The following is a 72,089-nucleotide window of genomic DNA, read 5'->3' on the forward strand; positions in this document are numbered from 1 at the left end:
GCAATTTTTTATTTTCAAAGGGGTAGCAGGATATATTGGACCCCAAAAGTTGTTGTACAGTTTGTCCTGAGTACGCTGGTGCCCCATATATGGGGGGAACCATTGTTTGGGCACACATAAGGACTGGAAGTAGTGACATTTTGAAATGCAGACTTTGATGGAATGGTCTGCGGTCGTCGTTACGTTTGCAGAGCCCCTGATGTGCCTAAACAATAGAAACCCCCCCCAAGTGACCCCATTTTGGAAACTAGACCTCCCAAGGAACCTATCTAGATGTCTGGTGAGCAATTTGAACCCCCTAGTGCTTCACAGAAGTTTATAACGCAGAGATGTGAAAATAAAAAATAAAAAAAAATTTCCACAAAAATATTTTTTTAGCCCCCAATTTTTTATTTTCCCAAGGATACCAGGAGAAATTAGACCCCCAAAGATGTTGTGCAATTTTTCCTGAGTACACTGATACCCCATATGTTGGGGTAAACCACTGTTTGGGTACACGTCGGGGCTTGGAAGGGAGGGAGCACCGATTAACTTTTTGAACGCAAAATTGGCTGGAATCAATGGTTGCACCATGTCGCGTTTGGAGACCCCCTGATGTGCCTAAACAGTGGAAACCCCTCAATTCTAACTTCAACCCTAACACCAACACACCCCTAACCACAGCCCTAACCCCAACACATCTCTAACCCTAATCCCAACCCTAACCCCAACACACCCCTAACCCTAATCCCAACCCTAACCACAAGCCTAACCCTAATTCCAACCCTAACCCTCTTTCCAACCCTAACCCTCTTTCCAACCCTAACCCTCTTTCCAACCCTAACCCTCTTCCCAACCCTAACCCTCTTCCCAACCCTAACCCTCTTTCCAACCCTAACCCTTTCTCCAACCCTAAACCTCTTTCCAACGCTAACCCTCTTTCCAACCCTAACCCTCTTTTCAACCCTAACCCTCTTTCCAACCCTAACCCTAATGGAAAAATAAAAATAATTTCTTTATTTTATCAGTTGATCCTGCCTATGGGGGTGATAAACAGGGGGTTTATTTACATTTCATTCTATTTAGATCACTGTGAAAGTGATCAAAATGAATGAATGGAAATTGGAGCCGGCGGGCGCACTGCGCATGCGCCCGCCATTTTCCAATATGGCAGCGCCCATGGTCCGGGACCGCGGGACACCGGGAGCCATAACGGCACTCGGTGAGTACCGGGAGGTGGGAGGGGGGGAATCGGAAGCCGGGGGGAGCGGAGGGAAGGCGGTGGGGTAGATGATGACAGCGGCGGCACATCGCCGCTGTCATTCAGTGGCGGGGGGCAGATCGCCCCCGTTAATGGGTGGGGGGGTCGGATCGCTGTCACCAGCCATGTCCGATGCTACAGCAACGTCGGACATGGCTGGATTGTAATATTTCATCAATTTTCATTGATGAAATATTACTATCGCTCTGATTGGCTGTTAAAAGTGAAACAGCCAATCAGAGCGATCGTAGTCACGTGGGGGTGAAGCCACGCCCCCTATGCTGAAGAACAAAGCCCCCTGTATCTGCGGGTCGGGTGACCTTTCAGTGACCTAGGTCACCCGACCCGCAGGGGGGCTTTAAAGTCATGACGCCACATAGGCGTCACTGGTCAGATTTGTATCAGGTTTCATGACGCCTACGTGGCGTCATTGGTTGTGAAGGGGTTAATGCTATCTGCTCAGAGAAATTGAGACCATTATATTCATTATGTGCAGAAATATTCGTAACAATAAGATCCGGTTCTTGTGCAAAGACACAAGAGTAGTCAGTAAACGGGCCATGGTCACAGCAGGGAACAAATACACAAGCCGCAAGCTGAGCACAGAGGACAGAACCAGAGGAGAACAGCGCTGTATCTGGCAGATTCCGGCCATGTGCTTTGCGCTTTAGTAGGGTGTGGTGCTTTCCAATTGGCTGAAGTAGGGAGCAGATTACTCCAGCTGGACAGCAGGAACAGATCCCAGATGAGATTGGACACACCATATATGCAGAAGCCCTAACATAACTAAATGACAGAAAACCAGAATAGTCGAAATCCCCATAAAGTGATTCCATTTTACAAATTAATTCACTGAGGGTTATAATCCTTAGGAGGAGTGAATATTTTGACTCCACAGCCACTTCCAGAAATTAACACGCAGTGGATGTTAGAGTGAAAATTACACATTTGCCATTTTATTACCCAGCACATAGTGCCCAGATTGTGCTCCAGGAGACACCGCAAATTAAGGGGGTTCTTCTCACTATAATATTGTTAAATACAGGGATCCTAAATGTAGTTTGCGCACACTGCAAGACTCCGAAGTGAGAGCGGATTTTGCTGGATTGATTTATAGAAACTCTGTTACTTTTCAACAGCCTTTGAGCCACTAATAGTGTGGGAACCTCTGTTTTTCCATTGACAGATGATGGACCTGAGTGGGGACTTGTTTTTTGTGAGATGAGAATTGGTATTATTTTCGCCTACATAACATTGATTGGTTTCTTTTTATTTGATATTTGGGAGGCAGAATGAACAAACAGTTGAACACCACACACTACTGGTTCATCCAACAAGGTTTTCTATTAGACTGTGAACTGTCATTGTCTTGGGAAATAATTAAAGTTTTTTACATAGCTTGCCATTTTTATGGACAGTTTAAGTAGAAATGTTCAAAATTATAAAACTCAGGGATATTTTATTGATTTTTTTTATCTTAGCAGATAACTGTACCAGGAGATCAGAGGGACAGCTGACATCTTCAATTTTTAAATCTGATGATCTTGAGATCCTACAAGATACAACTGAAGTGATTGCTATTACTCCAGATATATCATCATCCATTCACAGCAAAGATCTGTCATCTGATCCTATGAAACAGGTCCCATCTTCTGATTCATTACCGACTACTAAGGAAAATCAAAGTCACAAAAGAGGCAATAAAAAACAAACTGCTCCTAAAGCAAAGAAGTCATTTTCATGTTCAGAATGTGGGAAATGTTTTAATCATAACTCAAAATTGGTTAGGCACCAGAGGACTCACACAGAGGAGAAGCCCTTTTCCTGTTCAGAGTGTGAGAAATATTTTACTCAGATATCGGACCTTGTTGCTCACCAGAGAATTCACACAGGAGAGAAGCCTTTTTCATGTTCAGAATGTGGGAAATGTTTTGCACATAAATCACTGCTTGTTATTCACCAGAGAATTCACACAGGGGAAAAGCCTTTTTCATGTTCAGAATGTGGGAAATGTTTTGCACATAAATCACTGCTTGTTATTCACCAGAGAACTCACACGGGGGAGAAGCCTTTTTCATGTTCAGAATGTGGGAAATATTTTAATTGTAACTCAAAATTGTTTAGGCACCAGAGGACTCACACAGGAGAGAAGCCTTTTTCCTGCTCAGAATGTGAGAAATGGTTTAAACAGAAATCAGACCTTGTTATTCACCAGAGAACTCACACAGGGGAGAAGCCTTTTTCATGTTCAGAATGTGAGAAATGGTTTAATCATAACTCAAACTTGGTTAGGCACCAGAGGACTCACACAGGGGAGAAGCCTTTTTCCTGTTCAGAATGTGGGAAATGTTTTAAACAGAAATCAGACCTTGTTATTCACCAGAGAATTCACACAGGGGAGCTTTTTTTATGTTCAGAATGTGGGAAATGTTTTAATCTTAACTCACATTTGATAGGGCACCAGAGAATTCACACAGGGGAGAAGCCTTTTTCATGTTCAGAATGTGGGAAATGTTTTAGGCATAACTCAAATTTGGTTAGGCACAAGAGAACCCACACAGAGGAGAGGCATTTTTCATGTTCAGAATGTGGGAAATGTTTTAACCAGAAAGAGAATCTTGTTAAACATCAGAGCAGTCACACAGAGGAGAAGCCTTTTTCATTTTCTTAATGTGGGAAATATTTTACTTGGAAATCAACTGTTAATAAACATCAGAGATGTCACATAGAGAAGAAGCCTTTTTTTGTTTAGATTGTTGGAATCGTTTTAACCAAAATTGGATCTTCTTAAAGGGGTTATCTCTTGTCATTCCTCTTTGCTGACAAAAGGATAAAACTAAACTTTATTACTTCCAAATGTAAATTGTTAAAAATGCATTTTCTTGTATATTATTCAGGACTTGTTACCAGATGTGACTCTATAAAATATGACAATATCTTATAAAAAAAAATGTAGTGGTTTATTTGGATTCTTCCATCAAAGAAAAGATTATTACAGAAAAACATAAAAATAGATGCATGATTATAAAGAGAGATTGTCCATTTGTTCATAGATCCTTCTTTCCTAGAACTCTGAAAAAAGGCATCTGTCTTGTAGTACGCAGCTTCTATGGATGGTGATTAGATTACATACCAGCTGTCCATTCAATGTCGTGTCCGAGCAGAGATGACTCCTCGAGTCTGTGTCTCATGGTGGGGAAGGAGAGAGAGCGAGCACCCTCTAGAGTAAACCCAACATATATATCCGTCTGTTAGAGCACGTGGTCTATATATATATATGGAGTTGACATTTACTATGAGCTAATCTTACATATGTAGTGGAGTTGACATTTCTTTTCACTAAAGAACAGGCTAAATTACAGCACTAAACCCAGGGACATGGTATACTTATTATTATAACAAGGTTCAGATTTCACATGCTGTGGTTTGTCATGTCAAGCCATGCAATAAAGGCACACACAGAACACATTTAAAATGCAGTTAGTTATTTTCTTTTAAGTGTTAAATATATGAAATCATGCAATTATTGCAACTTCCTGTGTAAATAAAGGCATAAATCCTTTTAAGAGAATTTTTCCCGATTAAGTCCTGCTTTGAAATGAAAATTCTAAGGAAAAATAAAAGAGAAGGTTAATATCATATTCATAATTCTAAATATTATTGCTGGAGTAAATTTTAATTTTCACTAAAAAAATACAGATCTACAATCTCTACTTCTACAAACACTCTATATATACTGTATGAATATGTATATCTACAAAGCTATAGAACTACAGAATTATACTCTATATAATAATTACATATAACTGACTAATACATTGTATAACACTTTTACACAACATATAATTACTTTTTTAGCCAATTCCTAAACCCAATCTTATTTCTCTGCAAAAAATATCCTGAAAAGTTCTTGCGATTTTGAAGCTGATGGATTGTCTGAGCAGAGTGTTCAGTTTACAGACCATGATGTCACTCACCACCTGCTTCTGTCTGTCAAATTCCGCCATCTTTTTTACAGAAAGAAGAAGATCAGAACTTTGAATTTTTCTTAACTCAAACTGTGAAGATTTTTCGGTGGTCTGCATCATTCCATAAGGCTTAAAGCAAACGTGATTTTCTTCGTTCTTCATAGATTTGATTACAGGGATAGTTTGATACAGGCTTCTGATAAGATTTTACTCTGCCTGTCTTTACAAAATTAGCATGATTTATTTCCCGTTCACGATTCTCGTGTTTTCTGGCAAAATCAAGGGATTGCGCACATTCAAATAAAGAATCTATTTGTGACGCAATAACACGAGATGCAGGATTTAGAAACCCAAATTTATTTACAAAACTCTTTATCATGGACTGTGTTTTGACATTTTCAATGAGCATTCTGTACAAGCGATCAAATATGGACATAAATGTATAAGTGCATTCCTTCCGACCAATCCTTAATTTTTGAAGAATATCAATATCTGGATAATTTTCATTTGATGCACAAAAGAATCAGAATTTTTAATCTGTCTTTATCATTTAAGTTCACATGTTTATCACCAGATATCTTTAAAGATAACCGCCTGGAAAAGGTTACAGGGATCCACATTTTAAACAACTGATTCTTTCCTCATTAGTCAAATCAAATTTGTCAACACAGCTTTCAAAAACCCCAGAGTTTCTACAAACATGGATTTTGTTTTCATATGCAGGAATGATTTTGCATAATTTTAACAAATTTTTCCTAACTTTATTTTGGAGTTGGGCCTGTGAGTCGTCTATTTTTAGTGGTCCATCTTTCCTTGTACGGCATCTATGTCAGTTCTGAAGTCTCCTCCTACTTCTCCATCTTATTCCACGTCTGCAAGGTCACCTTGAATGGCTGCTACCTCTTGTAACTGCTTCTCCACGTTACAGTGAATCTCGGAAACATCACTATTTTCCTTTACACAACAATAATTTTTGGATTTCTCTGATACAAGTTTGTGAAATACATCAATCATTTGTAAAATATTTTTCAATTTCTCTCTTTCTCTATTAAAGGACAACAGCTTAGAATCTAACTTTAGAGTTTCCATTTCACATTCTGCATATAAGCTGAGCCATAATACATCCAAATTAGACTCGTCTACAGACATAAATTTCAGTTTACTCTGCTTAGAAAACGAAGTAATGACATCCATATTTCTTACCTTGAAATATCTCAGCTTGTAGTTCCTTTGATGACAACGCTGGGCTCTTGTCTTCACACGTCTATCTTCAGCACGTCTGGCACTTGTAGTACTTCTCAATCCATCTGGCAATTCTTAGTCCTCACTTCTAGGTTCTGTCTGATTCTTGTGACTTGTACATAGTAGTGGAGTTCCTGATAACTTGCACATCTGACGTTAGCAAAGATCTTTAAAATTCCCCCTCGGGCAAGTTGAGGGAAATCCGCCAAAAAAAAAAGGACAAAAATTCAGATATGGCTGGCTCTCCAATGTTAAAAATACATATTCTTGTATATTATTCAGTACTTGTTACCAGATGTGATACTCTAAAATATGACAATGTTCTTATAAAAAATGTAGTGGTTTATTTGGATTCTTCCATCAAAAAAGATTATTACAGAAAAACATAAAATGAGGTGAAATGATTTTAAAGTGATTGTCCATTTGTTCATAGCTAAGCTTGTATCCTTCTTTCCCTGGAACTCTGAATGGTAAATGGCGTCTGTCTCTGTTAAGAGCTTCTCTCGATGTCACACATGGTGATTCAGTTACATACCAGCTGTTCATTCAATGTAGTGTCCAAACAGTGATGTCCCTTCAGATGGTAGTGAAGGAGAGCACCCCCCTAGAGTAAGTCCCAACATATATATCCGTCTGTTAGAGCACGTGGTCTATATATATATGGAGTTGACGTTTACCATGAGCTAAACTTACATATGTAGTGGAGTTGACATTTACCATGAGCTAAACTTACAGAAATAGCATATAGTGTCACCAAAAGCAATGCATTCAGTACAGAACTGAGTGTAATAAAAAATTAACAACCGATTAATATTTAACAGCAGGTCACAGGAAATGGGCCAACCAATATTCAGGAAGCTTAGACATGCTAATTAGCTCAAAAAGCGCTCCAGACATTCAGGAAGTATGCCTCCATGGAGCATCATGGCACCCTACTACCTCAATGTGGAGATGCTAATTGTGTTAATGCAGGAGTGGCCGGAAATCTGGGACCAACGTGATGCCCATTATGCCAACCAGGCAAGAAAGTAGGCGTCATGGAGGCGCATATGTCACCAGATGTTCCACGATTTTGGTGATCGGCCACGTGAGGAGCAGCAGCAAATGAGTAAGTACAACCAAAACAAGTGTTTCAAATTACCTCACATCAAAACAGCCATTTGGAATAAGGCCCCCCTCTTTCCTGTGCTTGGCCTTTTAGCCTCTTGAGGTGTGTAGATTTTTATTTGATCCATTGTTTTACCCTGACATAATTGGTCCCTGTCCACAAGCTCCTCATCCTCCTAGGCAAACAATTTATGAGTAGTTACTTGACCCCTGAGCTATTGTGACCTTGTGTATCTGGCCTGGATGCCCCAATTATATATGCCACCCTGGGTATAAAGCTTACCCTCAAAGGCCACATGACTATGCAACTTTTAGCAAATTTTATCTTGCAAATATGTGAAATTTAAATTATTTCCTGTCACATTGAAGTTGAAGATTTGATGAGACGCTGGCACAGCATCCGCGACCAGTACAGGCGGGAACGTCAGCAGCGGGCCAGGAGTGGTGATACGGGCCCCCCACAAAGCTCAAATATGTGTATTATGATCGCCTCTCCTTCCTCGCTCCAATTCTGGATCTGAGACCGTAAGTAGATACCTCACACCACATTACACAGATACTTTACAGGGCCAAAACTAATGTTTTGAATTTTGGCTATGTTATATTTCATAACAGAACTCAATCAAACCTTAAGGAAAAGGAAACTGGCTCAGATACAGAGCCCATCATCAATTCTGTGGCTGTAGGGGAAGATGTGGCTGACCCATCTTCTCCCCCTCCAAGAATCATGGGTCAAGTTTCTTCATCTGATAACCCAGCGCCTGCCCTTGCATGTGGACCTGCACCACAAACCCCACCACCAGGACCACATCCACAAGCAGGACCATCTGCTGCAGTACCATCTGCCATACAGGATGAGCAGGGCAACATCAGCAGCAGCCCAACTGCCCAGCTACAGGACCCCCCACAGCCTGCTGGACCATCCTGGCGAGGAAGAAGAAGGCGCCAGATCCCTGCCCAAGATACCTGTACCAATGTTGACACAGGGGTACTGAACTATCTTTCTCAAGTTAATAATGATTATGGGGAGTAGGCGTACTCACGCAGCCTGGCCCGGTATCTTAGGCCCCTTCCCCGTGAGGTGAGGCTACGTATTCGAGGATGTTTTCAGATCCTGCTTGACGCAAGCACACACCCAAATACCCCATATGAGTTATTTGAATATCTGGAGAGGTGGCAGCTTTCCTTAAGGAATCTGATGCGCCTTAGACCCCCCACACATGTTTGCTCAATCAGGCTCTGAGGATCCTCCAACATGTGGGCCAACACCTCAACCCCTTCCTCTCCCTACCCAACCTTGACCACAGCAGCCACATATGTCTGCCTCGAGCCAACCTCACCAATAGTTCCCACCCAGTGTTGGAGGCTGGTCCCAACCTGGTTGGGGACAACATGGCTATTTTGGTGGGTATGAGCCACGGGCCTATCATCCCCAACAAGAGGCCTCTCTCCAGTTTCAGTCAGCCCATTACCCACTACAATCACAGTAGGCAGTACACTACCCACATCATGGGCAACAGTATGCCCCCACACAAGGCGATGGGCAAGTTGGGCAAAATAGCCAGCAGCAAACACAGGCTGGTCTTCCACCTTCTCCCCCGACCTACCACCATTTGTAATGTTGGAATATTGTTTTTGCATAATGTTGTGTTTTTGTTTTATTGGGTTCAGCAAATGTCTTGGTTGTAACTTTGCAAATCAGCAAAAAGGCCACTTTGGGCCATTGCCACATTTACCATATGGCAATAATATGGGTTGAAAAAACCAAAAAGACAAAAGTAAAAATTTGTCTACACAATTTTATGTCTGTGTCTCAATTTTGAAAAAATTTCATAACATACGCTTAGGCTAGTTTCACACTTGCTTTTTTTTGCAGCTCGTTTTTCCCGCAAAAAAACGCATTAAAAAAACGCATACAAATGCATACAAACGCTGCGTTTTTTTCAAGCATTTTAATGCGCATGCAGGAAAAAAAAGCAGCGTTTTTGCGCGTTTGTATGCGTTTTTTGTGCGTTTGCGTTTTTTTACAGATTTTGGAAAAACCCCACAAAAAAGAAAAAACAACCATTCAACAACACACAAGACCAATGGGACTTCATTGTGGGTGTGGTATGTTAATATATATAGACCCTGTCTACAGTATTCTTCACATTTGCTTGATTCTTCTCGTGACCATGGATCTGCGCTGGAAGAGTTTTCACTTCAACTTGGATTTGGACATCGCGATGGCTCAGGCGTATGCAGTTGCTTGCCATGAACAAAGGAAGAGAGAGAGGCAGCGAAGACGGCGGCGTATGTGGATACATCCGATTGTTGAACTCCGGGAGAGCCGTGGGGCATACCACACCCTCTACAGCGAGCTACGTGCAAACCCGGAGAAATTTACTGATTATATCCGGATGTCCCACGAAAGTTTCATGGATTTGCTTGCTCGTGTCCAACAATCCATCCGGAGACAGGACACACAGCTCCGTCGTGCGATTCCTCCTGAGGAACGGCTACTGGTGACATTACGGTATGTTTTAAAAACAAAGGGGTGTGGTCTGATGTTTTTTTTTGTAAATTTAGTATTCAAAACCTTGGGTAATTAGTTTTCGTGAATGTACTAATATTTTTTTTTATAGTTTTTAAAAATAATATACATAAATATTAATTTTACTTCTTTGTCTGTTCACAGATTCCTGGCGACTGGAGAAACCCTATCCTCACTACACTTCCAGTACCGTATTGGAATCTCTACCTTGTCTGGAATTGTTGCTGACACCTGCCGGGCTCTCTGGAATGTTCTTTGCCCAGAATTTATGCCCCTGCCCACCGCTGAAAAGTGGATGGAAATTGCTGACAAATTCTGGACAGTATGCAATTTTCCCAACTGTTTGGGAGCTGTTGATGGGAAACACATACGGATCATCAAACCCCAAAGAACGGGATCTGAGTACTATAATTACAAAAAGTACTTTTCAATAGTACTCATTGCAATTGCGGATGCCGGATGTATGTTTGTAGCAGTGGACATTGGAGCATTTGGCCGTGGTAATGACTCGCAGGCTTTTAAAAACTCAGACATGGGCCGGAGGTTGTATGGCAACCAATTTAATTTCCCTATGCCACGGCCTCTTCCTCACACCGAAGCTCCGCCACTGCCCTTTGTAATGGTTGGCGATGAGGCTTTTCAAATGTGCGGAAACTTACTGAAACCCTACTCCAGCCGGGACTTGGACCACACCAAAAAAATTTTTAATTACAGGCTGACCAGGGCCAGAAGAACTGTCGAGTGTGCTTTTGGGATTCTTGTTTCCAGATGGCGAATTCTGGGCACGGCCATTAATCTTAAACTTGAAACAGTCGATGAGGTGGTGAAGGCCTGTGTGGTTCTACATAACTTTGTGATGGCTAAAGAGCACCCGACCTTTGAACTGGACGATGATGCTCCTAACCCATTGCCTGAATTCACTCAGCACACTCTCAGGTCATCCGTTGAAGTTGGCCAAATGAGGGACAAATTTGCGGCCTACTTTATTTCTGATGTAGGACGGGTGCACTGGCAAGATGAAATGGTGTAATGTTGTTGTTTATGGTAATAAAAATCCTTATTTGATACCATTACTGAGTGCACTATATTTTTTAAACTCCAATTAATTAAAAAACTTCCCATGTATAACTGAATTTTGTTATGTTCACACACCTGGGCAGGTAAATACACATACGAGTTAAAATGCAGCATTGCTAGTCTGCGTGAAATATATTGGAATGAGCAAAGCTGCAGGCCATGAATCAGGAAACCATTTTTTTTCAAGAGAAAATTGTGCAACTAGTTTAAAACAAAGTATGTGATTTTCTCAAAACACAACCCTCAAAACCCAACCCCAATGAAAGTCCATGGGGAATACAAGTCAGCATTGAGTGGATGAATGTAATCTGCTCATGTAATCTGCTCCATTACAAGTTATTACACTAGGCCTTGGAATGACTATACTAGGCCGTGGTATTTCAAATATGAGTATAGTAGGCCTTGGGGCTAGTAGTATAGTAATATGTGAAATACCACGGCCTAGTATAGTCATACCAAGGCCTACTGTAATAACTCGAATTTTACCAACTAGCATCTTGTTTCACAAAAAACAAACTGGTGAAACTAGAAAGAAACTTATTTTTTAGAAAAGTTTCAACAGTTTTTTTTTCATGAAACCAGATTCTATTTGGTAAAACTAGAGTTATTACACTAGGCCTTGGAATGACTATACTAGGCCGTGGTATTTCAAATATGAGTATAGTAGGCCTTGGGGCTAGTAGTATAGTAATATGTGAAATACCACGGCCTAGTATAGTCATACCAAGGCCTACTGTAATAACTCGATTTTTAACAACTAGCATCTTGTTTCACAAAAAACAAACTGGTGAAACTAGAAAGAAACTTATTTTTTAGAAAAGTTTCAACAGTTTGTTTTTCATGAAACCAGATTCTATTTGGTAAAACTAGAGTTATTACACTAGGCCTTGGAATGACTATACTAGGCCGTGGTATTTCACATATGACTATACTAGACCTTGGGTTGGTTTTTAACATGTATTTACCCATCAGTGTGTGTGAGCGGCGCAAACAACATTAATGAAACTTATTAATGGTGAACCACAAATGTAAATTTATTTTTTATCACAAAAAAAAAAATAAAAATTATTTTTTACGGCGTTTGGGGGCAGATGGTTTCAATTTGGGGGTGTGCAGGGAATATGTAACACTTGCAGTTGAAGACGGTGTTTGAGGGGAAGGGGCAACAAAACTTGTGGGGGAAGGTAGTCCAGTTAAGGGAATTAAACTTGGAACACTTGTAGGAGAGGAAATCTGTTCAGGTACATTAGTTGTAATGGCATGTCGCCGTAGGCTTGTGTGCCTTTGGCCCAATGCCCGCCTTGATTGATTTCGCCTTGAAGTAGGGGCAAATATGGAATGTAGGTCCCCCGTCTGCTGGTATGGCTGCTGCTGCTGAGGTCGCGGCTGCTGCTGCAGAGGTGGCGGCTGCTGCTGAGGTGGCGGCTGCTGCTGAGGTGGCGGCTGCTGCTGAGGTGGCTGCTGCTGCTGAGGTGGTTGCTGCTGCTGCTGAGGTGGCGGCTGCTGCTGAGGTGGCGGCTGCTGCTGAGGTGGCGGCTGCTGCTGAGGTGGCTGCTGCTGCTGAGGTGGCTGCTGCTGCTGAGGTGGCTGCTGCTGCTCTTCGTTGTCAGTGCTCGTCCTTGCAGGAGGACTGGTGGCGGCAGTGATGGCCCAGGTTTGCAGAGTGGTGGTGGCAGGGCTACTACATGTTGTTGTAGCGGCAGGGCTGTTCCATGTTTGCCTAGTGGTGGCTGAGCTCCACGCATGCATGGGATTGGCGGTGGTGCTCCAGACAGGAGCAGCGCTTGCCATGGTGGTGTCGGTGAAGTGACCAGCTGCACTCAGACTTGTGGTGGTGTAACGGTGGGTGTCCTGGCTTTGAATAGAGGTGTCCGTGCAGTGGTATGCAGCACAAGTCGGTAGTGATGTGAAGCGAGTCAATGGTGGCACAGGTGGAAAGGACACCACTGACTGCTGACCGTACCGATTATGCTGCATAGCCTGCAAGAAAGCATTGTTGCAGGCCTGCAGCACATTCAGCTGTTGATCAGGACTAAGGTGTTCCGCCATGCCCTTTTCAATCTTACTAAAAAAATGGTGTGCTGGTCTGTTGAGGTCGGCCTCCAGACGGTCAAGGCGCTGTTCTACAGAATTGAAGCGGTGTTCAAAGTGGTTAAAACCACGTTCCATGAGTGCAAAACCGCTTTCAACTCTGTCGGACAGTGACTTGAGGCTGGAATTAAATGTCTCGCTCAAATGCATAAACTCGGGCAAGACATTCCTGTCCAAGGCCCTCTGCCGCTGGCGGGTAGTGCCCGCATAACCAGTGGCAGAGACCTGGGACAGGGGAACACCTGATGGCCCAGCTTCCTGGTCACCAGCTGTGTGTGTGGTTGACCTGCAAGGTGCTTCCTGGCTGTCGGATGGCTGGGACGGGTCAGAGGACGTCCGAGGAAGGACCGCTCCAGGGCCAGGTTGCAGGGTGCTGCTCCAGGTGCTGTGGAAGAAAGGAAAATCATTACTACCATGCCTTTACAAGAAGCATCAGCTGTGGATTAGAAAAACACAGATTAATAAAAATAAAAACCCAAAATGTATAATACGATCTTGTGGCAAGGACCGGTCTTAGGAACTGCAATGCGTGATAGTGACGGTATCTAGTTCTGGTCCTTGACGCAGATCCACTGCGAACCTGGCCCTCAGCACGAACATCACTGTTGAAGCGGTCCTTGATCGAACGCCAACGTGTTCGGACTTTGTCCACTGTTGATAAAAAAAAAAACAGTGCCGTCAAGGACAACAGTCACTGCGGCACAATGTAGCAATACAATACTCAAAGCAGTCACTGTAGACCCCGATGACACTGTTGGGTTTCCTGCTAGAATACGCCTAGCACGAAACCCAACAGTGCCGTCAAGGACAACAGTCACTGCGGCACAATGTAGCAATACAATACTCAAAGCAGTCACTGTAGACCCCGATGACACTGTTGGGTTTCCTGCTAGAATACGCCTAGCACGAAACCCAACAGTGCCGTCAAGGACAACAGTCACTGCGGCACAATGTAGCAATACAATACTCAAAGCAGTCACTGTAGACCCCGATGACACTGTTGGGTTTCCTGCTAGAATACGCCTAGCACGAAACCTAACAGTGCCGTCAAGGACAACCGTCACTGCGGCACAATGTAGCAATACAATACTCAAAGCAGTCACTGTAGACCCCGATGACACTGTTGGGTTTCCTGCTAGAATACGCCTAGCACGAAACCCAACAGTGCCGTCAAGGACAACAGTCACTGCGGCACAATGTAGCAATACAATACTCAAAGCAGTCACTGTAGACCCCGATGACACTGTTGGGTTTCCTGCTAGAATACGCCTAGCACGAAACCCAACAGTGCCGTCAAGGACAACAGTCACTGCGGCACAATGTAGCAATACAATACTCAAAGCAGTCACTGTAGACCCCGATGACACTGTTGGGTTTCCTGCTAGAATACGCCTAGCACGAAACCCAACAGTGCCGTCAAGGACAACAGTCACTGCGGCACAATACAGAGCAGGGAAATACTCACTAAACGCCTTTTTGGAGGATGCTGTGGCGCTGTCCCAGCCATCCATCAACGCTGCGGCCACCTCATTCCATAGCCGCCGGGTCACCACATTGTCCTTGTACAGCCGGTCACGGCTGTCCCACAACGGCGAACGCTCCTGGACCAGGCTGATGAGCTGCTCATTATCCAGGTAGACGTCTTCATCCCGTTGTGGAACCTAGACAAAACACATTCATTAGAATAATCAAATTTAAATTGAATAAAAAGTTACAAAAAAAGAAACAAAAAAAAGAGTAAAAATAGAAGATAAAAAATAAAGAACATTACAAATCATTTGATACTTACATTCCGTATCACCACCGGGACTTGGCTTCGCTGCTCCTGCTCTTCGCCCTCACTAGTGCCGTCCGCAGATGATGATGACGATGTCTTAAGAAAGTTGAAAAAAACGTAAGAGATTTGGAGAAGCAGCAGATATACTTACCAGATGCACGAAAATAATCACCTCACGGTCTGCTTGCGCCAATTCCTGCCGCGATGGGGAATACTCCGATTCTGAAGACATACAACATGTAAAAATAATAAAAATCATTAGTACATACATAATTTAAAAGGACAGGCATATAATGTAATATACTCACATTCTTCGCTGATATAATGGGTTCTTGGTTGACTGTCTGCTCTTCAATCTGTCAGTGTAGTAGTGGCAGAGTTTTGGCAGGCACCTCCTTTATATAGACTTTTTTTTTTTGACTTTAGAAGATTCTAACTAGGATAAAAAGTGGACACCACCCAAAAAACGCAGCGCTAAAAAATCGCATACCTGCGCATGCCAGTGCGCACGTATGCGCATCCATAGGCTATAATGGCCATTTTTAGCGCAAAACGTGCGCATACGTGCGCATGCGCTTTTTTCCAGGGCCAAAAAATGCAACATGCAGCGTCTGGAAAATACCAACGCACACCCCAAAAAAACGCAGCGCATGAAAATCGCATACATGCGCTTACAAGCGCGCATGTATGCGCACCCATGTTAAATATAGGGGAAAAATCGCATGCGCATGTATGCGTTTTTTTCCAGCGCTAAAAAACGCAAATGTGAAACCAGCCTTACCAAGGCAATTACACAGTGAGCGAACCATAAGGGTTTGAAATATATATATTTACACAGACAAAAAGCACAAAATTATAACATAGACACAGCATGCTCTTGCCAAGAAGTTTCCCCCTCAGGTGACATAAAATAATTTGTGAAAATATCTCGCACTTTGAGAGCAGAGAGCGGTCTACGTTGAGGGTTGACATGTGGTCTTGCCCTACGCACAATGTCCGACCCACGCACAACACCAGCAGAGGAGGAACAATCATGTATCCTGGTGAAGTTATGAAGAACGACACAGGCTTTTATAGCTTCATTAACATTTTGTTCACTCAGCTGAATGGCAGACTGGAGGACCCACCCTTTGGCACAAAGAATGCCAAAGGACATAAGGGACTGATTCTTGAGTTGAGCCTGGTAGCTGGCGTGGTGGGGGTAGATCTAACTGGTTAGTGCGTAACCGCCGACCCATAATGGAAGTATTGAAGACTCTTGAGTCTCCCGTCCTTCCATAGGCCCCGTTGTCGACAATTATAAACTTGTATTGAGGGTCGGCCAGAGCCAACAATACAACAGAAAAGTATTGTTTATAATTGAAGAATTGGGAGCCAGAGTTCGGCTGCTTACACACCCGGATATGTTTCCCATCAAGGGCCCCAATACAATTAGGAAACTGGCATTCCTCCTCAAAGTCCCTTGAGATCCTCAACCAGTCTTCCATCCTGGGCTCGGGCATGACGACTTGATGTAGTCTTTACCAGATTTCACTACATGTTGGCCTGACTATGCCAGAAATGGTAGATCTTCCAATGAGAAACTCATGGTGGAGGGCGGCATAAGACAGGCCAGTGGACAGGAAGCTGAAGAACAGCAGAAATGTGACATTTAGAACCAAAAAATGAGAAAAACAGCAGCTACATACATAACCAAAATGTTGGGGTTTCATATCTACTAACACACATATTTTTTCAAGGATAATGACTACGTGATATTCAGTACATATTACACATAACATTCTGGTGTGTAAGTTTAAATATATCTGGACTAAGATGAGGCCAAAACAAACCAAACAAATCCGAAAAGACACATACTTTGGCCAACACCTCATGAACATAGAGAAGGTGGTTGTATAGTACATACCGTAATGTGAGTAGAAGTCGCTCCTCTGCAGTCTAGCTTTGCGCATCCTTGTGTTCTGAAAGGTTATCCCAGGGCGCACTGTCTCCAAGAGTAGATCAAATGTTGCAAGGCTCATGCGACAGTATTGGTAGAATTTAGCTGGATGCTCCCACAGAGAAGAATAGAGGCGGTGAAAATGACCTCTTGTGAGTCGTTGCCTCAAAAGTGGATGGACCCACATGCGTCTCCTCCTCCGCGGATCCACTATCACTGGGTATGGCTATCCAAAGCAGCGTGACAAAAGCCAGTTGAAGAGAACCTGCTCAGTTGTGTTGAAACTCAGACTGTCATGTTGGCCATACAACACCAACACACCTAGACAAGGCAAGGTCAAAAATGGACAGAATGGAGGCAGCCACCTGTTACAGAGGCAATAAATAGGGTGTAGGCTAATGATTTCAATAGTTTGCAGGCCTCAAAACCGTTACATGTCCATTTTGCAAGCCTGTGAGAAAATCTCCGCATACGGATGCCATACGGATTACATACGGATGCAGACATGCGCAAAATACGCGACCACACCTTGAGTACGGATGACATACGGAGCACTATTTAGGGGTCATTCATCCGTATTACGCATGTAAACTACGGACCGTATTTTGCGTCGGTTAGTGTGACCCCGGCCTATGGGTCAAAATAGTGTATAAGCCGACCTAACTCCTGTTCAGGGAGATCTCTTATATCTTGAGAATCTCCAGCACGGACCGCATCATGCCTCAAGACCACATGTAAGAACCAATGAATGCTTGTTTTCTCTTCTTTTAATCTATTACTTATTTCTGTGTGCTATGAACTTACTTTTCTTCATTTTTGTAATCACTTTTTGAATGAACATTAACAAGATTTGCTTTATCCACACAATTCAGTATTGTTTCCCTTTCTATCCTCACCGTGCTCTTACTTAAAAAGTAGGAAAGTGTTCTTTTTTCTACACATAGTTGTGTCAATATAACTGTAATGACCCGCAGAACACAGCGATCAGATTATTTACAGGAATCGGTAAATTACGGGAAAAACAAAATGGCGTAATTGATATTTTTCTCTATAAAACCCATAAAATAATGTGATAAAGCTGTGATGCGGACGGAGGACGTGTTCACACGTAGCGTAAATGCTGCGTTCTTTCTTCTGTAAATGTCTGACCCAGATGACGCATTGACAATCCTCCCTGATTATAGCGCGTTTGCTGCGTTTCTTCTTTTTTGCATTTTCCCCCATATTTGATGCTTTTTTGGCAGATATGAATCCGCGTTTAACACTTTTTTAATAGTACAGAAAAGCTTTGATTCTGCGCTTATAAATGTGACGGCGGTTTTCTCTTCATACATTTTTTTTCTTAATACGTTTTTTTCAGAAGAAGCCTATAAAGGGAAAACGCATCAAAACCCAGAGGTCCGCAGGGTCTTCAGACCACAGAGAGCGCAGATTTCATGAGAACTGCGGCGCTATCAGACTCCAACACTCAGTATCTTCCATGATGTAACAGTCAGGATTCCTCTAGATTCTCGTCTCTCCGCCTGGTTACAGCTGTTCTTCCTTTCTCCCCTTTTTCTTTCCTCGCCTTTCCCATTCCTTCTCTTCCCCTCCCGCCTCTTAAATGTTTTATATATAAGGTATTACATGTGTCCCGTAACCCCTTTCCCGGCCTATCCGGTGCAGACCAATCTTTTTCATTTCCTTTTGATCCCTTTCCCTTTTCCCCATGTTCCTTAACCCATTCATGACCATACTAGTACGGCGCAGGTAACTTCTCTCCCTTTGATGTCGGCTCCGGCGGTGAGCCTGCATCTTTCCCAGCACACGTCAGCTCAAGTGAGGTATTCTGCTACATACAGGTGATCTGATCATCGCAGAGCCGATCGAGTTATGGCAGCTTCTAGTCTCCCATGGAAACTAATGAAGCAGGCCAAAAGTAAAAAAAATGTTTTTAAAAATATAAAAAAATAAAAAATATAAAAGTTCAAATCACCCCCCTTTCACCCCATTCAAAATAAAATAGAAAAATCAAACATACACAAATTTGGTATCGCCGCGTTCAGAATCGCCCGATCTATCAATAAAACAAGGAACAACCCGATCACTACACGGTGTAGTGAGAAAAAGAGTCAAAATGCCAGAATTAAGGTGTTTTGATCGCCGCAACATTGAATTAAAATGCCATAACGGATGATCAAAAGATCGTATCTGCACCAATATGGGATCATTAAAAACATCAGCTCAGTGCGCAAACAATAAGCCCTCACCCAACCCAAGATCATGAAAAATGGAGACGCTACGGGTCTTGGAAAATGGCACACTTTTTTTTTCCAACAAATTATGTATTTTTTTGACCACTTAAATACAAAAGAACTGAGACCTGTTTGGTGTCTATGACCTTGTAATGACCTGGAGAATCATAATGGCAGGGCAGTCTTAGCATTTGGTGAATATGGTAGAAAGAAAATCCAAAAAAAGTTGTGGAGTTACACTTTTTTGCAATTTCACCGCACTTGGAAATTTTTTCCCATTTTTGAGTACACGATATGGTGAAACCAATGATGTCGTTCCAAAGCACAACTTGTCCCGCAACAAACAAGCCCTAAGGCTGGTTTCACATTTGCGTTTTTTAGCGCTGGAAAAAAACGCATACGTGCGCATGCGATTTTTCCCCTATATTTAACATGGGTGCGCATACCTGCGCGCTGGCATGCGCACGTATGCGATTTTCATGCGCTGCGTTTTTTTGGGGTGTGCGTTGGTATTTTCCAGACGCAGCATGTTGCATTTTTTGGCCCTGGAAAAAAGCGCATGCGCACGTATGCGCACGTTTTGCGCTAAAAATGGCCATTATAGCCTATGGATGCGCATACGTGCGCACTGGCATGCGCATGTATGCTTTTTTTTAGCGCTGCGTTTTTTTGGTGGTGTCCACTTGTTGTCCTAGTTATAATCTTCTAAAGTCAAAAAAAAAAGTCTATATAAAGGAGGTGCCTGCCAAAACTCTGCCACTACTACACTGACAGATTGAAGAGCAGACAGTCAACCAAGAACCCATTATATCAGCGAAGAATGTGAGTATATTACATTATATGCCTGTCCTTTTAAATTATGTATGTACTAATGATTTTTATTATTTTTACATGCAGTATGTGTTCAGAATCCGAGTATTCCCCATCGCGGCAGGAATTGGCGCAAGCAGACCGTGAGGTGATTATTTTCGTGCATCTGGTAAGTATATCTGCTGCTTCTCCAAATCTCTTACGTTTTTTTCAACTTTTTTAAGACATCGTCATCATCATCTGCGGACGGGACTAGTGAGGGCGAAGAGCAGGAGCAGCGAAGCCAAGTCCCGGTGGTGATACGGAATGTAAGTATCAAATGATTTGTAATGTTCTTTATTTTTTATCTTCTATTTTTACTCTTTTTTATGTTTCTTTTTTTGTAACTTTTTATTCAATTTAAATTTGATTATTCTAATGAATGTGTTTTGTCTAGGTTCCACAACGGGATGAAGACGTCTACCTGGATAATGAGCAGCTCATCAGCCTGGTCCAGGAGCGTTCGCCGTTGTGGGACAGCCGTGACCGGCTGCACAAGGACATTGTGGTGACCCGGCGGCTATGGAATGAGGTGGCCGCAGCGTTGATTGATGGCTGGGACAGCGCCACAGCATCCTCCAAAAAGGCGTTTAGTGAGTATTTCCCTGCTCTGTATTGTGCCGCAGTGACTGTTGTCCTTGACGGCACTGTTGGGTTTCGTGCTAGGCATATTCTAGCAGGAAACCCAACAGTGTCATCGGGGTCTACAGTGACTGCTTTGAGTATTGTATTGCTACATTGTGCCGCAGTGACTGTTGTCCTTGACGGCACTGTTGGGTTTCGTGCTAGGCGTATTCTAGCAGGAAACCCAACAGTGTCATCGGGGTCTACAGTGACTGCTTTGAGTATTGTATTGCTACATTGTGCCGCAGTGACTGTTGTCCTTGACGGCACTGTTGGGTTTCGTGCTAGGTGTATTCTAGCAGGAAACCCAACAGTGTCATCGGGGTCTACAGTGACTGCTTTGAGTATTGTATTGCTACATTGTGCCGCAGTGACTGTTGTCCTTTACGGCACTGTTGGGTTTCGTGCTAGGCATATTCTAGCAGGAAACCCAACAGTGTCATCGGGGTCTACAGTGACTGCTTTGAGTATTGTATTGCTACATTGTGCCGCAGTGACTGTTGTCCTTGACGGCACTGTTGGGTTTCGTGCTAGGCATATTCTAGCAGGAAACCCAACAGTGTCATCGGGGTCTACAGTGACTGCTTTGAGTATTGTATTGCTACATTGTGCCGCAGTGACTGTTGTCCTTGACGGCACTGTTTTTTTTTTATCAACAGTGGACAAAGTCCGAACACGTTGGCGTTCGATCAAGGACCGCTTCAACAGTGATGTTCGTGCTGAGGGCCAGGTTCGCAGTGGATCTGCGTCAAGGACCAGAACTAGATACCGTCACTATCACGCGTTGCAGTTCCTAAGACCGGTCCTTGCCACGAGATCGTAAGTATTATAAATTTTGGGTTTTTATTTTTATTAATCTGTGTTTTTCTAATCCACAGCTGATGCTTCTTGTACAGGCATGGTAGTAATGATTTTCCTTTCTTCCACAACACCTGGAGCAGCACCCTGCAACCTAGCCCTGGAGCGGTCCTTCCTCGGACGTCCTCTGACCCGTCCCAGCCATCCGACAGCCAGGAAGCACCTTGCAGGTCAACCACACACACAGCTGGTGACCAGGAAGCTGGGCCATCAGGTGTTCCCCTGTCCCAGGTCTCTGCCACTGGTTATGCGGGCACTACCCGCCAGCGGCAGAGGGCCTTGGACAGGAATGTCTTGCCCGAGTTTATGCATTTGAGCGAGACATTTAATTCCAGCCTCAAGTCACTGTCCGACAGAGTTGAAAGCGGTTTTGCACTCATGGAACGTGGTTTTAACCACTTTGAACACCGCTTCAATTCTGTAGAACAGCGCCTTGACCGTCTGGAGGCCGACCTCAACAGACCAGCACACCATTTTTTTAGTAAGATTGAAAAGGGCATGGCGGAACACCTTAGTCCTGATCAACAGCTGAATGTGCTGCAGGCCTGCAACAATGCTTTCTTGCAGGCTATGCAGCATAATCGGTACGGTCAGCAGTCAGTGGTGTCCTTTCCACCTGTGCCACCATTGACTCGCTTCACCTCACTACCGACTTGTGCTGCATACCACTGCACGGACACCTCTATTCAAAGCCAGGACACCCACCGTTACACCACCACAAGTCTGAGTGCAGCTGGTCACTTCACCGACACCACCATGGCAAGCGCTGCTCCTGTCTGGAGCACCACCGCCACTCCCATGCATGCGTGGAGCTCAGCCACCACTAGGCAAACATGGAACAGCCCTGCCGCTACAACAACATGTAGTAGCCCTGCCACCACCACTCTGCAAACCTGGACCATCACTGCCGCCACCAGTCCTCCTGCAAGGACGAGCACTGACAACGAAGAGCAGCAGCAGCAGCCACCTCAGCAGCAGCAGCCACCTCAGCAGCAGCCACCTCAGCAGCAGCAGCAGCCACCTCAGCAGCAGCAGCAGCCACCTCAGCAGCAGCAGCAACCACCTCAGCAGCAGCAACCACCTCAGCAGCAGCAGCCACCTCAGCAGCAGCCGCCACCTCAGCAGCAGCCGCCACCTCAGCAGCAGCAGCCGCCACCTCAGCAGCAGCAGCCATACCAGCAGACGGGGGACCTACATTCCATATTTGCCCCTAGTTCAAGGCGAAATCTATCAAGGCGGGCATTGGGCCAAAGTCGGTCCAGGCACACAAGCCTACGGCGACATGCCATTACAACTAATGTACCTGAACAGATTTCCTCTCCTCCAAGTGTTCCTAGTTTAATTCCCTTAGCTGGACTACCTTCCCCCACAAGTTTTGTTGCCCCTTCCCCTCAAACACCGTCTTCAACTGCAAGTGTTGCATATTCCCTGCACACCCCCAAATTGAAACCATCTGCCCCCAAACGCCGGAAAAAATAATTTTTTGGTTTATTTTTGTGATAAAAAATAAATTTACATTTGTGGTTCACCATTAATAAGTTTCATTAATGTTGTTTGCGCCGCTAACACACACTGATGGGTAAATACATGTTAAAAACCAACCCAAGGCCTAGTATAGTCATATGTGAAATAACACGGACTAGTATAGTCATACCAAGGCCTAGTGTAATAACTCGAGTTTTACCAACTTGGATCTGGTTTCATGAAAAACAAACTGTTGAAACTTGTCTTAAAAATAAGTTTCTTTCTAGTTTCACCAGTTTGTTTTTTGTGAAACAAGATGCTAGTTGTTAAAAATCGAGTTATTACAGTAGGCCTTGGTATGACTATACTAGGCCGTGGTATTTCACATATTACTATACTACTAGCCCCAAGGCCTACTATACTCATATTTGAAATACCACGGCCTAGTATAGTCATTCCAAGGCCTAGTGTAATAACTCTAGTTTTACCAACTAGAATCTGGTTTCATGAAAAACAAACTGTTGAAACTTGTCAAGTTTCACCCGTTTGTTTTTCGTGAAACAAGATCCTAGTTGGCAAAAATCGAGTAGGCCTTGTTATGACTATACTAGGCCGTGGTATTTCACATATGACTATACTAGTAGGCCCAAGGCCTACTATACTCATATTTGAAATACCACGGCCTAGTATAGTCATTCCAAGGCCTAGTGTAATAACTCTAGTTTTACCAACTAGAATCTGGTTTCATGAAAAACAAACTGTTGAAACTTGTCAAGTTTCACCCGTTTGTTTTTCGTGAAACAAGATCCTAGTTGGCAAAAATCGAGTAGGCCTTGTTATGACTATACTAGGCCGTGGTATTTCACATATGACTATACTAGTAGGCCCAAGGCCTACTATACTCATATTTGAAATACCACGGCCTAGTATAGTCATTCCAAGGCCTAGTGTAATAACTTGTAATGGAGCAGATTACATTCATCCACTCAATGCTGACTTGTATTCCCCATGGACTTTCATTGGGGTTGGGTTTTGAGGGTTGTGTTTTGAGAAAATCACATACTTTGTTTTAAACTAGTTGCACAATTTTCTCTTGAAAAAAAATGGTTTCCTGATTCATGGCCTGCAGCTTTGCTCGTTCCAATATATTTCACGCAGACTAGCAATGCTGCATTTTAACTCATATGTGTATTTACCTGCCCAGGTGTGTGAACATAAAAAAATTCAGTTATACATGGGAAGTTTTTTATTTAATTGGAGTTTAAAAAATATAGTGCACTCAGTAATGGTATCAAATAAGGATTTTTATTACCATAAACAAACAAAAACATTACACCATTTCATCTTGCCAGTGCACCCGTCCTACATCAGAAATAAAGTAGGCCGCAAATTGGTCCCTCATTTGGCCAACTTCAACGGATGACCTGAGAGTGTGCTGAGTGAATTCAGGCAATGGGTTAGGAGCATCATCGTCCAGTTCAAAGGTCGGGTGCTCTTTAGCCATCACAAAGTTATGTAGAACCACACAGGCCTTCACCACCTCATCGACTGTTTCAAGTTTAAGATTAATGGCCGTGCCCAGAATTCGCCATCTGGAAACAAGAATCCCAAAAGCACACTCGACAGTTCTTCTGGCCCTGGTCAGCCTGTAATTAAATATTTTTTTGGTGTGGTCCAAGTCCCGGCTGGAGTAGGGTTTCAGTAAGTTTCCGCACATTTGAAAAGCCTCATCGCCAACCATTACAAAGGGCAGTGGCGGAGCTTCGGTGTGAGGAAGAGGCCGTGGCATAGGGAAATTAAATTGGTTGCCATACAACCTCCGGCCCATGTCTGAGTTTTTAAAAGCCTGTGAGTCATTACCACGGCCAAATGCTCCAATGTCCACTGCTACAAACATACATCCGGCATCCGCAATCGCAATGAGTACTATTGAAAAGTACTTTTTGTAATTATAGTACTCAGATCCCGTTCTTTGGGGTTTGATGATCCGTATGTGTTTCCAATCAACAGCTCCCAAACAGTTGGGAAAATTGCATACTGTCCAGAATTTGTCAGCAATTTCCATCCACTTTTCAGCGGTGGGCAGGGGCATAAATTCTGGGCAAAGAACATTCCAGAGAGCCCGGCAGGTGTCAGCAACAATTCCAGACAAGGTAGAGATTCCAATACGGTACTGGAAGTGTAGTGAAGATAGGGTTTCTCCAGTCGCCAGGAATCTGTGAACAGACAAAGAAGTAAAATTAATATTTATGAATATTATTTTAAAAAACTATAAAATAAAATATTAGTACATTCACGAAAACTAATTACCCAAGGTTTTGAATACTAAATTTAAAAAAAAAACATCAGACCGCACCCCTTGGTTTTTAAAACATACCGTAATGTCACCAGTAGCCGTTCCTCAGGAGGAATCGCACGACGGAGCTGTGTGTCCTGTCTCCGGATGGATTGTTGGACACGAGCAAGCAAATCCATGAAACTTTCGTGGGACATCCTGATATAATCTGTAAATTTCTCCGGGTTTGCCTGTAGCTCGCTGTAGAGGGTGTGGTATGCCCCACGGCTCTCCCGGAGTTCAACAATCGGATGTATCCACATACGCCGCCGTCTTCGCTGCCTCTCTCTCTTCCTTTGTTCATGGCAAGCAACTGCATACGCCTGAGCCATCGCGATGTCCAAATCCAAGTTGAAGTGAAAACTCTTCCAGCGCAGATCCATGGTCACGAGAAGAATCAAGCAAATGTGAAGAATACTGTAGACAGGGTCTATATATTAACATACCACACCCACAATGAAGTCCCATTGGTCTTGTGTGTTGTTGAATGGTTGTTTTTTCATTTTTGTGGGGTTTTTCCAAAATCTGTAAAAAAACGCTAACGCACAAAAAACGCATACAAACGCGCAAAAACGCTGCGTTTTTTTCCTGCATGCGCATAAAAATGCTTGAAAAAAACGCAGCGTTTGTATGCATTTGTATGCGTTTTTTTAATGCGTTTTTTTGCGGGAAAAACGCGCTGCAAAAAAAAGCAAGTGTGAAACTAGCCTAACATGGCCATACTGACGGAAACATAAAAAAGTTATGGCTGTGGGAAGAAGGGGGGGCGAAAAACAGAAATGCAAAAATGAAAAAGGGTAAGGTCTCGAAGGGGTTAAAAATCCTATTTTTCCTTCCCCGTTCTCCTCCTTAACCCTTTCTCCCCTTTATTCTGCCTCTATCTTTCATGACTTTACATTTCTCTTTATTGCTGTTGTTTTGTTCTCGTCTGTATTACTGGGTATTTATAATCTGTCTCCCCTTTTTCTTTACCTCATTTATGTAAATAAATCCTTAATAAAAACTACTTTACCATAAAAGGCGCCCGCTGTGCGCCCGAGGACGCGGCTGATCTGTGCGGATTTGGGGCTTTTCTCTCTAATAAAATCGCGGGTAAAAAACTGCAGAAACTTTATTAAGTGCAGAATCAAAGCTTTTCTGTCCTCTAAAAAGCGCATTAAAACCGCGGCTTCACATCTGCACCAAGAACGCATCAAATAAGGGGGAGAAGATCGTTATTGTAGATGGTGCGGATCCTGCAGAAAACAAAAAACACCGTATTTCTGCAGTGTGTGAACACGGCCTTACAGGCACAAATAAGCTGGATGTCGTATAGTGACGCTACATAAAGAGGAGAACGTTCTGGAGGCTCCGACTGTGAATGACGGCACAAAAAATAATCCCCAGGTCCCACGCACGCTGGACCAGAGACCTATGAATCCATCTGCTCATCTCTAGTCCCAACTGTCCCGGATACAGCGGACAGTCCCGGATTTGGGTCTACACCCTGCAGTCTCAGGCGTCTGCTGAATTTCCCTCACTACCAGCGCCCCTCTGACAACCCCTCCTGCCGGGGGAGAAAGCAGTGCTAAATGGCCATGGATTAGGGTGAGGCCAAAGTTTGCTGCTATGCGCGTCGCATGCTCTGTGCCTCTTTCTGTGCTTCAAAAGTTGTGAGGTGTGCACAGTTACTTGGTGTAACACTGGTGGATGTGGACCCACTGCACCATCGGCCACGCTTACCTACACACACAGCTTCGCTCCGTACACCACGTACACACACGGCTCTGCTCTGTACACCTCGTACACACGGCTCCGGTCCGCACACCTCGTACACACAGTGCTCCGCTCCGTACACCTCGTACACACACAGCTCCGCTCCGTACACCTCGTACACACAGGGCTCCGTTCCGTACACCTCGTACATACAGGGCTCCGCTCCGTACAGCTCATACACACACGGCTCCGCTGCGTACACCCCGTACACACACGGCTCCTCTCCGTACACCTCGTACACACACGGCTCTGCTCCTTACACCTCGTACACACACGGCTCCGCTCCGTACACCTCGTACACACAGGGCTCCGCTCCGTACACCATGTATACACACGGCTCTGCTCCGTACACCTCGTACACACACGGCTCTGCTCCTTACACCTCGTACACACACGGCTCCGCTCCGTACACCTTGTACACACACGGCTCCGCTCCGTACACCTCGTACACACACGGCTCCGCTCCGTACACCTCGTACACACAGGGCTCCGCTCCGTACACCCTGTATACACACGGCTCTGCTCCGTACACCTCGTACACACACGGCTCTGCTCCTTACACCTCGTACACACGCGGCTCTGCTCCGTACACCTCGTACACACACGGCTCTGCTCCTTACACCTCGTACACACACGGCTCTGCTCCTTACACCTCGTACACACACGGCTCCGCTCCGTACACCTCGTACACACAGGGCTCCGCTCCGTACACCATGTATACACACGGCTCTGCTCCGTACACCTCGTACACACACGGCTCTGCTCCTTACACCTCGTACACACACGGCTCCGCTCCGTACACCTTGTACACACACGGCTCCGCTCCGTACACCTCGTACACACACGGCTCCGCTCCGTACACCTCGTACACACAGGGCTCCACTCCGTACACCCTGTATACACACGGCTCTGCTCCGTACACCTCGTACACACACGGCTCTGCTCCTTACACCTCGTACACACGCGGCTCCGCTCCGTACACCTCGTACACACACGGCTCCGCTCCGTACACCTCGTACACACAGGGCTCCGCTCCGTACACCCTGTATACACACGGCTCCGCTCCGAACACCTCGTACACACGGCTCCGCTCCGTACACATCGTACACTCGCGGCTCCGCTCCTTACACCTCGTACACACACGGCTCTGCTCCTTACACCTCGTACACACACGGCTCCGCTCCGTACACCTCGTACACTCGCGGCTCCGCTCCGAACACCTCGTACACACACGGCTCTGCTCCTTACACCTCGTACACTCGCGGCTCCGCTCCGAACACCTCGTACACACACGGCTCCGCTCCGTACACCTCGTACACTCGCGGCTCCGCTCCTTACACCTCGTACACACACGGCTCCGCTCCGAACACCTCGTACACACACGGCTCCGCTCCGTACACCTCGTACACTCGCGGCTCCGCTCCGAACACCTCGTACACACACGGCTCCGCTCCTTACACCTCGTACACACGCGGCTCCGCTCCTTACACCTCGTACACACACGGCTCCGCTCCTTACACCTCGTACACACGCGGCTCCGCTCCGTACACCTCGTACACTCGCGGCTCCGCTCCGTACACCCCGTACACACGCGGCTCCGCTCCGTACACCTCGTACACACGCGGCTCCGCTCCGTACACCTCGTACACACGCGGCTCCGCTCCGTACACCTCGTACACACGCGGCTCCGCTCCGTACACCTCGTACACACGCGGCTCCGCTCCGTACACCTCGTACACACGCGGCTCCGCTCCGTACACCTCGTACACACGCGGCTCCGCTCCGTACACCTCGTACACACGCGGCTCAGCTCCGTACACCCCGTACACACGCGGCTCAGCTCCGTACACCCCGTACACACGCGGCTCCGCTCCGTACACCTCGTACACACGCGGCTCCGCTCCGTACACCTCGTACACACGCGGCTCCGCTCCGTACACCTCGTACACACGCGGCTCAGCTCCGTACACCCCGTACACACGCGGCTCAGCTCCGTACACCCCGTACACACGCGGCTCAGCTCCGTACACCTCGTACACACGCGGCTCCGCTCCGTACACCTCGTACACACGCGGCTCCGCTCCGTACACCTCGTACACACGCGGCTCCGCTCCGTACACCTCGTACACACGCGGCTCCGCTCACCTCGTACACACGCGGCTCCGCTCCGTACACCTCGTACACACGCGGCTCCGCTCCGTACACCTCGTACACACGCGGCTCCGCTCCGTACACCTCGTACACACGCGGCTCCGCTCCGTACACCTCGTACACACGCGGCTCCGCTCACCTCGTACACACGCGGCTCCGCTCACCTCGTACACACGCGGCTCCGCTCACCTCGTACACACGCGGCTCCGCTCACCTCGTACACACGCGGCTCCGCTCACCTCGTACACACGCGGCTCCGCTCACCTCGTACACACGCGGCTCCGCTCCGTACACCTCGTACACACGCGGCTCCGCTCCGTACACCTCGTACACACGCGGCTCCGCTCCGTACACCTCGTACACACGCGGCTCCGCTCCGTACACCTCGTACACACGCGGCTCCGCTCCGTACACCTCGTACACACGCGGCTCCGCTCCGTACACCTCGTACACACGCGGCTCCGCTCCGTACACCTCGTACACACGCGGCTCCGCTCCGTACACCTCGTACACACGCGGCTCCGCTCCGTACACCTCGTACACACGCGGCTCCGCTCCGTACACCTCGTACACACGCGGCTCCGCTCCGTACACCTCGTACACACGCGGCTCCGCTCCGTACACCTCGTACACACGCGGCTCCGCTCCGTACACCTCGTACACACACGGCTCTGCTCCGTACACCTCGTACACACGCGGCTCCGCTCCGTACACCTCGTACACACGGCTCTGCTACATCCACCCTGTAAACCCCTCCTGACCCCACACAGAAACTTCCCCTCATCCAGAACCATGACAACCCGCACAGCAGAGTCCTGCACACACTGAGGCCCCTGATCATGTGACCCCTGACTCCTCCCCTCCTGTGACCTCGTCACAGGTCCTGTGTGCACAGAGCAGTCATATATGTGGCGGACGCTCCTGGACCTTCTGCTTTCTGGGCCGGTTCCTCCTGTGAGTCCTATTAACCCTTTCGCTCCCTGTCTTCTCCTTTCTGACAGGACAATCTCTGATTTCGGACAGTGTGACAGGAATTTCAGCAATGTGGAAGGAAGAAATGACAATTTTACTGTTTTCCTCACAGAAATGTGACTTTCCCCCCAATGTATCATTGTCCTAAAGGTGACAGGAGCGCTGAGGCCGCACAGTGCGCCGTGTCTCCTGAGGGCTGATACCCCACAGGCTCGGGAGGGAAGGGGCGCCATTGTGGCGGGGATAGACGGCGGACGCCGTGTGACGTGTGAAGAGCGCTGACAACAGAACAGCAGAGACCCCACAAGTGGCCCCATGTTACCCCCTCCACCTCTGGGGGGCTCATCTAGGGGGCAGGGAGGATTATTAACCCTCAGGGGGTCACAGAATTGTGTAACATTGAGCGGAGGAATGAAATGTTCCCACTAAAATGTCGCTCCGTCCCCAAGTCTGTAATTATCACACGGGAGAAGAGGAGAAAACAGAAACCACTTGTTCCACAATTTCCCCTGAGTGCCGATACCCCATAAGGGGCCGGACACAGGAGGGAAGGAGCGCCGTCTGACCGGGCAGAGTCTGCTCTTATGGTGTTAGGGGGTCACATTATCAGAGCCCCCAATAAGAGGCGCCATGTTACACCCCCCACCTCTCAATTACTCATCTTTCTCCCAGAATTTTATACCATTGGGCGATGAGGAAAAAATAATTACATTTTACCACAAAAAATAGTTTTATCTTCAGAGCAGCCATAGAAGCTGTCAGTGCTGAGAGAGACTGGATTGTTACAGGAGCCTGAAGAAGGAGCCGCTGTGCTCTGCAAGCTGCAAACATACTATTATCTGGTTATAAAGGCGTCACTCCGAGAATACTTATATCATCATTGGGCAGAAAAGTCTTCACATCCATCTTGTAATATGGGAAAGTCTAAGGCCAGAAATAAACCCCATAAATCACTGTACATGGAGACTTTGGGATCAGATCATTTCTGTCCGTTGTGTTTGTAGAAACAAAAAATCTTTTCTAAAAGCCTCAAACTTCTGTGTGTGACTCAGAGCTGAGATCTAACGTGAGAGAAGATTCCAGTGCGGGGAAGACGGGAAACCTTCATATAGACGGCCGGTGGGGATGGAGGCAGTGACCGACTCTGGCCAAATCTGTCTCTAGAGCCGCAGTAGAAGATGAAGATGTCGTCCTCATCATGAAGGAGTTATTTCTCATGTCGCGTGTAATGAATCTCTCCTGCAGTATTGCTAATGCCGATTCCAGTGTCGGTAATGAGACGAGAATTAGCGTTATGGAAGATGAGTCTATGAGGAACGTGTTCAGCTGCCGACTCCGAGGAGGAAACTGCTTGTTGTCTGTGGCCTAAATATATAGGTTTTATTAGTAGATGTCAGGGAAGAAAACTAAACCCTGTAAGATAATAAATCTCCTCCTATGTTTCCCTTATTATCTCCAGTAATTGTATTATTACACAGGATTCTTATGGTGTTACATCGGATCATCTTCCTCTCATTCAGGTCTCTACAATATCGGATCCTCTCAGTGAAGATCTTCTACAGAAGAGAATTTTCCTGATTTACCCATCAAGGATGGATATGGACAGAGACAAGATGGCGGAGAGGATGTTGCACCTCACCCTAGAGATCCTCTTCCGTCTCACTGGAGAGGTGAGAGATTCTGATGACGTCACATTACATCATTGTTATCTATGGGAATAACAGATGGACAGAACTGGAGAGGTGAGGACTCTGGAAATGTCTGTAGTGAGATTTATTAATGTGTCCCTCCCTTACCAGGATTACACAGTGGTGAAGAAGACCTCTAGTGATCGCTGTCAGGACCCTGTGTCTGAAGGATGTGGAAGACCCCTGAGCCCAATCACGGGGCCTCCACCTCACCCCCTGATCCCTGAGGACATCAATGACCAGAAGATCCTAGACCTCATCTACAAGATGATTGAGCTGCTGACTGGAGAGGTGACACTGCTGGGAATGCTGGGACATTATACAGTAACACTATGAAGGGATCGGGGGATGACGGTATCATTGTATGTGTCAGGTTCCTATAAGGTGTCAGGATGTCGCTGTCTATTTCTCCATGGAGGAGTGGGAGTATTTAGAAGGACACAGAGATCTGTACAAGAACGTCATAATGGAGGTTCCCCAGCCCCTCACATCACCAGGTAATAGACAGGACTAAATACACACGGCCTATAATTATCTGTATGTAGAGAATGAATTCAGTCCCTGTATGTGTTTCCTCCAGATCTATCCAGTAAGAGGACAACACCAGAGAGATGTCCCCGTCCTCTTCTTCCACAGGACTGTAAACAAGAAGATCCCAGAGCTCCTCAGGATCATCAGGTAGATGGAGAGAAGGTGTCAGGAGATCTCCCCTATTGTCATGTCGGACACTGTTCACACCAGGGTGTCCGGCAGACAGCGGTAATACCCTGTTGGGTATTCTGTTCCAGTCGGGATAGGGTTAATCAGGTTGTCATGCTGGCTGAGGGCTGGGCCACGCCCTTGGTCTTTAAATAGTTCGTCCTGACTATGGGCGTCGCCGACTATAGCTTTTGCCTAGTGCTAGCAATACCGGTCAGCAGTGGTGGTGTTGGAGCGTCTGATATCTGGTGCAGTATATCCCTCAGTGGTTCTTTCTCCAATCTGTTATATATATATTTGGTTGCCCTTGCACATTATTGTATTCCCTTGTGTATTAACTGTGTGGTGTTTCTTTTACCCCTGTCCATACGTATTTGTGGGGTCTGGTGTCTGGTCCCCTCACTGGGTGGAGGGAGGTGGGTTCAGCTTAGGGCTGGACAGGAGACAGGGACAGGGTGAAGGCTCAGGCAGGCACACCTTCAGTGTAAACCCTGGGTAGAGGGACAGACAGGGTTCCCCTAGTCTGAGGGACATCGCAGGGGTCCCGGGGTTTTTGCCTAAAGTAACCTAGGCATACCTTGACATTATAGTCGGCCCAAATAATAAAGTGAGAGAAAAAAAAAAAAAAAAAGGTATAGATAGGGAATATAGGGGTTACTTACTATGGATCCTATACTTTCCCTAACCAAGCAGCTGGAGGCTCTATCCATACAGGTCACTGAACTCAGGGGGGCGGTCCAGCAACAAGGCCTGTCAGCTCCTGCAGTACCTGCTGAGGCTGCAGCCAGGGCAGCTGAGCCCAAGTTTCCCCTTCCTGAACGATTTGCTGGTGATCGTGGTAAGTTCACGGTGTTTCGTGAATCATGCAAATTGTATTTCCGTATGCGTCCACATTCCTCAGGTAATGAGGCTCAACGCGTGGGCTTGGTGATTTCTTTGCTGAGTGGTGACCCACAGGCCTGGGCCTTTTCACTCCCTTCAGACTCACCGGCATTTGAATCTGTAGATTTTTTTTTCTCTGCTCTGGGTTTGATCTATGACGATCCGGATAGATTAAACTTAGCAGAGTCTAAGATACGCTCACTGCTACAGGGTGATCGACCAGCTGAGGATTACTGCACGGAATTCCGGCGCTGGGCGGTGGACACGCAGTGGAATGACCCTGCGCTTAGAAGTCAATTTTTGCATGGGGTTTCTGGAAGGGTTAAACAGACTCTCCTAATGTACGAGACTCCCGCCTCTCTGGAGGCTGCGATGGCACTTGTAGTACGCATAGACCGACGTCTCCGTCAGGGGGCGCTGGTTTCGTTGCCTCCGGGAGGTGGGGGAGTGGTCGGTGAGGTTGCCGCGGGTGAATCCGTGGAACCCATGCAGATCGCTGGTATAGCACAGTCACCGAGTAACAAGCCTAAACGTCCTTGGCACAGAAGGCAGGGGCTCTGTTTTTTTTGTGGCAAAGGAGGACATTTTATTAACGCTTGCCTTCTGGTACCTAAGAAGGGCGCGCCGGCGGAAAACTGATAGGCTCAGAGGGTTTGGAGGAGTCTTGTCTGAGCCTTTGTGTATCCTCCGTCATGGTTTCCCAGTGTATGCTCCCTGCTAGGGTGGTACTTGGGGGGGCAAATGCTCTCTATTACAGTATTTATTGATAGTGGCTCAGCTGCCAATCTCATTGATGAGAGGTTCGCGCATACAGCGGGATTTCCGGTGGAGAAATTGCCGAACCCCATCCGGGTGGTTACCATCAATGCTTCCCCGTTGTCTCAAGGGGAGATCACAGAGTGTGTGTTGGATATACAACTCCACATCGGAGTATTACACTCAGAGCAGGTACCTTGTAAGGTGCTTAATAACTTACCGGCTCAGATGGTTCTGGGCTTTCCATGGTTGTCAATGCATAATCCTGTTATTGATTGGAAGACCCAGGACATAATTCAGTGGAGCAGGGAGTGTCAGGAGAGGTGCCTGGCTACATGTATTTCCGCTTTGACCCCCAATATTCCGGAGCCGTTGCTGGATTATGCGGATGTATTTTCTGAGAAGGGTTGTTCGGAACTACCACCGCATCGCCCCTATGACTGTGCTATTAGGTTGAAACCAGGGGCCAAGTTACCTAAAGCTAGAATGTTTAATATCTCAGGTCCCGAGAGGCTAGCTCTCAAGGAATATATTGCGGATAGCCTGAGCAAGGGTCATATTAGACCTTCCTCTTCTCCTCTGGCTGCTGGCTTCTTTGTTAAAAAGAAGGATGGCGGTTTACGCCCGTGTCTGGATTTCAGAGAACTCAACCAGATTACGGTCCGTGATCCTTACCCTATGCCACTTATACCCGATTTATTCAACCAAGTGGTTGGTGCCAGGTGGTTCTCCAAACTGGACCTCAGGGGGGCGTACAATCTTATAAGAGTCCGTCAGGGGGATGAGTGGAAGACAGCATTCAATACTTTGAGAGTTTGGTAATGCCGTTTGGGTTGACTATGGCACCGGCGGTCTTTCAACACTTCATTAATGATGTCTTCTCTCAGTTGTTGGGGAGGTTCGTTATAATTTATCTTGACGACATCCTCATTTCATCTCGCGACCATGATACACATATAGAGCATGTTAGACAGGTTCTGCAGTTGCTCAGAGAGAACAGGCTCTATGTCAAGCTTGAAAAATGTGTGTTTTTCGTACAGGAGCTACCGTTCTTGGGTTATATAATCTCTGCCTCAGGTTTTAAGATGGACACCGCAAAGGTGGAGGCGGTACTACATTGGGATCGGCCTGATAATCTTAAGGCGCTTCAGCGATTTCTTGGCTTCTCCAATTACTATAGGAAATTTATTAAGAACTTCTCTATGATTGCCAAACCACTAACTGACATGACTAAGAAGGGTACCGACTTTTCTGACTGGTCTGAGCCTGTGGTACAGGCGTTTGAATTCCTCAAGAATAGTTTTGCCTCAGCGCCCATTCTGGTGCAGCCCGATGTCTCCTTACCATTTGTCGTGGAGGTGGATGCGTCGGAGGTTGGAGTGGGGGCTGTACTGTCTCAGGGCCCTTCTTGGGCCAAGTTGCATCCGTGTGCCTTCTTCTCCAAGAAGCTGTCGCCTGCGGAGCGTAATTATGATATTGGCAACAGGGAACTATTGGCCATCAAATTGGCATTTGAGGAGTGGCGACACTTCTTGGAGGGGGCTGTTCATCAGATTACTGTGATAACCGACCATAAGAATTTGCTTTATTTAGAATCTGCTAAGCGCCTGTCCTCCAGACAGGCTCGCTGGGCATTATTCTTCACCCGGTTCAACTTCATTGTTACCTATCGACCTGGGTCGAAGAATGTTAAGGCAGACGCTTTATCGAGGTGTTTTCCTGGTGGAGAGTTATGTGAAGAGCCGGTGCCTATTCTCCAAAAGGGTGTGGTGGTATCTGCCATCACGACAGAGATTGAGGCAGAGATTGCGGAGGCTCAGGAGGTGGTACCGCCGGGGTTGCCTGCTAATACATCTTTTGTGCCGCTACATCTACGCTCTAGAGTGTTGGGCGAACATCACGACACTGTACTGGCAGGTCATCCAGGGGTTAAGAGCACTCTGGAACTGGTATCGCGTCGTTTTTGGTGGCCTAAAATCCGGCAGGATGTGGCCTCATATGTGGCTGCCTGTACCACGTGCGCACGGGCCAAGACTCCTCGTTCCCGTCCCGCTGGTAACTTGCAGCCTCTCGGGGTGCCCAGTAAGCCATGGACTGAGATTTCCATGGATTTTATTACTGACTTGCCCGCCTCGGCAGGGAACTCGGTCATTTTGGTAATTGTTGATAGGTTCTCCAAAATGTCACATTTCGTTGCTTTACCGTCTTTGCCCAATGCTAAGACTCTTGCTCAGATATTAATTCGCGAGGTGGTCAGACTTCATGGTGTCCCGTCTGACATTGTGTCTGATTGAGGTACGCAGTTCGTGGCAAAGTTTTGGAGAGCTTTTTGTTCTCGCCTTGGAATCAAATTATCTCATTCATCGGCTTTCCACCCTCAGTCGAATGGACAGACTGAGTGGATGAACCAAAACCTGGAGCAATACTTGCGCTGCTTTATTTCCGACAATCAGGAAGAGTGGTCAGCGTTTCTTCCTCTGGCAGAATTCGCAATAAACAACCATTGCCAGGAATCGTCTGGGGAATCTCCTTTTTTTTGTGTGTATGGTCAACATCCTCAATTTTGCACCTTGCGTCAGGGGTGCTCAGTTGGCGTCCCTGAGGAGGACCAGTTGGGAGCTCAATTGTCGTCTGTTTGGAGGAGAGTCAAGCAGCGCTTGTTGAAGGTGGGTTCCAGGTACAAACGGGTGGCTGACTGCAGACGTGTGCCAGGTCCGGACCTGTGTGTGGGTGATTGGGTGTGGTTATCTACTAGGAACATTAAGCTCAAGATACCGTCACTTAAGTTGGGTCCCAGGTTCATTGGCCCATTTAGAATCTCCGCAGTGATCAACCCCGTGGCATTTCGTTTGGAGTTGCCGGCTGTGTATAAGATTCATAATGTATTTCACAAAGCATTGCTAAAGAAGGTCGTGGGTTTGGTGGATGGTTCCCCCGGGCCACCACCTCCTGTCTTGGTGGATGGCGCGTTGGAATTTGAGGTGTCCAAAGTGGTGGACTATAGGGTTGTGCGTCGCACTCTACAGTACCTGGTCCACTGGCGTGGCTATGGTCCTGAGGAGAGGACATGGGTGCCGGCCTCTGACATTCATGCTGATCGACTGGTTACTATGTTCCATCGTCGCCATCCGGACAAGCCAGGTCCTCGACATGGTGAGGTTCTGGAGGTCCCTCGTAGAAGGCGGGGTACTGTCATGTCGGACACTCTTCACACCAGGGTGTCCGGCAGACAGCGGTAATACCCTGTTGGGTATTCTGTTCCAGTCGGGATAGGGTTAACCAGGTTGTCATGCTGGCTGAGGGCTGGGCCACGCCCTTGGTCTTTAAATAGTTCGTCCTGACTATGGGCGTCGCCGACTATAGCTTTTGCCTAGTGCTAGCAATACCGGTCAGCAGTGGTGGTGTTGGAGCGTCTGATATCTGGTGCAGTATATCCCTCAGTGGTTCTTTCTCCAATCTGTTATATATATATATGGTTGCCCTTGCACATTATTGTATTCCCTTGTGTATTAACTGTGTGGTGTTTCTTTTACCCCTGTCCATACGTATTTGTGGGGTCTGGTGTCTGGTCCCCTCACTGGGTGGAGGGAGGTGGGTTCAGCTTAGGGCTGGACAGGAGACAGGGACAGGGTGGAGGCTCAGACAGGCACCCCTTCAGTGTAAACCCTGGGTAGAGGGACAGACAGGGTTCCCCTAGTCTGAGGGACATCGCAGGGGTCCCGGGGTTTTTGCCTAAAGTAACCTAGGCATACCTTGACACCTATGATGTGTAGACGACTGTGAAGGTCTTGTGCTCAGTCTTGTTTTATCCCCCAGTATTATATGTTTTATACTTGTGTAATAAGAACGGTGGGGATGGCAGGATTAGAGCTGATCATAGATGGGACTTCTCCATCTGTCTGTGACTCTTACAATATTTGTTTCAGGGTGAAGATCTGACTCATATTAATACTACAGAGACATATGTGAGGGGTGATGAGTGGTGTAAAGAGGAGATTCCTACATATGACTACCCAGGTGAGTAGTAACCACTGAATGCAGAGAAGTCGCAGATTCCTCTCAGTCACCTGCTGTGGCTACTATATCGGTGGTGTAGGCCGGCCGTATTACCATGATCACCATTTTGCCTCTAGACCACAACATTTTCCTCCACCCAAAACTGTTCAAATGACTTTGGGTATTGAAAGCCCTTTTCTATAGAACTTACAACCTGGTAGATCCACCTACTCCCTGGAAGTCAAATGACAGCGTACGTAGAATGTGCTGACAAGATACAAAATCACTTGAAGAAAAATATCATGATGGCCCATAAGAGAAAGCGGAGGGTAATGATGCTGTTGGCTTCCTAGATCCCTGAGATCTTATCGGATGAATCTTCTCTCCCTTCTGTGCTGCTGAATGTCTCATGGTCCCTTCAAGACCAGGTCCAGTCTTTCTAGTCAAACTTTGCTTTTATCAGCGACAACATTAAATTTGCAGTGAGGCCAAGTGTGAATTTCTGTATAATAACTAATTTCCCTTTATCCTCACGTTTCAATTAAACTACCGTAATTTTCGGACTATAAGATGCTTGAAGAAAATGGGAGGTGTGTCTTATTATCCGGATGTACCGGCTCTGGCTGTGGTGGCGAGGCGGGGGAACGGTATCGGCGGAGCAGCGGATCACAGGAAGCTAGAGCAGGTGGCTGTGGCTAACTCCTGTTCCCGCTGCTAAAGAGAAATGAATATTCACTGCATTCCACGCCAATGGGCTTTAAGGGCAATGAATATTAATTGCTCTTTAATAATAGTATCTTGATCTGATTACCCCCCAACCCCGGTCTTGGTATGCAAGGCCCCATCCTTATAATTGGCCCACACCCCCATCCCCATCCTGGTATGCATGGCCCCATCAGAAAACATTAAAAAAACAAATCATTACACTTACCTACCCCGCGCTCCCTCGCAGCATCCTGCTCCGGTGCCAGCAACTGCTATATGCTTGTAATCAGCGCATGGCAGGGACGTCACGCGCTGCTCATAAGCAGAGCACAGATGCCAGGACTGTGCACTCAAAGGGAAGTGAGTATTCATTGTTCTTCAGTGTCAGCCGCCAGCTTCCTGCTGCTACTGGCGGTCACGTGTGCCGCTACTTAAGAGAAATATTCATGAATACTCACTGTTCTCAGCGCTGCTTACAAGCATAAAGCATTTGCTGGCACTGGAGCAGGACGCTGCGAGGGAGCGCGGGGTAGGTAAGTGTAATGGTTTGTTTTTTTAATGTTTTCTGATGGGGCCATGCATACCAGGATAGGAATGGGGGTGGGGGCCACTTATAAGTATGGGGCCCTGCATACCAGGACGAGATGGGGCTGTAGGTTACCAGCAGGTGCGTTGGATGCAGTGACGAGCAGGAGGCAGAGCAAGTGTTAACGGGTGTCTTTATATAACCAAAGAAAAAGATAACAAGGCTTTCTCCACGCAGGGAGTTAATATATACAAGATGCACAGAAGTATTGCGTGGACAAATACGTAGGGTTCAACTTATCAGACTCATCTGGAAGGAGGTGGTTGGAAGATCCCACGATGGCGCCGCAGACAGCGCGTCACATTGAGGAAGCGGTCCTGGATGTACCGGAGGCACTGTCTTTTAGCGGTGAAGAAGAGTCTGGGACTTTTTGGTGGGCTGCTGTAGGTCCGGGTACTGGTGGCTGTTGTTTCAACGGATGAGGCGGAGAGTTCCGGTATCAAGGCAGCAGCCGCGGCTGTAAAGTCAAAGTCTCCGACGGGAGCCGTGCACTGTCAGCTGTCAAGCGTTGCACAGTACGTTCAGCGCTTCCTGCCTGTGGTCGCGTAGGGTCAACGTCCCGCAGCAGTAAGCGGTCACTGGTGCTGTTGATGGATGTTGGGGGTGCGCACTCAAGCGCAGTCTGCCGTCAGTAGTGTTACCCACAGGTAGGGAGCAAACCTTCCCTGCACCTCCTGTCTTCCGGCTAGAGACCCCAGGTTCCCGCGCACCCCCCTTTTTATATCAGACCCGCCCTTTGCAGCAAAGGTCACAGGTCTGTCCCGCTCAGGTTCTCTGTCCCCCTTCAACACTAGTGGCAATCCCAATGGTACCGGCCCAGAGACACTGTTGCCTTTATTGTTCCGGTCCTTCCTCCTACATCCCCCCACTCTTTTTGCTCGCCATTCTACGGGTGAAGATTTGCGGAGAGCGTTAGAAAACTTTTACCTTCTCTGGATTCGCTTCTGCCATACGAATTGGTCTTGCTCATAACGTTCGGGGGGGTTTGCCAGCTGTTGACCATTCGGAGCGTCGTAAGCTGGGAAGAGTAGTGGAGCTCTCTGGAGAGGTGGAATCTGGCTGTATGATGGGGGATCCAGAGATGTACTCTTCTGGAGGGCCGTCGCTTGGTGTGAGGACGTTCTCTTCCTCTTTTTCTTCTAGAACTGCTGGAGTCGGCTCCAGGGCCTCGGGAATCTCCTCTGGTCAAATTGGGTCTCTAGACTTCGTAAACAGGGTCTCTGGATTTCGTAAACAGTTCCCTCAGAACTGACTCGTCACTTCCGATAAGGTTCCTTCTCCCAACGGTGTTCCAGTTTGTTTTGAGGACGTTTCTCTCTCACCAGTACTCGATCTCCTACTTGAAGCTCAGCTGCCTGGCAAGGGGCCTGACTGAGTGTTCTAGCTCTTGTTTGCACCAGCCGATGCAGTGTCTGTAAACAATGCCGGTGATCTAGGACCAAGAAGAGACCCCCTCTCCTGGGCTGGATATTTTTCTTCAGGATCCAGTTCCAGCTCGCTGATCTCTTTTCCTTCACGACTGAACAGCAGGGTGTAGCCAGTAACTCGATGTACACAATTATTGTACACCCAAACCAGTTCGGAGACATATTCAGGCCAACAGGCTTTTCGGTCTTCCTCTAGGGTTCGAAGCATTTGAATCAGAGTCCGATTGAATCTCTCACAAGCTGCGGGTGGTACGGAGTGGTCTGAGACATGTCGATGCCATACAGGTGATGCAACTGCTCCATTACCTTCCCCAAGAAGCAGACACCTCGATCCGAATGAATCCGTTTGTGACAGCCGTAGATCTGAATAAAATTCTTACAGATGGAGTAAGCGCCGGACTCTGCGGTTTGGTCACGAGTGGGAGTCACCACGGCAAACTGTGTGAAGTGGTCACCCTGGTGAACTGGGCCAATGGTGTGATAATCTATCATCAGGAGTTCCAGGGGGCGGATGTCGCTATGGTTTGGACGGGAGCCCTTTGCTCAGGCGGCTTCGCCAGTTCACACTGCCGGCATTTCCTGCAGGCCTTCTCAACCTCTGTCTGCAGTCGAGGGTGGTAGATGAATCATTGTAACCACCGGAAAGTTTTCTCCGGGCCAAAATGTGTTCCTCCTTCATGTGCTTCACGGGCAATTTCAGGAAGTAGGGTTTCAGGTGTTACTGCTTGCCATGTGGCAGCCAGCTCCGTCTGGAGCTGTATCTTCCGATATAATAGTATCAGGATCCTGTCAGCGCCGGCGGACTGCTGCGGCTGAACAGGATAACTCACCCAGACTACGGGGGGACCCGGGGTCCAATACTGCAGGGAAAATTCTGACACCAGGACCTGCGACACTGAAAGTAGTTTAGCAGCACCAGGACCTACGATCATGTGACCACAGGGGGCGTGGCTTAGCGTCCTGCTGCTGGAGATGGCAATAGAGTTCTATAACAGGAATCCTGGAGTACAGGCTAGGGAAACTCAGATCAGACAAACGGAGGGTCATTCACAGAGGGGGCGGCGTGGTACCAGGGGGACAAGCAGAGAATAGTCAAAACGTAAGCAATGAATCATGCACAGAGATGGCAACGCAGTACAAGGGGGGAGTCAGAAAATAGTCAGGTCCAAAGCAAAAGAGTCATACACGGGAATATCAGAGCAGTACAAAAGGAACAGGCAGAACTCGTAACAGGGACAGAACCGGATCAAAACCAAGCAAGCACAAAGTATCACAGTCACAAAGCACACTAGGGTCACACACTCAGCCAAGGGTCTGAGTATAAGCGACAAGGAGTGAGCCCACAATGAGGCTATAAAAAGCCTCCCAGAGTCTGAGTGAGGCTGTCCAGATTAACCTCTGAACTACCTGATCACACAAACAGCAGATCATGACAAATAGCCCATTCTTCATCTGTGGGCACTCCCACTGGCGAAGGATCCAGAGGGTTCCGGGGGACAGAGCGCCCCTCTGGGCCGTACTGGGAAATCTTCCTTGAGTTACACACCGTCGCAGTAGGGTGAGCTCCGTATTTTTCTGCTGTAACTGAACCCATTCATCCCTAGATTGACCCAAAATGCCTTCCGTTGTCTTTGCTCACAGCTGTTCCTGCGTCGCCACTACAGTCTTGGCGGGCTCCATGAAACATGGAATCTCTTCATTTTCCAACTCCTCATCTCTGCTCAGTCCGAGGGCAGCATGGCGGATCCTGGAAAGAAAGTCGGCATGGCTGTTCTCCACTCCTCTCTTGTAGGCGATTTTATACCTAAATTGGCCATTCTGGCCACCCATCACTGTTCTCATGCCCATAATTTGGCATTTTCTAGATGTGCCAACGGGTTGAAGTCCATGCGTACTATGACTTAGACAAATATTCCGCAAACCTCTCCATCATAGCCCACACCAACGCGAGCAGCTCCAACTTAAAGGAGCTGTAGTTGTCAGGATTATGTTCAGAATCGTGAAGGGACCGACTAGCGTATGCGATCACCCTCTCTCTTCCGCCCTGCGCCTGAGACACAGCTCCCTGTCCGTGCAAACTCCCGTCAGTGTGGAGAATAAACGGTTGAGTAAAATCCGCGTAAGCCAAGACAGGGGCCTTGGTTAATGCCTTCTTGAGATCTTGAAAGTCTTCTCTTGCGGTTCTTGCCAGTGGATCTTCCAACTCTTTGCACTGGACAGCGCCCCTTTCAATAAATCCAGCAGTGGCTGGGCTCAGTGGGCAAAGTTCTTCACAAATCGACGGTAGTATTCTGTCAAGCCAAAGAATGCATGAACATCCTTCACCATTTCTGGAGTAGGCCAGTCCTGTATGACTGCGATCTTTTCCCGTGATGGCCTCACGCCTTCTGCTGAGACTACATGCCCCAAGTACTCAATCTGGGTATGAAATAGATGGCATTTCTGCGGCTTTACTTTTAATCCGTGTTTCTGGAGACGACTGAGTATCTGCTCTCTGCGTCATAGATGCTCTTCAAATGAAGCCGCATACACAATGATGTCGTCCAGGTAGATCAAGGTGGCTTCAAAGTTCAGGTCGCCCAGGCATCTCTTCATCAGCCGTTGGAAAGTCCCGGGGGCATTGGCCAAGCCGAAGGGCATCCGATTGAACTGAAATAACCCCATGGGTAGTATGAAAGCTGTCTTCGCCCGATCCTGATCTGGCATGGGCACCTGCCAGTATCCGCTGGCCAGGTCGAGCGTGGAGAATTACTTTGCTCTTCCTAGAGCAGACAGGGACTCTTTAATGCAGGGAAGCGGATACGAATCCCTTATGGTACAGGCATTAAGCTTCCGATAATCCACACAGAAATGCAGAGTGCTGTCCTTTTTCCTCACCAGAAAGATTGGAGCTGCCCATGAGCTTTGACTCTCTCGGTTGACAACCTTTTGCAACATCTGTCCCAACATCGTCTTCACCTCCTGATACAGTTGTGGGGGAATTTGCTGGTAACGTTCCCCAATGGGTGCGGAGTCTCCAGTTGGAATTTCGTGAGTAATGGCCATGGTACAACCGAAATCATCCTCATGACGGGCAAACACCTCTCTATATCATCCCAAGAAGTTTTTTACTTGCTGCACCTGAGACGGAGTGAGCTCTGAGAGCTCGGCCCGCATCTGCTCCAGGATTACTTGCCCCTCTAGGGTAGGTTCCGGCTCTGTAGCCATGGTTGAAATCACTGTCACTGTCCAGGAGTCCCCCCAACAAGCTTCCAGTTGCAGTATCTGGGAGAGCAGAATGTCTTTAGGCAAACCCATTTCCTTGGCCACTTCACTTCGGGGCCACAAGGTGATATCTCGATCTTCTAGGTTTACACACCGAATGGGAACAGCCCCGCCTTTTACTGTAGCCAAAGAGCAGGCTAACAAGAATCCCGAGGGTAACTGCTCCGAGAAAGAAGGCTCGATCTGTATCTCCACCCCTTCCAAGGGAATGCGACCCCGGACAGGCAGAGAGATTAATGTTTGTCTGGGTAGTAACACGAGCTTCACTGACGAGGGTGCAATCACTTTCCCCAGCACTTCTCCCTCTCGGCACGACTTCTGGGCTTGGGCTACCCGCACCAGCTGTTGGATGATTTTCCTCTGAGGGGGGTGTGGGAGCTCCATTGCTTCAGGATTTTTTGGGAGGGCTCATTGAAAAGGAGACTTCCGAACTCTTTTAGCACATTCATCCCTAACGTGACTGTATGTTCATGGCTCTCCTCCCCTTGAGTCAGCACCACACCCCTCCATCCTAGGTCTTTGCCACAGAGAGAAACCTGCATCCAAGCTACCCCTGCAACCGGGATTGGCAACTGATTGGCAACCATCAATTTTATCACGGTTCCCCATTCAGGTCTCATAGCTTCAGGGAAGTGTTGCCGGAAATAGGCCTCAGGCATGGTGGTCACTTGGGACCCTGTATCCACCAAACATTGCACAGCACGCCCCTCGAATTCTGCCCAGATCAACGGGCACGTAGACACTAAATTTGTGGGACTTCCACTACTCCCCCGTATCTGTTCTGGCTCCAAGCGGAGTCCCCCCGGCTCAGAGCCCTCTAGTTTAACGGGCGGCGAGGTTGGTTTCTTCCTCGCCTTGGACATTTGTCCTGTTTCCCCATATTCATAACAGGTGAGGGGTCGCTGTTGTTGGTACATTCTGGAATCATGGCAGGGCTCTGCCCCAGAGCGAGTCACAGCAGCTTCAGCCTTTTTCTTAACTTCCGCCAACTCTCCTTTTATGTCCTGCAGTTCTTTTCTCATCTCTTCAACCCATTGGGGCTTGGCCACCGCACTCACAGATGTTTTAGTGCACTGAGCCTTCCCCACTGGGACTGCCACCCCTGCTTCTGCTCCCGTGTGCACGCCTCACTCCCTATTTTGGAAAACGTCTGGCGAAGATTCACCCGTACGCGCTCCCACAAGGCCTGCTTCGTCAGGGTATCCCGCAGTCCAGTCACTAAGAGGTCTCGCAAAGTTACGTCTATGGAGCCCACTCCCACACTGTTCTTTCTAACAGTGGCAGTATTAAGTTCTTGCAGAGCATTCATATGTTGGGTCACTGTTTCACCTTCCCTCTGCATACGGCTGAATAGGTGAGTCCTCAGTTCCTCTACATCAGTCGGGTCCCCATGAGTCTCCTCTAGGAGCTGCAGAACTTTGCCGAAGGTATCGTGTTACCTAGGGGTCCTTAACATTACCGAGTTTCGGGCTTCCCCATCTAAGGTCATAATGGCCACCTCAGCCTCTAAAGCAGGGGTCATCGGGTGCATTCTCATCATGGCCCGTATCCGCTTGGTCCAGCTCCGCAGCATGGTGTTACTACCGGTGTACTTTGGCAGATTATTCAGTATGGCCACCAATGATATGCTAGACCTTGGGCTGTCCCCAACTCCTTGGTCTGCCACCACCATGCTGATAGACTGCATCCTGCCAACTACACCAATTGTAGGTTACTAGCAGGTGCGTTGGATGCAGTGACTAGCAGGGGGCAGAGCAAGTGTTAACGGGTGTCTTTTTATAACCAGAGAAAAAGATAACGCTTTCTCCATGCAGGGAGTTAATATATACAAGATGCACAGAAGTATTGCGCAGACAAATATGTGGAAGTTCAATATTATGCAGTGACAGCTTGACTTCAGCTGTCAACAATGATAACAACAAAAAAAGAATTGCTAACGGCGGGAAAGGAAAAAACGTAGGGTTCAACTTATCAGACTCTGTCATCCGAAGGGAGGTGGTTGGAAGATTCCACGATGGCCCCGCAGATGGCGCGTTACTTTGAGGAAGCGATCCTGGATGTACCGGAGGCACTGTCTCTTAGCGGTGAAGAAGAGTCCGGGACCTTTTGGTGGGCTGCTCTATGTCCGGGTATCGGTGGCTGTTGTTTCAGCGGATGAGGCGGAAGGTTCTGGTATTAAGGCCGTAGCCGTGGATGTAAAGTCAAAGTCTCCGACGGGAGCCATGCACTCTACACTGTTTGCTGTCAAGCGTTGCAGAGTACGGTCAGCCCTTCCTGCCTGCGGTTGCGTAGGGTCGGTGTCCGGCAGCGGTAAGCAGTCACTGGTGCTGTTGCTGGATGGTGGGGGGGTGCACACTCAAGCGCAGTCTGTCGTCAGTAGTGTTACCCGCAGGGAGGGAGCAAATCTTCCTCTGCTGCACCTCCTGTCTTCCCGCCAGAAGCCCCAGGTTCCGGCGCACCCCACTTTTTATATCAGACTCGACCTTTGAAACAGAGGTCACAGGTCTGTCCCGGTCAGGTTCTCCGTCCCCCTGCCACACCAGTGGCATACCCAATGGTTACGGCCCAGAGACACTTGCCTTCATTGTTCCGTTCCTTCCTCCTACAGGGCCATGCATACCAGGACAACATGGGACCATGCATACTAGGATAAGGATGGGGCCATGCTTACCAGGATAGGGATGATGGTACCATGCATACTAGGATGAGATAGGGCATCCTGCATACCAGGATAGGGATGGGACCATGCATACTAGGACAAGATGGGGATCCTGCATACCAGGATAGGGATGGGACCATGCATACTAGGACAAGATGGGGCCCTGCATACCAGGATAGAGATGGGACCATGCATACTAGGACGAGATGGGGCCCTACATACCAGGATAGGGATGATGGGGCCATGCATACTAGGACAAGATGGGGGCCAGGCATACCAGGATAGATATGAGGTGGAATGCATACTAGGACGAGATGGGGCCCTGCATACCAGGATGAGATGGGGCCCTGCATACCAGGACAAGATGGGGCCCTGCATACCAGGATAGGGATGATGGGGCCATGCATGCCAGGATGGGGGCCAATCATACGAGGATGGGGATGGGGCCATGCATACCAGGATAGTGATGGGGCCATGCATACCAAGATAGGGATGAGGGATCCATGCATGCCAGGATAGGGATGAGGTTGCCATGCATACCAGGGTAGGGATGAGGGGGACATTTGTATCAGGATGGGGGTGAAGGGACCATATATACCAGGATAGGGGATATTAAGTACAGAATTGACCACATTTTTTGCTTCAATTTGTTTTTCCTAATTTCCTCCTCTAAAACCTAGGTGTGTCTTATGGTCCAAAAAATATGGCAAGTGTGAGTTTCCCTTTAGCCTGAAATTTCAATTTCTTTTAAAACCAACTATTGCTATTTTAGAATTTTGGATAACTAGAGGAGGAAGACCTGTGAAGACTCAGACGTCAAGGTTAGATTTCAGAAAGGTAGATTTTAAGGGATTCAGAAAGAGAATTGGAGGGATCCAAGGGCTGGATATCCTTAAAGACAAAAATGTCCAGGAAGGATGGGAAATCTTGAAAAATGAATTTCTCAAAGCACAATTGTTAACAATTCCGAAAAGAGGGAAGAATAGGAAGCATTTAAGGAAACCAGGATGGATGAACACAGAACTTAAGCACATGCTAAAAAGGAAGAAAAAAATGTTTATAAAATGGAAAGAGGGAGGCATATCTAAAGAAGAATATAATGCTGTCTGCAGAACCTGCAGGGCACAAATCAGATTAGCTAAAGCTGACAATGAATTGAGGCTTGCAAGAGATGTCAAAAGCAATAATAAAGGATTTTGGGGATATCAAAAATAAACAGATTGACCTGCGCTATAGGACTAAAGAAAATAAGCAATGATAAAAACCAAATAGAAAAACACCTGCTCTAAAACATACATGGATAAACTAATGGCATGTACAATATATATAACAGATCACTCACCAATAGAAGGCAGACCAATAGATGTGATGCACATTGGTGGCTGTGACTGCTGCTTTTTGATAGAGGTGAGAAAATGCACGATTCTATGATTCTAACTAACTTCAAGGAGGATTGTGATAATCTACAGGACAAACATTCCACCTGTGCCATGATATATCTCTAAACTGTGCGTGGCTGATGGCTGTAATATACATTTATTCACGCCTGCAGGAGATGTGTTGGCATGGCTCCAGCCCTGGTTTCATGGATTCACTCCACGTCATAAATTACATTATGTTTTCCAACCTAAGAAATTCAGATTACTGCACAATGTCTCCTGAAATGGAGGCACTAATACTTTCTCTAATCTTCTGGTCAGGACTCATAGTGGCTCCAATGGTCCACTATAAATGAGTGCAACTCCAGTTTAGTGTTCTCTCCTCATACATACGTTGTTGTTGGGGATGTAGCATATTTTTTTATTCTGTCTTTTTTTTTAACCTGTTCCTTCTGTATGATAGTTTGATTGTGGTGGGATCGGCCTTCCTGCCTAATGTGAGTCTATAACTTCTTGATAGTCTTGGAAAAAAATCTCTCCATTGCCTCTTCCAAATGCCTAAGATCTAAATATAAAAGGGATCCTGTCAGCAGGATTGTGCTCAGTAACCTACAGACACTATCAGGTCGGCGCCGTTATACTGATTACAATGATACCTGGTGATGAAATCCGTCTTGTGGTTGTTGTTTAATCTGTATTTGTAGTTTTCAGTTAATAAGATTCTCGTGCTCTGGGGCGGGGCTGTGGTGGCCCATGGGCGGGGCTTTATGTGGTGCGCTGATTACATATTCATCTGTATTGGCTTATGACAGGTCGCTGATCCCTCACTGACCTGCCCCCCATTTTTACATAATGCATATAATAGTATTGATATTATTGTTGATAATGCCTATAATATTGTGGCTATTGTGAGGCTTAGAAAAAAAAAATTACACATGACACTGACGGCGCCTGTCCAGTAGCCTCTATCTCTTACTTATAGATGGTACTGCGCTGACATTTTTCTGTATGTAATTTTTTTATGTAAAATAGGGGGCAGGTCACTGAAGGATCAATGTCATAAGCAAATACAGATTAATATGTACGCAGAGCACCACATAAGGCCCCACCCACAACGCAACCCACAGCCCCGCCCCAGAGCATGAGAATCTCATTAACTGAAAACTACAACTACAGATTAAACAATAACCAGCCCGCAGCTGCCCAGAAAAGGCACATCTATTAGATGCTCCAATTTCGATGCTTTGCCCGGCTCTTCTCACTTGCCCTGTAGTGGTGGCACGTGGAGTTCATATTTGTAGGGTTGATGTCACCTTTGTATTGTCAGGTGACATCAAGCCCATGGCTTAGTAATGGAAAGGTGTCTATTCATTACTAACCCCATAGTTACATGGTAAATAAACACACAGTCAGAATAAAGTATTTTATTAGAAATAAAACAAAACAGTTTTCCTTTTTCAAAAATAACAAACACAGTTATACTCAACTAACACCTAAGTGGTAAGAGCCGGGCAAAGCGCCCAGAATTGGCGCATCTAATAGATGTGCCTTTTCTGGGCAGCTGTGGGCTGCTATTTTTAGGCTGGGGGGGTCAGTATCCATGGCCCCTTACAAGCCTGAGAATACCAGCCCCCCAGTTGTCAGCTGTAGCATGGCTGGTTTTCAAAAATGGGGGACTCCACTCCGTTTTTTTAAATTATTTATTTAAATATTAAAAAAACAGTGTGAGGACCCCTCTGTTCTTGATAACCAGCCTTGCAGAAGTTGACAGCTGAGGGTTGCAGCCCCCAGTTGTGAGTTTTGCCAGACAGGTTATAGAAAATAAGGGGAACCCACGCCGTTTTTTTCATTCATTTATTTAGTTATAGTGCAGACGACGGGTGAGGAATACTCCAATCATCCGCTCCTGCTGTCACTGTTCTTAGCAGCAGGTGTAGGTTGATGGGAGTAATAGTCCCAAAAGCCCCCACCTGCTGTCATCATTCTGACTTTAATATAACGCTCATCATTCTCCCTGCCGGCAGATCAGGGGAGAATGATGAGAGCGTTTTCAGCACCCGCCGCAGGGGAACAGCACTTACTGTAGCGCTTCTTCCCTGCCGGCCGTCCATGTGGTACTGATGCTGCACAGGGTTGTCACACATGTGCCACAAGTATTATGCACATGGATCAGAAAAAACGGTACCAGAAATATCAGGACGTGTGAAACCGGCCTAATACACAGTTCTCTTTAAATGCCTAATATTTCTTCTTGAAACTTATCTGACAGAAAATATTGAAGCTTAGGCTAGTATAGATTGTGAAGTCTCCGAGCCCCATACTCTAATTACCCCAGAGAGGTTTCACCACTAGTTACTCATTTATTACTGATGGAGACTGTGGAGTTTGATCATTTCAGTAGTTCCTAATCAGGCCCCATTATTATTATCTGATGTGTGTCACTTTATGTGGTGGTAAGTTTGGAATTCTTCACAAAGGGTAATAGAAAACAAATGGATCTTACAAATTATTTTCCAGCTTCGCACTATACCCTACATACGGTTGTACACTACTGTCTGGGCACATGGCAGTGTTCAGAAGGGAAGGAGCGCCATTTAGCTATTTGAATGCAGATCTAGCTGGAATAGTTTGCAGACACAATGTATTGGGAGTATAATGAAAAAACAGTAACCAGCTCACCTGTCCCGGCTAATAGTGGTGCATGGAAGCTCGGATTTCAGTCAAGCCAAACGTGAGATACATCCAAAGAAAAAAAAGGGGGGTTTCCAGCTTCCAAATGTACAAAAAATGTATTAAAGGCATAAGAACAGAGATGAACGGACATGCCCCATAATGGCAGAAAGCAGAGCAACGCCTTTCAAACAATGTTCTTTTTCAAGCGCAAAAAGAACATATTGTATGAAACGCATTGCTCTGCTTTCCGCCATTATGGGGCATGTCCGTTTATCTCTGTTCTTATGCCTTTAATAAACTTTTTGTACATTTGGAAGCTGGAAACCCCCCTTTTTTTCTTTGAATGTATTGGGAGCACTGTTCATGGTCACCTGGCAGCTCAAAAGATGTCCACCATGAACATTCTCTGCTTTCCATATCCCAAGGATTGCCTTGCTCATCTAACACCATTACATGGATCTGGACTTACACTGGGACCCCTAGGCTTGGACCATGATGTTACCTGCTAGTCTGTGGTGTTCGATGGCAAGAAGAATAGTCAGGTAGCTGGGTCAGAACCAGAAGGACAGAATACAGAATCAGAAGACACAAGTGTAGTCAGTAAACGGGCCACGGTCACAACAGGAAGCAAATGCGCAAGCTGAGCACAGAGGACTGAACCAGAGGAGAACAACGCTGTATTTGGCAGATTCCGGCCATGTGCTTTGCGCTTTAGTAGGGTGTGGTACTTTCCAATTGGCTGAAGTAGGGAGCAGATTACTCCAGCTGGACAGCAGGAACAGATCCCAGATGAGATTGGACACACCATATACAGAAGCCCTAATATAACTAAATCACAGAAAACCAGAAGAGTAGAAATCCCCATAAAGTGATTCCATGTTATTAATTCACTGAGGGTTATAATCCTTAGGAGGAGTGAATATTTTGACTCCACAGCCACTTTCCGGAAATTAACACGCAGTGGATGTTGGAGAGTGAAAATTACACATTTGCCATTTTATTACCCAGCACATAGTGCCCAGATTGTGCTCCAGGAGACACACACCGCAAATTAAGTGGATTCTTCTCACTATAATATTGCTAAATACAGGGATCCTAAATGTTGTTTGCGCACACTGCAAGACTCCGAAGTGAGAGCGGATTTTGCTGGATTGGTTTATAGAAACTCTGTTGCTTTTCAACAGCCTTTGAGCCACTAATAGTGTGGGAACCTCTGTATTTCCATTGACAGATGATGGACCTGAGTGGGGACTTGTTTTTTGTGAGATGAGAATAGGTATTATTTTCATCTACATAACATTGATTGGTTTCTTTTTATTTGATATTTGGGAGGCAGAATGAACAAACAGTTGAACACCACACACTACTGGTTCATCCAACAAGGTTTTCTATTAGACTGTGAACTGTCATTGTCTTGGTAAATAATTAAAGTTTTTTTTACATAGCTTGCCATTTTTATGGACAGTTTAAATAGAGACATTCAAAAATATAAAGCTCAAGGATATTTTATAAAAAAAATTGTTTTTTTGTCTTAGCAGATGACTGTACCAGGAGATCAGAGGGACAGCTGACATCTTCAACTTTTAAATCTGATGATCTTGAGATTCTACAAGATACAACTGAAGTGATTGCCATTACACCAGATATATCATCATCCATTCACAGCAAAGATCTGTCATCTGATCCTTTGAAACAGGTCCCATCTTCTGATTCATTACTGACTACTAAGGAAAATCAATGTCACCAAAGAGACATTAAAAAACAAACTGCTCCTAAAGCAAAGAAGCCATTTTCATGTTCAGAATGTGGGAAGTATTTTACATGGAAATCACATTTTGTTAACCACCAGAGAACTCACACAGGGGAGAAGCCTTTTTCCTGTTCAGAATGTGGGAAATGTTTTACATGGAAATCACATTTTGTTAACCACCAGAGAACCCACACAGAGGACAAGCCTTTTTCCTGTTCAGAATGTGGGAAGTATTTTACATGGAAATCGCGTTTTGTTACTCACCAGAGAACTCACACAGGGGAAAAGCCTTTTTCCTGTTCAGAATGTGGGAAATGTTTTGCACAGAAATCACATTTTGTTATCCACCAAAGAACTCACACAGGGGAGAAGCCTTTTTCCTGTTCAGAATGTGGGAAATGTTTTAACAATAAAACAGATTGCGTTAAGCACCAGAGAACTCACACAGGGGAGAAACCTTTTTCATGTTCAGAATGTGGGAAATGTTTTAGCAAGACATCAAATTGTGTTAAGCACCAGAGAACTCACACAGAGGAGAAGCCTTTTACATGTTAATGTGGGAAATGTTTTAACTAGAAAGCACTTCTTGATCACCATCAGAGCAGTCACACAGAGGAGAAACCTTTTTCATTTTCTTAATATGGGAAATATTTTACTTGGAAATCAGCTGTTAATAAACATCAGAGATGTCACATAGGGGAGAAGCCTTTTTTATGTTCATAGTGTTGGAATAGTTTTACCCAAAATTGAATTTTCTTAAATGGGTTGTCTCTTGTCATTCCTCATGTTTGCTGACAAAAGGATAAAACTAAACTTTATTAATTCCAAATGTAAAACTATACCCATAATTCACCCCCTGAAGCTTAGTCAGAAGATGACTAATAGAAAAAACATACCCCACTTCTCAGTATATCGGGTGAGGTGACGTATACACACTCATTCTCCAAGCCTCTCATTTCTACGGGTTTCATCGTCCTCACCAAAGTCGACTCATCAGGAGACTATTTAATATTGACCTATATTCGAACGAGACAAAAGGAAAAAAACCCTAAAATCATGTATTATCCGAAACAGTCAGAAAACTAGCCATATATTGGCAGATCCCAGACCTCAAACTATATACTTCGTAAGTTTATAAGCCCCTCCAGTGTCAGGAATAGATAGTATGAATTTGAATTTACCAATCGGCTGCAATGAAACAAACAGTGAAAAATATAAAGGGGTCTGAATACTTTCCATACCCGCTGTATCAGTAAAAATAACTCCTCTTTATTAGGTAAAGTATAAAAGAATTGCACCATTTTCCGATACCCGTCGTGTCTCCATTTTTTCATGATCTCAGTTTGGGTGAGGGCTTATTTTTTGCGGGCCGAGCTGACGTTATTAATGGATACCATTTTGGTGCAGCTACGATTTTTTTTGTCATCCTTTATTGCATTTTAATGAAAGAAGTCATTCTGGCGTTTTGACATTTTTTCTAATTGCACCATTTAGCGATCGGGTTAATTCTTTTTTATAGTGATAGATCGGGCGATTCTGAACATGGCTATAACAAATATGTGTATGTTTGATTTTTTTTATTGTTTTATTTTAAAAGGGGCGAAAGGGGGTGATTTGAACTTTTATATTTTTTTTATATTTTTAAAAACTTTTTTTACTTTTGGCATTGTGAAGACATACAGCATTGTATCTTTTTTTTTTTTTTTTGAAGCATCATTTTTATTGATTTTGTAATGAAGTTGCATATTACAAGTTATAAACGTTGCATTGAATTGTTACAAGGAACATATTTAAACCTGCTAACAGGGCTGTGGAGTCGGTAAACCAAACCTGCGACTCCAACTCCTCAATTTCCCTTACACTGACTCCATCTCCCACATATATTGCTTATATTTAGGTGAAAAATTTATTGTAGTACAATGTGAACATCAGACAATCAGACATTTAATCATTTCTATGATCCAATAATCAAGATATTTAGAAAGAACATAATATCTATTTATTGGAATACAACTTTAGAACACAAAAAACTGTAATAAATTGTAAATATGTCATACACTGTATAATATCGATTACATATATACAGTACAGACCAAAGTTTGAACACACCTTCTCATTCAAAGAGTTTTCTATATTTTCATGACTATGAAAATTGTAGATTCACTCTAAAGGCATCAAAACTATGAATTACCACATGTGGAATTATATAATTAACAAAAAAGTGTGAAACAACTGAAAATATGTCTTATATTCTAGATTCTTCAAAGTAGCCACCTTTTACTTTGATTACTGCTTTGCACACTCTTGGCATTCTCTTGATGAGCTTCAAGAGGTAGTCACTGGAAATGGTCTTCCAACAGTCTTGAACGAGTTCCCAGAAATGCTTAGCACTTGTTGGCCCTTTTGCCTTCTCTCTGCGGTCCAGCTCACCCCAAACCATCTCGATTGGGTTCAGGTCTGGTGACTGCGGAGGCCAGGTCATCTGGCGTAGCACCCCATCACTCTCCTTCGTCAAATAGCCCTTACACAGCCTGGAGGTGTGTTTGAGGTCATTGTCCTGTTGAAAAATAAACGATGGTCCAACTAAACACAAACCGGATGGAATAGCATGCCGCTGCAAGATGCTGTGGTAGCCACCAGCAAAGCTGTGTCACCAGCAAAGCACCCCCACACATCCTCCTCCATGCTTCACAGTGGGAACCAGGCACGTAGAGTCCATCCGTTCACCTTTTCTTCGTCGCACAAAAACACGGTGGTTGGATCCAAAGATCTCAAATTTGGACTCATCAGACCAAAGCACAGATTTCCACTGGTCTAATGTCCATTCCTTGTGTTTTTTAGCCCAAACAAGTCTCTTCTGCTTGTTGCCTGTCCTTAGTAGTGGTTTCCTAGCAGCTATTTTACCATGAAGGCCTGCTGCACAAAGTCTCCTCTTAACAGTTGTTGTAGAGATGTGTCTGCTGCTAGAACTCTGTGTGGCATTGACCTGTCTCTAATCTGAGCTGCTGTTAACCTGCGATTTCTGAGGCTGGTGACTCGGATGAACTTATCCTCCGCAGCAGAGGTGACTCTTGGTCTTCCTTTCCTGGGGCGGTCCTCATGTGAGCCAGTTTCTTTGTAGCGCTTGATGGTTTTTGCCAATGCACTTGGGGACACTTTCAAATTTTTCCCAATTTTTCGGACTGACTGACCTTCATTTCTTAAAGTAATGATGGCCACTCGTTTTTCTTTACTCAGCTTTTTTTTTTCTTGCCATAATACAAATACTAACAGTCTATTCAGTAGGACTATCATCTATATATCCACCAGTCTTCTGCACAACACAACTGATGGTCCCAACCTCATTTATAAGGCAAGAAATCCCACTTATTAAACCTGACAGGGCACACCTGTGAAGTGAAAACCATTTCCGGTGACTACCTCTTGAAGCTCATCAAGAGAATGCCAAGAGTGTGCAAAGCAGAAATCAAAGCAAAAGGTGGCTACTTTGAAGAACCTAGAATATAAGACATATTTTCAGTTGTTTCACACTTTTTTGTTAATTATATAATTCCACATGTGTCAATTCATAGTTTTGATGCCTTCAGAGTGAATCTACAATCTACAAACTTTTGGTCTGTACTGTATGTATATATATATATATATATATATATATATATATATATATATATATATATATATATATATATATATACACACACACACACACACTATGACTTATCTCAGCTAAGATAAAGCCTAGATCCTCAAGCTACATTCACACTATGGGCGTAGCCAGGATCAAACCTGGGGGGGCAGAACCTCATACTGTACCGCAGAATTTCATACTGCACACCTCAGCTGCTGCAGGACCTCATACTTCACACCCCTACACTTGAAAATAAAGCCTGCACCTTAAACAGAGTCAGCATGGGTTTGTAACTAATAAGTCATGTCAGACTAACTTAATTTCCTTCTATGACAGAATCACTGATTGGGTGGATCAAGGAAATGCTGTAGATATAGTATATCTTGACTTCAGCAAAGCATTTGACAAAGTCTCTCATACAATCCTTACTGAAAAAATAACTAAGTATGGAATGGACAAGGCAACTGTTAGGTGGATTCTTAACTGGCTTAGTGATCGGACCCAAAGAGTGGTCGTAAATGGCTGCACATCCAGTTGGAAGAATGTCTCAAGTGGGGTACCACAGGGCTCTGTCCTGGGCCCTGTATTGTTCAACATCTTTATCAATGATTTAGATGAAGGAATTGAGGGTAAACTGATTAAATTTGCTGATGACACAAAGCTAGGAGGGATAGCTAATACTAGAGAAGAGAGAGAGGATTCAAAAAGATATAAATAAACTGGAGAAGTGGGCAGCAACTAACACAATGGTTTTTAACAGGGAGAAATGCAAAGTACTACATCTGGGCAATAAAAATGAAAAAAGCATATACAGAATGGGAGGAATAGGGCTAAGCAACAGCACATGTGAAAAAGACTTGGGTATACTAATAGATCACAGACTGAATATGAGTCAACAGTGTGATGCAGCAGCAAAAAAGGCAAATGCAATTCTAGGATGTATTAACAGAAGCATACAGTCTAGATCACGTGAAGTCATTATTGCCCACTACTCCTCTTTGGTCAGACCTCATCTGGAATATTGTGTCCAGTTTTGGGCACCACATTTTAAAAAAGACATCAACAAACTGGAGCAAGTTCAGAAAAGAGCGACCAGAATGGTGACTGGTCTGCAAACCCTGTCTTATGAGGAAAGGTTGCAGGATTTCGGAATGTTTAGTTTTCAAAAGAGAAGACTGAGAGGAGACTTATTAGCTGTCTACAAATATCTAAAGGGCTGTCACATTGTAGAAGGATCAACTTTATTCTCATTTGCACAAGGAAAGACTAGAAGCAATGGGATGAAACTGAATGGGAGGAGACAGATTAGATATTAGAAAAAACTTTTTGACAGAGTGATCAATGAGTGGAGCAAGCTGCCATGAGAAGTGGTGAGTTCTCCTTCAATGGAAGTCATCAAACAACCAACACAATGGATCTACTTCTACCCATATCCCACAGGTCTTCAAATACATATCCTGGACTTTTACCCAGAGTTCTTGTGTCCTGGGACATGACCACAATCCATGCTCTGTGTCTGTTTGGGCATTGTACATTTTGGGCAGCTTGTCTGCCTATCAGGATTCTGCGGAGTCGGAGGTATATTGAAGCCACCTATTGTTTTATGCATTATTCTGAACTGACTATCTCTCCATTGTTCATTGATGATATGCTTTCTTACCAATTCCCAGCCCAGCAGAATCTTATGCTCAAGTTCTTCATTCCCATTTGTGAAATATTTTGCCCTTCCCTGAAGGGCGTACTATGTCCCTCAGCATCCCATATAGTGAGGTGATAGATATTTCTAAATGTCTTTGGTAACCAAGTCCTACCATATTTCTGAATCGATTTCCTTCCTCACATCCTGAAGGAGGTCTAATACATAATGCTTTAATTGACTATATAGCATCAAATGAAATCTCGGCAGCTCAAATTTGTCTATCACTTCCAATCCCATCAACCAGCGGCCTTCTTGTAGATGTAGTAAGTCCCCTAACGTCTCTATTCCTTTCCCCAACCACTGTGTATAATTTATTTTCTCTTCCTAATCTAAAGGCAGGAGATGCCCAAGGGTTCAGGTGTTTCGACACTCTCCACGACATTTTTAGTTTTTTTCTTACTGCCTTCCATGTAGCAATGGTATCTTTACATATTACCGTATATTTAATGTTTGGCGGTATGTGTGACAGCGGCGTATGTAGCAGCGCCATCAGGTCCCACAAGCCACAAAATTCCGTTTCCAATTTGTAGTCAGTATATCGCCCCGTTTTTTTAATCTATTCTATTACATTCCTCATTAAACACGATAAATTATATCCCCTAATATTTGGCAATCCCGCGCCCCCTCCCTCCTTTGTGTGCATTAGAGTTCCTGTAGCCAATCTCGCCCTTTTACCCCTCCAGATGAATTTAGAAAAGGCCCTGTTTAATCTGAGAACATCTGCGTGACGAATTAACATTGGGATAGTTTGCACTGGGTACAGTAATCTCGCAGAGCTTGTCATCTTGATTAGGTGGCAGCGATCTAGCAGCAAGAGGGGTAGATTTCCCCACCTCTCCAACGCCTTCTCTATTTTGTCTATGATAGGCTTATAATTGAGATCATAAATTTGTTTTGGTGTTCTCCCCAAGTAAATTCCCAAGTACTTTATAGATGTTGTTGCTTTCTGGATACCCATTATATTACTGTCCTGGCCACGTTTTACCTCACTCCTCATGAACAGAATCTCAACATTTAGACTTGTTTAAACGAAAGCCGAGAATTTTCCAAACTTCAAGCAGCAACATAGGGAGATCTTCCTCTGGGTTGTTCATGAACAGAATTATGTCATCTGCAAATAGGGCATTTTTGACTGTCTCATTTCTGATGTAGTACCGCCAAAAATTGTCTAAACGGACCCACCAGATTTATTTTATCCAACACTTGACCCAGCCATGGCCACCTCACATTATCGAACACTTTTTCTGCGTCCAGTGTGACCATAGCTGGATCCTCTCCATTATCCACATGTTTCCCTCTAATCTTGTCTAGCAGTAACATGGGGTGACAGGACAATTGTGTACAAGATAATTGTGTACGGACTATTGTGTACAGACAATTGTGTACAGGCCAATTGTGTACAATGACAATTGTGTACAAGGCAATTGTGTACAAGGCGATTGTGTACAAGGCAATTGTGTACAAGGCGATTGTGTACAAGGCGATTGTGTACAAGGCAATTGTGTACAAGGCAATTGTGTACAAGGCAATTGTGTACGGACAATTGTGTACAAGGCAATTGTGTACAAGGCAATTGTGTACAAGGCAATTGTGTACGGGCAATTGTGTACAAGGCAATTGTGTACGGACAATTGTGTACAAGGCAATTGTGTACAAGGCAATTGTGTACAAGGCAATTGTGTACGGGCAATTGTGTACAAGGCAATTGTGTACGGACAATTGTGTACGGGCAATTGTGTACAAGGCGATTGTGTACAAGGCGATTGTGTACAAGGCAATTGTGTACAAGGCAATTGTGTACAAGGCAATTGTGTACAAGGCAATTGTGTACGGACAATTGTGTACGGACAATTGTGTACAAGGCAATTGTGTACGGACAATTGTGTACAAGGCAATTGTGTACAAGGCAATTGTGTACGGGCAATTGTGTACAAGGTCATGGAACCGTGTACAAGAGGCAATTGTGTACGGACAATTGTGTACAAGGCAATTATTTGTGTACAGGCCACTTGTACAGGCCACTTTCACACTGACGCTTACTTTCGGTTTCAGTACTCACCCCTTGCAACTTTCACCATGACTTTTACTTGTTGTGTACAGGCCACTTGTACAGGCCACTTTCACAATGACGCTTACTTTCACTTTCATTACTCACCCCTTGCAACTTTCACCATGACTTTTACTATGAGCAAGTCTGAAAAAGACAAAGATAATTGTACAGGCCACTTTCACACTGACGCTTACTTTCGGTTTCATTACTCACCCCTTGCAACTTTCACCATGACTTTTACTATGAGCAAGTCTGAAAAAGACAAAGATGTCCTTAGGCTTGGGGGACACGAGTATATCCTGCACAGGACACGTGATGACAGCATCAAAGAATGGCGGTGCAGGCAAGTCAACAAATTCAAGTGTCCCGCACGCATGCACACATCTGGAGCCGCGATTGTTAAACAGCCGACTGAGCACAGTCACTCTGCAGATCCAGTTCAAGCTGAAGCCAGAGCTACAATGGCTGCTCTGAGGCAAGAAGCAATCAGCTCTCAAGCATCTACTAGAAGCATTGTTGGACAGGTTCTTCGAGACAGGTCTGATGACGTGTTGTCTCGAATGCCCAAGCGAAGTGACGTTGAGCGAAATACACGTCGGGTCAGGCAGCGAGCAAACACCATGCTGGCTCCTCCTCAAAGCATCAATTTTGCTATCCCCCAGGAATACAGCGACATCATTTTATATGACTCTGCAAGAGATGACCCCCAAAGGATTCTTGTCATTGGTAGCAATGAACTGTTGCCTTATTTCGAAAGAGGAGACACATGGTTTGGCGATGGAACGTTCAAGGTGGTGCCAACCATGTTCTTTCAGCTGTATTCTCTCCATGCAAAAGTCGGCAACTCCTATCCTCCCCTGATCTACTGCCTGCTGCCAAACAAGACTGGTCCAACCTATCGTCGAATGATCACGGCGCTCAAAGGGTTGATGCCAGGTGCAAATCCCCAGAAAATTCTTCTTGACTTTGAGATGGCAGCAATGTCAGCTTTCCAAGATGAGTTTCCAGCTGCAGCGATTTCTGGCTGCTTCTTTCATCTGAGCCAGTCCATTATTCGAAAGGTCAATGAGCTGGGCCTAAAGGCTGAATTTGAGGCTGAGGATGGAGAGTTCAATCTCAAGGTAAAATCTTTGGCCTCCTTGGCGTTTGTCCCACCAGCCGAAGTAAGTGCAAGGTATGACGAACTAGCCCAAATCTTCCCTGATGATGATGCTACCAATCAGCTCCTCTCCTACTTTGAGCATACCTACGTTAGGGGGCCAGGAGTAGATGGACGCTTTCGAAACGCAAGGTTTACTCCAGAGGTCTGGAATCATTATGCTGACGCTTTGGCCTCTGCCCCCAAGACCACGAATTGCTGCGAGGGGTTTCATAACGCCTTACAAGCACTCTTTCTTTGTGCTCATCCTACCGTGTGGAAACTGTTCAACGGACTCATTAGTGACATGGCAATTCATAGACTTACAGCCCAGAATGCTGAGGTACTGAATGTTGAGCATCCACGAAGCAAGTATGTCCAGCTAGCTGAACGACTGCGTGTGAAAGTGGCTGATTATCACAATCAAGGAGACAAGCTGCGGTATCTACGAGCGATCAGCAACATGCAGGCACGATAGACAAGACCAGCAATATTTGTAGAATAAGAATAGAAGAAGCTTTGAAACTGTTATTCAATAAGCAATCTTACGTTAAAATCAATGATGAATATAGTATTTTCTTTTTTTGGACGTTTAATTTTTTGTTTTCCCTATACTTGTCTGTAAATAATCGTCCGTACACAATTGTCCGTACACAATTGTCCTTGTACACAATTGCCCTGTACACAATTGTCTGTACACAATTGTCCTTGTACACAATTGCCCTGTACACAATTGTCCGTACACAATTGTCCTTGGACACAATTGCCCTGTACACAATTGTCCGTACACAATTGTCCTTGGACACAATTGCCCTGTACACAATTGTCCTTGTACACAATTGTCCTTGTACACAATTGCCCTGTACACAATTGTCTGTACACAATTGTCCTTGTACACAATTGCCCTGTACACAATTGTCCTTGTACACAATTGTCCTTGGACACAATTGGCCTGTACACAATTTTCTGTACACAATTGTCCGTACACAATTATCTTGTACACAATTGTCATGGAACCGCACATGATAAAATAACACCCTTATGCTACTTTCACACTTGCGTTTTTTTGCGCTGCGTGCGCACGACCATGCGCACGTCAGAGCACCCATAGACTATAATGTGTTTTTGGGTGAATTTTGCGCGCATTGCGAGTGCATGCATTTTTTTGAGACAGGTCGGACGCACAAAAAATGCCACAGGATGCATTTTGTGTGCCCGGGCGCACACTACAAAAAAACGCATGCGCATACAAATGCGTACGAACGCATGACTATGCGCACCCATGTTAAGTATAGGGGAAAAACCGCATGCGCAAAAACGCAGCGCAAAAAAACGCAAGTGTGAAACCAGCCTTACAAAGTGACTTACAAGAGGGAATTTATCATGAGATAAACTTTCCCCAGTCCCGCATGCTCAATGCCTTGGGGTGATCCTCAACTCTGCCCTCTCTTTCAAGCCACATATCCAAGCCCTTGCCTCCTCCTGCTGACACAAACGCAAAAATATTTCCCGGATCCGTACATTCCTTGACTACGAAGACACAAAAGCACTAGCGCATGCCCTTACCATCTCCCACCTTGACTACTGCTACCTCCTACTCTCTGACCTCCCCTCTAGCACTCTTGCACCACTCTAATCCATCCTACACTCTGCTGCCAAACTAATCCATCTATCTCCCTGTTATTCTTTAGCCTCTCCTCTATGCCAAGCCCTTCACTGGTTTCCTATTGTCGAGGCTCCAGTTCAAAACCCTAACTATGACATACAAAGCCATCCACAACCTGTCTCCTCCATACATCTGTGACATGGTCTCCCGGTACTTACCCACACGCAACCTTCGATCCTCTCAAGATCTCCTTCTCTACTCTCCTCTTATCTCTTCTACACACAACCGCATACAAGACTTCTCCTGTGCTTCCCCCATACTCTGGAACTCTCTACCTCAACACATCAGACTTTCCCCTACCACAGAAACCTTCAAAAAGAACCTGAAGACCAACCTCTTCCGACAAGCCTACAACCTGCGGTGATCCTTAGTCTAGTGAACCGCCACACGACTAGCTCTACCCTCTCCTAGTGTACCCTCACCCGTGTCCTGTAGACGGGGAGCCCTTGCCGGCAGGGTCCTCTTGCCTTCTGTACTTGTGTGTACCTTGTTTTGCTCATGTTGATTGTACTTGTCCATATTTGTAAAGTGACATGGAATAAATCGTGCTATAAAAATGTATAATAATAATAATATTAATGAGATGAATTGAAGCTTGAAGTCAGGTTTTTTTTGGGCTGCATTATTGTTCTTTGCACCAAATTTTAAGTGCTGCACGAAACGGTACAATCTTGGTGATTTTTTTATGTGCGAAAAATGGAACAAAAGCCTCAATAAATCTCCAATGTTTCCTGTAAATTCTAGCTATGTGTAACTATAAAACTGCTCTTCAATGTGAACCTGCATTGGAGTTCAGGCTGTGTTATCATCACGTTTGATGTATAAGCATTGGTATACTTTCTTTTAACCTGTACAGAAAAGCAATGGAGACGCATAACACCTAGACTTTTATTTTTCCCCAATAGAAGTCTAGTATGCTGTAAAGTTTCTATTGGTTGACAATGGTCATTTCTACCTTCACTACTTCTAACAACTGGATGACCCACTAGAGACAATGCAGAAGATCCACCTGACCTCGCAGCAATCTACCGTCCATCTATAAACAGTCTTTAGCTTCACATTTTCCACAGGATTGGTCATTGTGATTGGTGGGAGTCAGACAGATTGGATCCCCATAGATCCAGAGAACAGGACTCTGAAATATCACGATGAACAGTTGTGGCCTCCATCACTCAGTTCTTTGCCTGGATCACAAAGTTATCATTCATGAACAAAAGTGTCTAAATGATAGCAGTATGCCACCTGCTTCAAGCTAACAGCGGCAAACCATGCAGCCATGATGGGACCCGTGAGTGTGTGGGGGGGGGGTGTCAAGCAACATTGCCCTCCCTGTGCTGGTGGCTAAATTTCACCAGTATCTGCATCCGAGGCCAATACAGTGGAATTCAATGGTAGAACTGTATTCAGTCTGTAGATCTGAGTGTCAGCACAGAAGGCACAATGATGAGACTAGATCGCGCCTGCACAGACGGGTGAAGGGCATTGGAGGAATTGGGCTGGGTGAGAACATTTTTAAACAATTTTGTCAGTCAATTCTTTTGGAATGGAGCCAGCATGCTGAGTAGGAGCAATGATACTGTGTGTGCTGTGGATGGAATTGTGGGGATCACCATACTGTGTACATAGTTATGGGGACATCATGCTATGTGTGGGGTCCTCAATTTTGTGTGAGGGGACTGTGTGGGTAATCAAACTGTGTAGGGAACTGTGGGGGAATCATACTTTATATTGGAGGCAGCTGGGACCATCATACGGTGTGTAAGACTTTGGGGGCCATCACATTGTGTATGGGGTACTGTGGGGGCCATCATACTGTTTTGTGGGGCTGTGGAGGCATCATACTGTGTGGGGGGATGTAGAAGATTCTTACAGTGTAGGGGCCTCATAATGTATGTGGGGGAAGACTGTTGGCATCATACGGTGTTGGGGGCACTGTGGGGACAACATACTGCGTTGGAGGGGCTGTTGCAGTATCATAATGAATGGGGTGTGCAATGGTCACATCATACTGCGTTAGTGGTTGTGGAGGCATGATATTATGTTGTGGACACGGTTGCAGCATCATACTGTGTTAGTGGTTGTGGGGTCATGATACTATGTTGTGGACACGGTTGCAGCATCATACTGTGTTAGGGACACTGTAGAGTCATCCTACTGTGCACGTGTTGGGTATTGTAGGGGCACATTGTGTGAGGAGTTCACTGTGGGGGAATTGTACTGTGTGTGGGAGGGGGAATTTTTGAGGGAATCATACTCAATGAAGGCCATGGAAGGCATATTGTACGAGTGAGAACAATAAAGGGCTGACTGGCGGTATTACTAGCAGATCCTGTCATCACACGCACTGAGCAGTGTCCCATGCACAACCTCCATTTGCCAGCTCACCCCGTATATGTCATGCACAACCTCCATATGCCAGACCACCCTGTATATGCCACACACAGCCTCCATATACCAGCTCACCCCGTATATGCCACACACAACCTCCATATGCCAGCTCACCCCTGTATATGCCACACACAACCTCCATATGCCAGCTCCCCCTGTATATGCCCCGCACAACCTCCATTTGCCAGCTCACCCCGTATATGCCATGCACAACCTCCATATGCCAGACCACCCTGTATATGCCACACACAGCCTCCATATGCCAGCTCACCCCTGTATATGCCATGCACAACCTCCATATGCCAGCTCACCCCTGTATATGCCACGCACAACCTCCATATGCCAGCTCACCCCTGTATATGCCATGCACAACCTCCATATGCCAGCTCACCCCTGTATATGCCACGCACAACCTCCATATGCCAGCTCACCCCGTATATGCCACACACAACCTCCATATGCCAGCTCACCCCGTATATGCCATGCACAACCTCCATATGCCAGCTCCCCCTGTATATGCCACGCACAACCTCCATATGTCAGCTCCCCCTGTATATGCCATGCACAACCTCCATATGCCAGCTCCCCCTGTATATGCCACGCACAACCTCCATATGCCAGCTCACCTCTGTATATGCCACGCACAACCTCCATATGCCAGCTCACCCCGTATATGCCACGCACAACCTCCATATGCCAGCTCACCCCTGTATATGATACGCATAACCTCCATATGCCAGCTCACCCTGTATATGCCACACACAACCACCATATGCCAGCTCCCCCTGTATATGATACGCATAACCTCCATATGCCAGCTCCCCCTGTATATGCCACACACAACCTCCATATGCCAGCTCCCCCTGTATATGCCATACACAACCTCCATAAGCAAGCTCACCCCTGTATATGCCATACACAACCTCCATATGCCATCTCACCCCTGTATATGCCACACACAACCTCCATATGCCAGCTCACCCCGTATATGCCACGCACAACCTCCATATGCCAGCTCACCCCTGTATATGCCATACACAACCTCCATAAGCAAACTCACCCCTGTATATGCCATACACAACCTCCATATGCCATCTCACCCCTGTATATGCCACACACAACCTCCATATGCCAGATCACCCCTGTATATGCCACGCACAACCTCCATATGCCAGCTCACCCCGTATATGCCACGCACAACCTCCATATGCCAGCTCACCCCTGTATATGCCATACACAACCTCCATATGCCAGCTCACCCCTGTATATGATACGCATAACCTCCATATGCCAGCTCACCCAGTATATGCCACACACAACCACCATATGCCAGCTCCCCCTGTATATGATACGCATAACCTCCATATGCCAGCTCCCCCTGTATATGCCACACACAACCTCCATATGCCAGCTCCCCCCTGTATATGCCACACACAACCTCCATATGCCAGCTCCCCCTGTATATGCCACGCACAACCTCCATATGCCAGCTCCCCCTGTATATGCCACATACCACCTCCACATGCCAGCTCACCCCTGTATATGCCACACACAACCTCCATATGCCAGCTCACCCTGTATATGCCACACACAACCTCCATATGCCAGCTCCCCCTGTATATGATACGCATAACCTCCATATGCCAGCTCCCCCTGTATATGCCACACACAACCTCCATATGCCAGCTCCCCCTGTATATGCCACGCACAACCTCCATATGCCAGCTCACCCTGTATATGCCATACACAGCCTCCATATGCCAGCTCACCCCTGTATATGCCACGCACAACCTCCATATGCCAGCTCCCCCTGTATATGCCACATACCACCTCCACATGCCAGCTCACCCCTGTATATGCCACATACCACCTCCACATGCCAGCTCACCCTGTATATGCCACACACAACCTCCATATGCCAGCTCACCCTGTATATGCCACACACAACCTCCATATGCCAGCTCCCCCTGTATATGCCACACACAACCTCCATATGCCAGCTCACCCCTGTATATGCCATACACAACCTCCATATGCCAGCTCACCCCTGTATATGCCACGCACAACCTCCATATGCCATCTCACCCCTGTATATGCCACACACAACCTCCATATGCCAGCTCACCCCTGTATATGCCACGCACAACCTCCATATGCCAGCTCACCCCTGTATATGCCATACACAACCTCCATAAGCAAGCTCACCCCTGTATATGCCATACACAACCTCCATATGCCATCTCACCCCTGTATATGCCATACACAACCTCCATATGCCAGCTCACCCCTGTATATGCCACGCACAACCTCCATATGCCATCTCACCCCTGTATATGCCACACACAACCTCCATATGCCAGATCACCCCTGTATATGCCACGCACAACCTCCATATGCCAGCTCACCCCTGTATATGCCATACACAACCTCCATAAGCAAGCTCACCCCTGTATATGCCATACACAACCTCCATATGCCATCTCACCCCGTATATGCCACGCACAACCTCCATATGCCAGCTCACCCCTGTATATGCCATACACAACCTCCATAAGCAAGCTCACCCCTGTATATGCCATACACAACCTCCACATGCCAGCTCACCCCTGTATATGCCACACACAACCTCCATATGCCAGCTCACCCTGTATATACCACACACAACCACCATATGCCAGCTCCCCCTGTATATGCCATGCATAACCTCCATATGCCAGCTCCCCCTGTATATGCCACACACAACCTCCATATGCCAGCTCCCCCTGTATATGCCACGCACAACCTCCATATGCCAGCTCCCCCTGTATATGCCACATACCACCTCCACATGCCAGCTCACCCCTGTATATGCCACACACAACCTCCATATGCCAGCTCACCCTGTATATGCCACACACAACCACCATATGCCAGCTCCCCCTGTATATGATACGCATAACCTCCATATGCCAGCTCCCCCTGTATATGCCACACACAACCTCCATATGCCACGCACAACCTCCATATGCCAGCTCACCCTGTATATGCCATACACAGCCTCCATATGCCAGCTCACCCCTGTATATGCCACGCACAACCTCCATATGCCAGCTCCCCCTGTATATGCCACATACCACCTCCACATGCCAGCTCACCCCTGTATATGCCACACACAACCTCCATATGCCAGCTCACCCTGTATATGCCACACACAACCACCATATGCCAGCTCCCCCTGTATATGATACGCATAACCTCCATATGCCAGCTCCCCCTGTATATGCCACACACAACCTCCATATGCCACGCACAACCTCCATATGCCAGCTCACCCCTGTATATGCCACGCACAACCTCCATATGCCAGCTCCCCCTGTATATGCCACATACCACCTCCACATGCCAGCTCACCCTGTATATGCCACACACAACCACCATATGCCAGCTCCCCCTGTATATGATACGCATAACCTCCATATGCCAGCTCCCCCTGTATATGCCACACACAACCTCCATATGCCAGCTCCCCCTGTATATGCCACACACAACCTCCATATGCAGCTCACCCCTGTATATGCCACGCACAACCTCCATATGCCAGCTCCCCCTGTATATGCCACACACAACCTCCATATGCAGCTCACCCCTGTATATGCCACGCACAACCTCCATATGCCAGCTCACCCTGTATATGCCATACACAGCCTCCATATGCCAGCTCACCCCTGTATATGCCACACACAACCTCCATATGCCAGATCACCCCTGTATATGCCACACACAACCACCATATGCCAGCTCACCCCTGCATATGCCACGCACAACCTCCATATGTCAGCTCACCCCTGTATATGCCATGCACAACCTGCATATGCCATCTCACCCCTGTATATGCCACACACAACCTCCATATGCCAGATCACCCCTGTATATGCCACGCACAACCTCCATATGCCAGCTCCCCCTGTATATGCCACGCACAACCTCCATATGCCAACTCACCCCTGTATATGCCACGCACAACCTCCATATGCCATCTCACCCCTGTATATGCCACACACAACCTCCATATGCCATCTCACCCCTGTATATGCCACACACAACCTCCATATGCCAGATCACCCCTGTATATGCCACACACAACCTCCATATGCCAGATCACCTCTGTATATGCCACACACAACCTCCATATGCCAGCTCCCCCTGTATATGCCATGCATAACCTCCATATGCCAGCTCCCCCCTGTATATGCCATACACAACCTCCATATGCCATCTCACCCCTGTATATGCCACACACAACCTCCATATGCCAGATCACCCCTGTATATGATACGCATAACCTCCATATGCCAGCTCCCCTGTATATGCCATGCACAACCTCCATATGCCAGCTCACCCTGTATATGCCACGCACAACCTCCATATGCCAGCTCCCCCCGTATATGCCACGCACAACCTCCATATGCCAGCTCCCCCTGTATATGATACGCATAACCTCCATATGCCAGATCACCCTGTATATGCCATGCACAACCTCCTTATGCCAGCTCCCCCTGTATATGATACGCATAACTTCCATTTGCCAGATCACCCCTGTATATGCCACGCACAACCTACACATGCCAGCTCACCCCTGTATATGACACGCACAACCTCCATATGCCAGCTCCCCCTGTATATGATACGCATAACCTCCATATGCCAGCTCACCCCTGTATATGCCACGCACAACCTCCATATGCCAGATCACCCCTGTATATGCCACACACAACCTCCATATGCCAGCTCACCCCTGTATATGCCACACACAACCTCCATATGCCAGCTCACCCCTGTATATGCCATGCACAACCTCCATATGCCAGCTCCCCCTGTATATGATACGCATAACCTCCATATGCCAGCTCACCCCTGTATATGCCACGCACAACCTCCATATGCCAGATCACCCCTGTATATGCCACACACAACCTCCATATGCCAGCTCACCCCTGTATATGCCACGCACAACCTCCATATGCCAGATCACCCCTGTATATGCCACACACAACCTCCATATGCCAGCTCCCCCTGTATATGCCACGCACAACCTCCATATGCCAGCTCCCCCTGTATATGCCATGCACAACCTCCTTATGCCAGCTCCCCCTGTATATGATACGCACAACCTCCATATGCCAGCTCACCCCTGTATATGCCACGCACAACCTCCATATGCCAGCTCACCCCTGTATATGCCACACACAACCTCCATATGCCAGATCACCCCTGTATATGCCACACACAACCTCCATATGCCAGATCACCTCTGTATATGCCACACACAACCTCCATATGCCAGCTCCCCCTGTATATGCCATGCATAACCTCCATATGCCAGCTCCCCCCTGTATATGCCATACACAACCTCCATATGCCATCTCACCCCTGTATATGCCACACACAACCTCCATATGCCAGCTCCCCCTGTATATGATACGCATAACCTCCATATGCCAGCTCCCCTGTATATGCCATGCACAACCTCCATATGCCAGCTCACCCTGTATATGCCACGCACAACCTCCATATGCCAGCTCCCCCCGTATATGCCACGCACAACCTCCATATGCCAGCTCCCCCTGTATATGATACGCATAACCTCCATATGCCAGATCACCCTGTATATGCCATGCACAACCTCCTTATGCCAGCTCCCCCTGTATATGATACGCATAACCTCCATATGCCAGCTCACCCCTGTATATGCCACGCACAACCTCCATATGCCAGATCACCCCTGTATATGCCATGCACAACCTCCATATGCCAGCTCACCCCTGTATATGCCATGCACAACCTCCATATGCCAGCTCACCCCTGTATATGCCAGGCACAACCTCCATATGCCAGATCACCCCTGTATATGCCACACACAACCTCCATATGCCAGCTCCCCCTGTATATGCCACGCACAACCTCCATATGCCAGCTCCCCCTGTATATGCCATGCACAACCTCCTTATGCCAGCTCCCCCTGTATATGCCACGCACAACCTCCATATGCCAGCTCACCCCTGTATATGCCATGCACAACCTCCATATGCCAGCTCACCCCTGTATATGCCACACACAACCTCCATATGCCAGATCACCCCTGTATATGCCACACACAACCTCCATATGCCAGCTCACCCGGCATATGCCACGCACAACCTCCATATGCCAGCTCCCCCTGTATATGCCATGCACAACCTCCATATGCCAGATCACCCTGTATATGCCACACACAACCTCCATATGCCAGCTCACCCCTGTATATGCCACACACAACCTCCATATGCCAGATCACCCCTGTATATGCCACACACAACCTCCATATGCCAGCTCACCCGGCATATGCCACGCACAACCTCCATATGCCAGCTCCCCCTGTATATGCCATGCACAACCTCCATATGCCAGCTCCCCCTGTATATGCCACGCACAACCTCCATATGCCAGCTCACCTCTGTATATGCCATCCACCACCACCATATGCCAGCTCACCTCTGTATATGCCATCCACCACCACCATATGCTTCTTCCCCCCTGACACATATCATCAACCACTTCTCATATTTTTGCTTCTGTACAAAAAACAGTATTCCTGGCCCTTCACCTCTGCAGCCCTGATAGTTACCAATGGATGATGTCACCACCCCACTCCTGTCGTTGCTGCAGCACACCTGGTATACAGCAGGTTGTCTTGTCTCCAGCAGCTCATCGGGTCTCCAGCAGGCATCAGCTCGTCGGGTCTCCAGCAGGCAGCAGCTCGTCGGGTCTCCAGCAGGCAGCAGCTCGTCGGGTCTCCAGCAGGCAGCAGCTCGTCGGGTCTCC

At 46.4% G+C, this 72,089-nt stretch overlaps 1 protein-coding gene across 1 annotated transcript; it reads left to right on the forward strand.

Annotated features, from left to right (window-relative positions):
* Nucleotides 1-18,057: 18,057 nt before the first annotated feature.
* Nucleotides 18,058-53,372, forward strand: LOC141076212 (oocyte zinc finger protein XlCOF8.4-like). The gene is made up of 7 exons (XM_073563568.1): nt 18,058-18,087; nt 31,737-31,886; nt 32,016-32,195; nt 32,278-32,401; nt 32,485-32,582; nt 38,168-38,258; nt 52,469-53,372. Exons 1-7 carry the CDS (start codon nt 18,058-18,060, stop codon nt 53,233-53,235), a joined length of 1,440 nt encoding a protein of 479 aa, XP_073419669.1. The 3' UTR covers nt 53,236-53,372.
* The last annotated feature ends 18,717 nt before the right edge of the window (nt 53,373-72,089 follow it).

This window comes from Dendrobates tinctorius, unplaced genomic scaffold, assembly GCF_039654945.1.
Source record: "Dendrobates tinctorius isolate UK_male_01 unplaced genomic scaffold, ASM3965494v1 ptg000395l, whole genome shotgun sequence".
NCBI classification, from domain to species: Eukaryota; Metazoa; Chordata; class Amphibia; order Anura; family Dendrobatidae; genus Dendrobates; species Dendrobates tinctorius.

Bases quoted from the DNA above. Each gene is read 5' to 3' on its own strand.
- LOC141076212 (XM_073563568.1), top strand. From the start codon at position 18,058: ATGCGGACGGAGGACGTGTTCACACGTAGC. The intron at 18,088-31,736 runs GTAAATGCTGCG...CCTCTCATTCAG, and splicing joins AGGACGTGTTCACACGTAGC to GTCTCTACAATATCGGATCC. The intron at 32,583-38,167 runs GTAGATGGAGAG...TATTTGTTTCAG, and splicing joins GAGCTCCTCAGGATCATCAG to GGTGAAGATCTGACTCATAT.